The sequence below is a fragment of the Megalopta genalis genome, chromosome 2 (genome assembly GCF_051020955.1).
Source record: "Megalopta genalis isolate 19385.01 chromosome 2, iyMegGena1_principal, whole genome shotgun sequence".
Taxonomy (NCBI): Eukaryota; Metazoa; Arthropoda; class Insecta; order Hymenoptera; family Halictidae; genus Megalopta; species Megalopta genalis.
The window spans coordinates 38,167,827-38,235,228 of NC_135014.1; the positions used below are offsets into that span (position 1 = coordinate 38,167,827).

Genomic DNA, 67,402 nt, shown 5'->3' on the forward strand with positions numbered 1-67,402 from the left:
GACGGGTCGGATTATCGACGACACACGTTCTCCGAAGTTCATTGGCATCGGGATGTCAAATGTTTCGATACAGGTTGCATGAGTCGTTCCTGTACTTGGAACCTGTTGAAGCGTTTTCATAAATACAACCGAATGCATAATTAGATTTTTAATGGCTGTCTTATTCGACAGCCCGATAGATTATTTCTTTCGACATCTGGTTCAACGAGCTTCGAATTCTCCTGATCCCTGTGCCACTGAAATCGTTACTTGCCGGGGCGCAGAATTTTAAACATTGCTAAAGCAACTGATCGTGTTCCATTTCGGTTCGTTACAAAAAGATTTGATGGTTTGTATATACACGCATCGTAAAGTGACTATTTTAATATTTTCTAAACACTAATCATTTTCGTAGGGGAGACCATCTATAGTAGACACAGTTTTCGAAAACACCGTGTTGGGCCATCGTTTGATATTTAACAGCGGACTTGTACACGAAAAAGCATTTAAGGCGGGATGGCAAGAGATAGTTCGATTGGTGAAATTCGTGGAACAGCGTCTGTTAATCCTGGAATCCGACACAGTCCGATTTCGGACACGAGTTCCACGATAAAACGTAACGTCTTGATTTACACGGTACCTTGGATTGTTGTCAGGATACTTATGCGAACCAGCATGAGCTATTCATCAAACCAACTTACGATACTCGGTCGCAAGAATCGAAGTGGTCTCCTTATAATTACATCATCCATAAATTAACTTGGTCCCGTTGGTCGATCGTTCTAAGAGTGAGAATGTCGAAGACACACATGCGAATCCAGGGAGAGAAAGAGAGAGAGAAAGAGCTGGGTCGATGGTATTAGAAGCGTGTGTGTTCGTTCTCGCTTGACGAAGAAATCCATCCGCATTTTAATCTACACACGACTCGATTCCCTGCATCCGAGTTTTGAAGGGTTTTATAACTCTGAATCAAGGACATACGGGCAGACTCGAGCTGCTTTCCTGTTCACTGGTTAGTGACCTGGCTCATGGGTCCCATGCCAGAGCATCGAAGATTTTGATTATCGCTCGTGCAGACTTGGCCTGACTCCGAACCTTTCGCCTTCCTCTTCTCTTTGTTTCTGTCTCTCTCATACTCTCTCTCTCCCCCTCTCTCCCTCTCTCTCTCTCTCTCTTGTTCTTTTATTTCTGCTTGGCTCTGTATTCTGTTACCTTGCGTGTTCAGCAAGAGGATCGCGAGACCTATCTTTGCCGGTTTATCGTTCTCCATTTCTGCGTGGGCGACTCATGAATAAATACAATCTCCCATAATTATCGAAGGTGGTGTGTCAATTCGGGAGCGATAGTGATGCGTTCGCGTGTCATTAAACATGTTACAAACAAGCAGCGCAGCGGCGTAAGGGTCCTATCACCATTTCCAATGGAGCAGTTTTACGATATCCAAGTTTCGGATGTCCATGCATATGCGATTAGGATATCATTTGATACTTTTCAATCGCAATTTATTTCTGCTGGTTGGTAAAACATTGACACTTGTCGAGTATATACAGGTACCATCTGTCTTTTTCTCTTTTCGTGTAGAACGCGCTAAGTCGGCATGGTTTCGTTGCTCTGAATTCTGATGAAGCAAGGAAGGCGTTAAGCAGGCCCTACTAAAGGGATAGAAGGATTGTACATGTATGTTTTCTTTTGTATAGGACATATATACATATGTATAATGAGTTGTTTTAACTTATACTTCGCGTTACAGAGACCGTTACTTTGTTCCGTCTGCTGAAAATGAAACTAATCGTAAGAAAAGGAAGAGAACGCGGAAAAAGAGACAGAGCCATCGGGACCGTTTTCGTTATTGAACAGTAGAGAGTCGAGAAAATGCGTACAAGAACCAGAGGACCACAGTATGGGCTATGCAAATGTCTTGCAGCGATCGGGTGCTTGAAAGATTCGAACGACTGGAAAAGAGTATCGCCACCGTGGTGGTGTGGTATCGAAGCGGTGCGTCGCGACGGCCTCACCTCCGCCAGGGGGAATTCGTGTACGTACACGACACGGTTCTTCTCGTGTTCTGCCCGTGGTCAAGGACGTTCGTGAGAGGGTCCGCGTAGGGTGCGGGTCGAGGGGTCCCCGGCCACGACGGAGTAGGTATATATATGGGCGCCCCGCGCGTTCGGAATACCAGATTCATGCAAGGTAGCCATCCCCGCGAAGCGGGTGGTGTAACGCGCTGCTATTCAAAATTCGATTTCCCGTTGTGATTCACAACCAGACCGAATAGAGGGACAGAGGAAGAGAGTAATAGAGGAAAAGAAGGAGAAACGTGGTAGTGGAGAGTGTTGGATCGGTAGTCGATCGCGGCTTCTCAATCATCCTTCAGTGCAGTAGAATCGGGTGACATTAACGCTCCGTTTCGGCTCTCTTTGTCCGCTTCTCGCCAACGATCAACCACGGACATTCGTATCGCACAACCCGGACGCGTTCCCCGGGAGAACGTCCCATCCGCTTCTCGCTCGAGGCAAGGTTCGTTTTCTTTTACGTTATCAGTCGTTATCATTCTCTATCTCGCGGTCTCGCAGCCTTTCTTCTTGCCGTTTTTCTTAGCGTTCTTTTTATTGGGTGCATTACTGACTTGAAACAGTTCCATGCAAAAGAATTGCTTTTAAGTAACATAGCGAGGATTGGAAATATTGAAGCGCATCAAAAGAACTCAATGACTTTTCTTTCGCTCTCCCTATTTTTCTAAACGGAATGCCAGTGTCCAGCATTAAATGTGCTCCCTTTAATGGTCACGTTTGGCCTACACGAAGTTCTACAAAAATTTGATCTCGAAGAAGTAAAACTGTCAAAGTAAATATATACCGGTTCACCACATATTCAAGTGTTTACCAGCGGTCTGGACCGACTCTTCCCTACGTGCCGAATGTTCAGTCTTGTTATTAATCCATCTTTGAGAATATCGAGCGTTGCCGAGTTAGTGATGGATCTCATTGGTATGTTTGACGGTAAGCATCGCATCGCGTTGCATTGCGTCGCGTTGGCAAGAACGACCGAGGACGAGACGATGAACCGGCTAAGGTTGTTCTTTGTCGCATTGACCGCTGCTTCTGCCTTCGAGACGAGTCGAGCATTTTTAATGACTTTTGGAGACATCATCGAGCATCATTTATGTGCTTAACGTGTCTCTGTCCTCTCGATGAATCAGCGCACGGCGATGGGCATAAATATGAACTTTGTGGACGATCGACACGACGGCCAGCTTGTTCGCCAAAGAGACAGAACCCTTGAAAAGCAAGGTCCAACGTCAAGGTCCAGGGAAATGAGGTGTTCACGATTGAGAACCTTTCTTTCTTTTTTCCTCTCGACGTTTTGGTTCCACCGACCGCAGCAGCGTCACGCAATGAATATTAATGACTCGAGCGTTGTAACAGAGTCACGACCGAGAATATATCAATTAGCGGGAAAGGTCGCAGCGAAGTGGTTGGGGACACTGTTATGATTGATCTTGGTTGATCTCGATTATCGGGGAACAGAGGTTACTTGCCACAGCGAGAACATATCTTGTTCCGTATTTTTATTTCCGGTTCAGCGATTACATGCTCGTGTGTTCTTCGCGACAAGACAGGACTTGTCTTAAGTTTCTTCGTTCGCCACTGGCCACTGGCCACCATCCACCGGACAATTAATTATCTGCACGTTTATTACTCCGGCTAGCAAGTTAATCTCTTGTTCGTTTATACTTGTCCGGATAGTTCGTTGTCCAGCTTAATTGAGTCTGGTCCAACACAATATCGCTAACGTCGTGCTGCATTTGCTCCTTCATTGGTTTTGTTCACTCGATCAACGCTGATTAAATTATTTATTCAATTTAGACTTTCTGCAACATCGTTTTAATTAACATAGGCTACATGATTTATTACACACGTATAACATATAAGTTGATTTCCTCAATGATGTTTACCAGTTTTCTCTGACCGCAGATGATACCGGTGCTTGTTCTGATCCTGGCAGGCCTAACGGCCGCAGGACCCTCTCACCGCATATCGACTCGTGAGCTGCTATCGCCACCGCCGCCTCCACCTTGGAATAAAAGTCCGAACGAGACAATCGATTTGTCTTCGTTTCAAAGTGGACGCGTCGAGAATCCGCCGACGATAGACAATTCTGTCGAGGGATCCGTCCCTCATCAACAGTACGAAGAATACGGATCGAGGAGATACCCGCTCCGCGACGCGGTCGAGGCTCTGCCTTTTAACACAGTCGGTCCTCGGCCCGGTAGTCCACCCTTGGAGAAAATTAAACAGTTAGTGCCATTCCATAGGCGATATCTTAAAAATATGATACACTGATATTGCGGTTATTGTATGCGAACCTATTGCAGGTCCGACGGAAGGGTGCCGTTGAGAGACGCCGTGGAGCATCGTGAGGCTCCTTTCGTCAGCAGCAGTCTTGATCACGAATCAATTTGGATTGCGCCTCTCGTACCACCAGCCCTGACAAGAACGCAGCATATCGTTGAGCCGAAAGTAGTCTGTCATCTAGATTCGAAAGCAGTTCATAGAACGGAACCGTTCTCCCTATTTCCGCAATCGATTCCAATCCACAAATGTTCTCATTTGGTTTACGCCGCCGCCACCTTAGGTACCGAACAAGTCAACAAAATTCACTTAAACTTCTGCCAGTCTCTGGATCAAATGGAGTATACATATGCTGTACAATGACGTGCCAAACCTACGAACTCGAAAATCGAACATTGTTCAAAGGTCCAGAGACTCGATGCGATCGAATAAATCAAATAACATAGGTAAACAAAATTTTTTCAGATCCGGAGAAGCTGGAGATCGTTTCAATGGATCACGAATACAACGAGATCAAAGGTAACTCGTGAACACACAGAGTATAACGAACGAAACGCGACTTTGTGTGACTTGTTCTCGTTCCGTTAATTTACCTGAGTAAATTGAAATAGGTGGATACAGAGCAATAACAGGACACCGATTGAAGGATCCGGCACTGCGGGTACTCGTTTCAATCTCGTCGGCTAACAGAGGAAAATTGTTCTCCCAGTTGGTAAAAGACCGTTGCACTTTGCACTGTGAGAAACTGGCCGAGTCTATCTTGAGATTTCTGGACGATCGCGATCTCGACGGAGTGGAGATCGACTGGGAGAGCTCGTCGGAGAATCCAAACGGTCTCGAATTGCTTCTTAGGATTGTTAAAAAGTCTCTGACAAGTCGCGGGTACATTCTAGCGGTGGCGCAGAGGCCAGAAGATCCGATCAACTCAGAGATCAGTTCCATAGCCGATCTGATTATTGTGAGAGCGTGGCGAGAAAGCCCGCCGTATCGACGGGAGAAATTGGCCCTACACCCAGCCCCCTTGAACTATGTGGCCCGGTTGATGAACAAGTGGATCGATCGGATTCCGCGCGATCACAGATCCAAGATCATTTTAGGTCTGCCTGTGTTCGGACAAGGGTACACGCTCAAATTTGGAAATTTTACCGATACTGGTGCGCCAATTGTTGGTCCCGGGAATCAAGATGTTTACACAAATCTATCTAACGGCAAACTGGCTTATTTCGAAGTAATTGATCAGGGATTCATTTTATTTAAGACTTTTTGTTCGGCTGAAGCTAGGACATTTTTACGCTTTTCCTATGCCTTGTTCGCGCCCATGTTGTGCATCGCATCATTATGCTACATTGGTTAATCGGATCGTTAGATTTTTTTATACGGAGAAATGAGCCAATCGGCATAGTGAGGCGTAGAAATGATCTGTTAACGCTGACCGAGGCTCAAGGAAAAATATTTTAGCTTTGCTAGTTTTATCTGTAATCGCTTCAAGGTCTGCGAGAAATTGGAGAACGATCAGTGGATTTCTGGAAGGGACGAGGAAGGACCTTACATAAAACGTGGAGATCAATGGATCGGATACGATGATTCTTTGGCGGTGAAGATTAAAGTGGCTTACGCGAGATCGGTCGGACTTGGTGGAATTTCTGTATGGTCTCTCGATCTGGACGATTTTCAGGTATGGAACATGAAATAAATAAATCTAAAAACATGAAATCCATCGCGCGTCTGTTATTCCATCTGCTAATTCATCTGCTAATCCATTTGCTAATCCGTCTGCTATTCCCGATGCTTTCGCCGAGGAGCTCGACAATTTTCCGTGATAACTCGATAATTGGGTGATACTTTGTATTCTTGCAGGGTATCTGTGGGAAATCTTGGCCTATACTGAACACAGCATCCGAGTCGATAGGATTTTACGACGAGACACAAGCAAATACGAAATGTTCTCGTGACGGCGCCGTCAGCGATCCTGAAAATTGCTCCGGTTTCTACACTTGTCATGATGGTAATAGATCATCACGAGCTCATACTTCGCTCGCTGAGCAAACATCGACGGGAAATATATGAGTTGGCCATTATTTTTCCGATAGGTGTTCTGTATCACGGTAGCTGCGGAATCGGAAGATTTTTTGATCCTAAGGGAGGTCGTTGTGTGAGAGCAACGTCGGAAATTTGTACACCCGGCCAGTATCATCGTGATCAGGATCAGGACCTCGGAACGGATTTAAGGGAAATGCAGCCGCAGCACTTGGAGATTTCAACGATGAAGGGTCCGCGGGTAGTTTGCTACGTGACCTCTTGGTCCCTGTACCGTAAAGGGGAAGGAAAATTCGTTCCTGAACGTTTGGATCAGCGGCTCTGTACCGACGTGGTCTACGCTTTCGGTGGCCTAAATCCGGAGACCTTGCTGCTGCAGCCGTTCGATCCTTGGGCAGACATAGAACACAGTATTTATAATTTGAGTCTAAAGTAGTCTAAAGTCAAACAATTCTCAAGGGTTTCCAATTGTTTTTTTAAAAACCTGACAATTTTAATGAGATTATTGCAACTCTTGCAGACTTGTACGAGCGAATAACCAAGATAAATGGATCAAAAGTGTTGCTGGCTATCGGAGGATGGACGGACAGCGCCGGCGACAAATATTCTCGCATGATCAGCACCCAAGCCAGTCGTCGCAAGTTTGTCGTCGCAACCATCGGCTTCCTGCATAAGCACAACTTTAACGGACTCTTATTTGAATGGAACTATCCTAAATGCTGGCAAAGCGACTGTCGGAAGGGCCCCGACTCCGACAAACCAAACTTTACCAAGCTTCTGCAGGAATTGAAGCACGAGTTCGAGCAACAGCAACCTAAACTCGTGTTGGCCGTGGCCTTGTCCGGATACAAAGAGGTGATCGACAGATCTTACGAGGTACGAAAGATATCGGACACCGTAGACTTTATGTCGGTCATGAGCTACGACTATCACGGGGCCTGGGAATCAAGAACGGGACACTTGTCGCCTCTGTTCGGCGCTTCTACCGATGTGAATCCGTTCTACAATGTCGTAAGTGATCGTAGAGAGTCGATTCGCGTCTAGATCGAATCAAGTTTTCAAAGTTTTCTTTTCCAGAATACCACGATGGAGTACCTGATCAGTCTTGGCGCGGAGAAATCCAAGTTATTGATGGGCGTACCGTTTTACGGTCAAACTTATCGACTTTCCAGCGAACGTTTGTCCGGATTGGGCGAGCCTGCTACCGGACCTGGAGCATCCGGAGAATTCACCAGGCAGCCCGGCATATTAGCTTATTACGAAATTTGCTACAGATTGAAGCACAAGGGATGGAAACATGGGCCAGGCCCAAGTGCTTATTACAAGGACCAATGGGTCGGCTACGAAGACCAAGAAAGCGTGTTCGCGAAGGGACAGTACATTTTGCAAAACGGCTATGGAGGCGCTAGTCTGTGGACCGTTGATCTGGACGACTTTTTGAATCGTTGCTGCGCAGAGCCGTTTCATCTTTTGAGGACAATCAATCGGGCACTGGGTAGCTAATCAGACGAGTGTCTTCTGCTAGCCATCCTTTATAGATACCAGGAAAGAACGACAATCGTTCTCGTTTTTGTAGGTCGTCTGAAAACCGAAACCATAGAAGACTGTCGCCGACCAACCGAGCCGGTCACGCCTCAACCACCGACCCTGACTACTCATAGCGATGCCGTGGAGGACACTCCTCGACCCACGACGCCGATGATCAAGCCGACGACTAAACCGATCACTGTGTCGACCACCTGGCCGTCTTGGTCGCAAGGGTCCAGCTCTACGACCCAGAGCACAACCTGGCCAAGTTGGACTCCAAACACGAGCAAATCGCCCCAATCCACCACCCAAAGCAGCACATCATGGACTTGGACCTCGATCAAGTACGACGCCTAGCATTTTTGCACAGCTGATCGAGCAGACAAAAAAATTGTTCTTAAATAGAATCTTAAATAGAATCAATGACCACAATAAACCCAATTGCGTAGACCGCCAAGCGAGCAGACGACACCAGAGATTACAGAGACTACGAGGAAACCGGGGGAACCATCCACGCCTGGGGCGTCCTGCAATACTGGGGAGTACACGGCAGACCCAGCCAATTGTGGCAATTACTTTAGATGCGTCCTCGGCGAACTGAGACGCGAACAATGCGCGCCCGGATTGCATTGGGACACCAGCCGAGGAATCTGCGACTGGCCGGCTATTGCGAAATGTCAGTCGACACCTGGTAAGGTCGTCTTACACACACGCTGTTCATCAACAGACCGTTTCATAGTTCGTCTCATCTCGTCTTATCTCGTCTGAGATAAGTAACTGCTGTGCAAAAGTTCTATCTCTTGCACCTGATAATCTCGAAAGATTCATGATCAAATAAAATCTGTACCAAGTCAACTCTTTAGAGGGTAAAAAAATATTTATGGACGATAGCTGAAACTCTGCACATTTATAGTATAACTCCGTACGAAATAATTCCAATGCTTTTGTTTGTATCGCTTAATCTCTTTTGCAGATTCCTCGACTCAGCAACCGTCTTGGGCTACTAGTGCTACCACTACCACTACTGCCAGCACTACCATGACGTACAGCACACAGAGACCAACGACATCTTTTTGGTCAACTTCGAGGGCCACCACTCATCGGACGTCGACATGGAAACCAACCACTCCTGAAATTCCCAACGGGATCTCTGAAAAGGCCTGCGAGCATGGCCAGTATTACCCTTATCCGAACTCCTGCACGAATTTCTTGGTCTGCGTGAACGGGAATCTTATTTCGCAACAATGTGGCCCAGGCCTTAACTGGAACAACAAGAGAAGCATGTGTGACTGGGCCTTCAAAAACCCTTGCATCGAAAAACCTGCAAAAAACGCCGCACTGGTCTCTGCCAACGCCAAATCCAGCGTGAGCAGTCTTCTTATTATTCCATGTCCTATACATTATGTATATGATGCATACATAATACGAGGGCATACGATTCAAAGTAGGCTCGTGGATGATTGATCGTTTCCTTCTTCTTTGCAGCCATGCGTTCCAGGTAGTTACACCAGCGTTCCTGGAGACTGCGAGAGCTATCGAGCCTGCTTGTGGGGACGCCATGAGATCTTCCATTGTGCTCCAGGATTGCATTTTAACAAGAATACTCGAATATGCGATTGGCCGTCTCGAGCTAATTGCCAGGATGACGAATCGGGGGAGGATCAGGATTCTGCGGCGTCGAGCGTTGGATCGGTCGACGAACCGGTCAACGAGTCTACCTCCACAAGCACAACTAGTCCGACTAGTACAACCACTCTATCCTCTGCGACCGTAGATCCTGAAAAAGTCTCTCCGCTTTCAGGCTATTATAAGGTAAAATTCGATATGGCGTATATATATCTCCCGCGCAATATGGCAGCAATCATTCTCTTGAAATCGTTTCTGTTAGATTGTCTGCTACTTCACCAACTGGGCCTGGTATAGAAGAGGCATCGGCCGTTACATTCCCGAAAATATCGATCACACTCTGTGCACGCACATTGTCTACGGATTTGCCGTGCTCGACTATTCGGAGCTGACAATCAAAGCCCATGATTCGTGGGCCGACTATGACAACCGTAAGTAAGAAATTGTAACATCTCAGTTGAAATGATCCGTGACGATTCGTTTCGATTTGTTTCGAACAGATTTTTACGAGCGGGTAGTCGCTTACAAGAAACGGGGTCTGAAGGTGTTACTGGCGCTTGGCGGGTGGAACGATTCGGCCGGAGACAAATACAGTCGATTGGTGAACAACCCGACCGCCAGAAGGAAATTTATCGAACACGCTGTTCAGTTTCTCGAAAAGTATCACTTTGATGGGCTAGATTTGGACTGGGAGTACCCTGTCTGCTGGCAAGTCAGTAGAACATTCAATGTTAAACGGACCATAACTATTCGATACTTAGAACGTCTCGCAATCATCAGAATAAGATGTTGTCTGCGCACAACCGATTCGATTGATTTTTTATTACTTTTCGCAGGTTGATTGTAAGAAGGGTCCAACCTCCGACAAGCAAGGATTCGCAGATCTGCTGAAAGAGCTGAGTAGCGAACTAAAGCCGAAGGGCTTGCTGCTCTCGGCTGCCGTTTCGCCGAGCAAGAAAGTGATCGACGAGGGCTACGACGTGCCAGCCCTGGCCAAATACCTAGACTGGATTGCGGTGATGACTTACGATTTCCACGGTCAATGGGATAAGAAAACCGGTCACGTTGCGCCGCTCTATTATCACCCGGAAGACGATTACTATTACTTCAATGCAAACTACTCGATCAACTATTGGATTTTGAAGGGCGCGCCGCGTCGCAGTATCGTCATGGGTGCGTTGCTTCGAACCTACGCTTAATACAACAAGGCTGTCAAGCTAATCTTTTAGATTCTTCACAACAAACTTTGAATCAAAAATTAAACTATTCGGTTCGATTCGGTTCTAGGAATGCCACTGTACGGGCAGACGTTCTCGATGAACGATCCGTCCGTTGAAACGGGATTGAATGTCCCCGGCAGCGCGGGCCAAGCTGGAGAGTTTACCAAAGCGGCCGGATTTCTAGCGTACTATGAGATATGCGACAGAGTACGAAACCGTGGTTGGACCGTTGTACAGGACCCCGAGCACAGAATGGGTCCATACGCCTACAGGGGCAATCAATGGGTTGGGTACGACGATGCCGAAATGATTGCACGAAAGGCTCAGTTTGTCAGGGATACGGGACTGGGCGGTGGAATGGTCTGGGCTCTGGACCTGGACGATTTCCGAGGTCGTTGCGGAGAAGGGCCTCATCCGCTGATGCACGCTCTTCAGAAGGTGTTGGCTGTCTCTGCCGAGAATGAGGACCAACGTAGTTATCCCGATAATGAATTTTCTGATTAGGAAAATAAGAAACCCCGCGAATACGTCGCGAATACGCCATGAATACGTCATGAATACATCGCAAATACGCCGCGAATACGTCGCGGATACGTCGAGACGAAACAATAGAGACCCGAAGCGTTGACGTAACGATCGTTGTTCAACCTTCCCAACTTAGACTCTATCTTTGCAGGCAAGTGACCCTAATTAACTTGATCGAAAGCCAACGCCACACGACCGTGCGAGAACACATTTTCTTGAAAGTTTAAAGACCTCTAAAGAACTACTTCGATTAAAAAATGGTCAAAAATCGCCGAAAACCTGTTCGACCGTGTATTATGCAGATTTATTTGTTTCTCGCAGCCGAGAGACCTCCGATAAACGAGGAGGATTTGGACCCTCGACCAACATCCATGTCATCGAGCACCGTTCCAGAGATCACGGTGCCGTCGTCGACGTCGAGGGAACATCTGGCGAACGACGAGTTTAAAGTGATTTGCTACTTTACGAACTGGGCCTGGTATCGTCAAGAGGGCGGTAAATTCTTGCCAGAGGACGTGGACAGCGATCTGTGCACCCACGTTCTTTACGGTTTTGCTGTGCTCGACGGGTCGCAATTAACGATCAAGTCGCACGATTCGTGGGCTGACGTAGATAACAGTAAATCAATCAGCATAGGCAATTGCGCTCTTTCAAAAATCGTTTCGTCCTTGTTTCTAACGTGACTCGTTTTGTAGAATTTTATGAGAGGATAGCTGCATTGAAGTCTAAAGGAATCAAAGTACTGATGGCTATCGGCGGATGGAACGATTCAGCTGGCGACAAGTATAGTCGCCTGGCTAATTCGCCGTCTGCCAGGCGACGATTCATAGAGAACGTTATAGCGTTTATCGAAAAGTACGAATTCGAGGGATTGGACTTGGACTGGGAATACCCAGTGTGCTGGCAGGTAAACCTGTAAATCTGATAACGGAATCGAACTCCTGAACACTCCCTATACATAAGAGTATGTCTGACGTTGATTTTTAAACCGCAGGTAGATTGCAGAAAGGGTCCAGCTTCGGACAAGGAAGCTTTCGCGAGCTTGGTCAGAGAGCTCAGCGAGGCATTCCAGCCGAAAGGATTGCTGTTATCAGCAGCGGTTTCGCCAAGCAAACGCGTCATCGACGAAGGCTACGACGTGCCCATTTTGGCTAAATATTTAGACTGGATATCCGTGATGACCTACGACTATCACGGCCAATGGGATAAGAAAACCGGCCACGTAGCTCCACTCTATCAACTGGGCAACGACTGGGAGCCGACCTTTAACGCGGTACGCTTTAATGTTTCGCAGCTACAATCGATACTTCATACGGTTAATCGTATTCGCAGGATTTCTCACGCTTGCAATCTTATCGTGTCCTTTTCAGAATTTCTCCATACACTACTGGATGGAAAAAGGCGCACCGGCGAACAAGCTCGTGATGGGCGCCCCTTTGTACGGTCAATCTTTCTCTCTGGCCGAAAGGAGTCAAAGAGGGCTAAATGCGCCAACGTATGGCGGAGGCGAGGCTGGCGAAGCGACAAGAGCCAGAGGATTTTTGTCTTATTACGAAGTAATGTAACCACCGATTACCGGACACGGATATGAAAGAACCTTTTTTCGAATTACAAGTCATTATTATCATTTAAAGAAACTCTGATTCTCTGCGACGTGTCTCATAATTCAGGAAAACGGTGCAGATCTTTGCAAAATCATTCAGAATTATTCAGAATTATCCAAAAACTGGTACGTCTGTTGTAGATTTGTGAGAGAATTCTGAAGAGAGGCTGGGCCGTGGTAGAGGACAAGGAGCGACGTATCGGCCCGTACGCGTACAAAGGTGACCAATGGGTCAGCTTTGACGACGCCAAGCAGATCAAGCTGAAATCGGAATTGATACGAGATCTCGGTCTGGCTGGCGGCATGATATGGGCGCTCGATCTCGACGACTTCAAGAATAGATGCGGCTGCGAACCGAGTCCCCTTCTACGGACCATGAATCGAGTCCTGAGGAACTACCCGAGTGGTCCATTATGTTCGATCACGACTGGTAAGATACGAACTCGTCCGCGATCCTCACAGGTGATATTGGCTCGACGATGAGTTATAAATAGACGCTGTGTTTCAATTAGATTCAATGGTGATCGACGCGGGTGAATCTAGCACGGAGACAACAACTGCCGAACAGTCAAGCTGGGGATGGGAACCAACAACGCCATCCCGACCAGCTCACCTGCCCTCCACTTCCTCAACCACCGTCTCCGTTATTGCCGACGTCGACGATGTCGTGGAGATCGAGCTGGACGAGCGACCAGCCATCTCTCCGCCCGACGATTGTCACGGCAGATTGTTTATCCCACACAACAAAGACTGCACCAAGTACTATTTATGCAATTTTGGTAGTGTGACCGAGCACTCGTGCCCCCCAGGACTCTACTGGAATGAGGACCGCTGCGACTGGCCAGAAAATACCAAGTGCACAAAAACTCAGCGGCAGGTGAGTGTTCCGATACTTGGTCTATCTTTTTATTCGTTTTCATTTAATATTTGCAATGCATGCTAACGTTTACTCTGCGGTTTCAAGGCGAACGAGTTTCTTCGGATGATCGATACCCAGAAAACTGAGAAAACTGGGCATACTGAGAAAATTAAGAAAATTAAGAGAACTGAGAAAATTGAATAATGATATGATAACAAACGATAATCCACGTTCATTAGTGTTGGTATTGTGCCAGGCGAAGCTAGTGAACCAATTGAATTTGGCGGGAGCGATGATGTGGTCGTTGGACACGGATGATTTCAGCAATGGTGCGGCTGCGGCAGGTATCCGTTGTTGACGGCACTCAGCCTCGAGATTAGAGGAAAACGACATTCCACGATGAACTGTACCCGATGAAGATTACAGAAGTAACTCACAGCTCATTTGAAGACACGCGAATGTTTCACGGACAGCTGAATTCTCATTGAAATTGACGAAACAAAGTCTTCCCTCACTATCTACGGTCGCGACGGTCCCGAAGGTCGCGCGAGACCGTGAACCCCTTGTTGAACGAGTAATTGGTTTCTTTGAGATTGCATTGATGGCTTTAATTTCCTACATTTTTTTCCAAATAAATAACTTGGCTAATCTTCCGAAAAACGTTGCGAGAAACGAGCGATGATAAAACGGGTCTTTGTACTCCGAGCGGGTTCTTCGGCACTCTATGTACCTAAATTCCATTGATTGCGTAACCACAGTCAACGGATTGTGTATCGTCTTTAATTACGAGTCCGAGATAAACTCGAATACTTTTTTAACGAAAAATCGTTCGAACAAAAGAATCAAATGTTTGAGAAAACTGTGATAAATCTCGGCTTACAAAATCAGTGTTCTGAATGGTGCTGTGTAAGCGCGAAAAGCGCGAAGATCCAGGATCTTGGGATGGTGAACGAGATTGTGATCAAGATCGGGATCGGGCTCAGGATCGAAACGCCCGCACTCAACCTAGCAGACGAATCAATTTACTTTTGTTCTTCGATCTTCGAAATAAAATGATGTTCTTGTGCGTGGTTTACGTAACGAATCGCTGCTGTAGAATTGTGAGACCAAATATTATGCATTGCTCAGATCGAAAGCGTCGCAATTGTAACTTTAGAATAAAACAGCGGAAAGCAGATAGTGCATAGAACGTATTCTAATTACTACTGACTGTCACACTCGCTGCACTTCCTGCAGTGCGACGGAAAATTTTTCCCCGTGATAGTGATAGCATACCGTCAGAAATGTCGCTTTTCTTATACGACAAATACCTTCCTATTTCTTCTCTTTTTCTATCTACTATCTATACGTAGTGTTTTTCGTTACATGAATAGTTGTGCTGTCGGATCAAAGATCGCATTCGTATCAGTTAAGTAAACTATTAAAAAACATAAACTATAAAACATAATATAATACGATCCGGCAAGACACAAAATTATTACGTTTATAATAATAAATTCGATTATAATGTACTCTCGATACTCTAATATCCTTGATAGTAACTTTCAAACGCGGAACATATACATATAGTGAAAACGTATCCCACTCGAAACAATAGATAACAAATAACAGGTGTACCGATAACCCATTTATTTTGGAATGTAGTCGTAATACGTCTAGGTCTAGCTCACATTGAAAATGTGTGGCTCGTTGCCTGAAAGTCTGGATAACGTGTGCGCTCACTCATTTCTACGTTTCAAGACTCGCCTCTCTTCGTGCTGTAAACACAAAATACACACGCAAACTCTATCTGATTTATAGAATTGCGAATGTCATGGTCAAATTGGGTTGCAAAATTATCTGACTGATAAGAATGAAAACAAGAAATTGTCTGTTTTCGAATAACGCAGCTTTGTGCAAGGTTTATCTGTCTTGCGCGAACTTCGTGTGAGAGTAGTCAGTCAAGGTTAGAATTAATTAATTCAAATGAATGAGATACGCGCATTGCCGATTCTTTCTTGGTGGGAAAATGCCGCGTGAATGTGTGACGGGTATTGTGGCCGTGGCTGAAGTCAGAGTGAAACGGAACGGAGTGGAACGGAACGGAACGGAACAGAGGAGGTAATGACTGTTAAAATGATTCGCGCAGCACTTATACTTCAAGTCAGTCTCTCTGAGTCGTTCGTGAGCAGCGCGACGAAACGGTCGGCGTGGTCGTATACTGCTGAACTCGGCGCATTCAATTCGAGTAAACAGTAAGTATCAGTAATATGCGAACGAATTTCGAAATGTCAAGTAATCGATTCCTAAGAAAAAGATACCATTGAATCAACACGTAACACCGCGCACAAATTTTACGATTTACCGATCAGCAGAATACATCCAAGATATATAATCATTGCATATACAAACAAAATTTTCCAGTACAAGATATCTGTTGCACTTCCGGTAACTAAAGTGTCAAGATACCATTTTGTAAGAGCGAATATCCTAAGAACGCGATCGTGTAATTACCGCAAAAATTGTGTAGTTACTGCAGTTACAAATTAACATTAAGCTCGACTTTCATCGATCGATTATTACTTTCAATAATAGAGTCGTAGTTCGTTGGTGGCGACGAGTTTCGGTAAAGATCGTTCGATTCAAATTTAAGCAGAAGTTTCAACAAGTATTTGCCGAAAATGCAATAATCTGTTTATTTTCTTAGATTACGACGCGCGAGTGCTTGCATCAATAGATGATAGGATATGCACGACTACGAAGGTATGTAAACACATTGTTCTGCATTATTTACCGCTGTTACATCGAAGAAGCTCAGAAACGGTGATCGATTCCGGAAGAATCATCATCACGCTACGCAAGATTCGATTAACCTTCACAAAAAAATAACATGTTTCTAACGATCAAGTGCAAATATTTGGATCTATTTAAATAATTATTCATTAGCCTCGGATATTATATTGAACAAACATACGCAATATTTACAATTACGAATAAAACGATTAATCGTAAATTAAGGTCGTGTCATTCTATGCACTACCGCGCCACGTTGTTCGAGAGTTATCATGATAGTATGCGATACGGTAAACAATTGTTTCAGAAAATCACAAAATTGTTGTGCAACTATAGGTTAAAGTTGTGTTGTTAGTCTTTCGAAATATGTATAGAGCAGCTGTTCCCGATCATTTAATTTTAATCCGTGCGGAATTTGTCACTAATTGTATGACACCGTATATACAGTCAATGTGTTCACAATTACAATTCATTCATTGATTTTCGACTTACCTACAATTGGATGCGTCAAATTTCACATTAATAATTAATCAAGCTTTATGAGATGAACGTAACAAATGACGAGCAATCGAAAACGAAAGATACGAAGCTGTAATTTTGGATCTGTTTCTATTTCTTTCCAGACAACAGTTCTTTTTCGTAATGTAAATATTAACTATCTCACGAAAGTGTTATGTATCGCACTTCCGTCAGCGCGTCAAGGTTTTCGCTATTCTATTTACGGAAGCTACAGAAACCGATGTATTAATAATTCTATTTGTATCAAAATGAAAATCATTTCTGATTTCTTTTGTATAATTCAAAACTGCATTCGCCGAGCCGTTAAATACGTGTATCAGCGTTTATTTATTACACACCATAGACGGTTCAAAGTCCTGTTGCATACGTAGAAAATTACTCACTTGCGGATTACCGTAGACGTACTATATTTTAAGGAACTCGTTTTAACTATGTTTTAGTACTCGTTCAATATAAAATTTGACAAGGGTGCAAATGTCGAAATAGGTACCTAAGAAACTAATGATAATTTCAATCTCGTAATCCTTTTTCTATTGCCAATTTTTTTTATTTACAGCTGTATTTTTTAAGGACGGAAAAATAGTACATAAGTATGTGCACAGACGAGGGATCTCTCGTCTGTAGTATAAGTAACCCAGAGGTAACTCAGATCTACCTTACCCTCGTAGCAGAAATACGTTAACGTACGGTAGGTTACGAAAATATTCGGACACTTTTTAAAACAGAATAACATTTTTAAAGTTGAACCAAACAATGTGAATTTTAGTGAGTTGTTAGAAGGACTAGTTTACTAAGCAATGTGTACAAAAATTTTTTGCAAAAATATGTTTGATTGTAACACAAATGGAAAAAAATGTTTATCTCATTTAAACAATGCATCGTGTAGATTTCGGAAACTTATGTGCTATTACTGAAATTGAAGAGTGTCTTAATTCGAAAATATAAATATTTTGACCACTACATCAACGACAGCCACAATTTTTTCCAACCTGTACTTGTGTGTGTACCTAACCCAACCCCAACCCCTAACCCTGACATTGCCGTATATGTACATACAATCATATATATGGTTATATACCTATACATATATAGATATTCGTAGGTGTAGTCGCAGTACACTTTCTTCTATGTAATGCGCTACTTATCATTATCGTTCTGATGACGTCATGACAGCAGCACGTGCTGTATAAAGCATGGCATTAGGTAATGTTTATCGAGAATTTTTTCGTTGTTGTTTACATACCGTTCAGTGTAATAGATTTTAAAAAATTGCCCCTGTATCGTGACTTTGGTCGGGTGAATAGTTTCAGTTACGATGAGATATTGACCTAGTATTCGTGACTGAATCCGTAGGAAAAGATGTTTTGTAGGAGCAGATACCAGTTTAGATATTACTATATAATATGTAGAGAATAGCGACAGTTGTTCCCTCGATTAACATCGAAATGTAATTATTATTCCTCGTAATTATAGATAGTCATGCAGCTGTACTCACGGATGCTGAACATCAGCATCAATCCATCTCCGACGATCGAAACGAAAGATCGGTATGCATAATTATTATTCAATTGTTTGACATTTTTGAGTTTTCTAATTGTTACATTTTAATTTTTTAATACCAGATACAAATCTATTTGTCTTCTTTTTTCCATTTTTCCTTTCTCTTTTTCTCAGCAGATGTAACTATTTTCAATTAAATACATACTATGTATGAGAATATTATTGGTACATTATGTATATTCAATTTGATACAAACAATAATATTAGCTGCTGTTATCTTATCAGACTATACTTGTATAATGAATATGTTCACACATATTCTTTGATAAACGCGAATTAGGAAAAACAAGACTCTGGTCTTAAGGGGTGTTAGATTATTTTTTATTTTCTTATTGTATTTGAAAACAAAATTATCTTTCATTTATTTTGGTTATCAGTTAATACACGATTTTGTGCACATTATACTGTTGATCTTTCATTTTTTCATTATTTTCAAGAAATACATTTCAACTTGGAATATTCTTAGGATTCGGGGGGATGGACCATGATATTGACATTAGCTGGCATTACATGTTGCCTGGGATCTGCGGTGCCTACAGGATTTAATATTGGAGTAGTAAACAATGCAGCAAGTGTCAGTACTATTATTATACAATAATTTTAAATACTCATTTCTGTCAGAAAAACTGTTTCTAATTCCTATGATTATCTAATGTATAACATTTACAAAATCTAATGAATTATGTGTTTATATGTATGTATATATATTCCAGTTAATAGAACAATTTTGCAATAAAAATATTAAAGAGAGATACGAGGTGGACATTTCTGAAAATAGCCTGAAAATAATCTGGTCCACAATTGTTTCGATTTTTCTTATTGGCGGTGTTACTGGTTCGTTTATTGCCAGTTGGTTAGCAGACAGATATGGAAGAAAACCAACTCTTTGTATTGGGAACGTATTTGGTATTGTAGGAGCTTTAATGTTTTTTCTAATACGTAAATTAAATTCGATTGAACTTCTCCTAGCAGGACGATTAGTTGTTGGTAAGTTTTAAAATGTTTTATATAATAGTTTTCCATTGAATATGTTAACAACACAGAGCTTTCAGGTCTTTCTGGAGGTTTTGCTACAAGTATAGTACCAATGTATATGGCGGAAATAGCACCACTTAGATTAGGTGGTGCTGTGGGAGTAATATGCCAACTGGGAGTTACGTGTGGAGTGTTTCTGGGACAAATTGCTGGACTCAAAACTGTCTTGGGGACCACAAACTCTTGGCATTATATGCTGGCAGCCTTTGTTCCACTATGCATATTTGCTTTAATACTTACATGTATTGTTTTACCTGAAAGTCCAAAGTATTTGTTTATAATTAAAGAGCAGAAACAAAAAGCTTTAGATGGTCAGTATGTAATTGGTATTCCTGTAGTAACAAACAAACATTGATTCTAACAACTGGCTCAATACATTTCAGAGCTGAGTAGACTACGTAATATGGATGTAATACTTTTGCAAGCAGAAGTTGCCAAATTACAACAAGAAATAGAAATGAAAACAACAGCCGAACCTTGGACCATGAAACGCATCTTGAAGGATCCATGTCTAAAGCTTCCATTGTTTTTAGTTTGTTTATTACAGTTTGGACAACAAATGAGTGGTATAAATGTCGTCTTCTACTATTCAAATTCTATATTTTTGCATGCCGGACTCGGTGAAACTGGGGCAGAACTCGCTACTCTTGGAACCGGAGTGGCTAATATCGCGATGGCTCTTATATCAGTACCAGTAATGTCATCTTTGAACAGAAGAGGTGTTCTACTCACCAGTACTTATTTATGTCTCGGATGTTTAATAATTCTATGCGTATCTATCCTGTTAATTGTAAGTAGAAAAAGCAGTAGAATTTAGGATTATATAAGGATAAAACAATTATTTTGTCTTTCCGTAGCATGCAGCAACGTTCATGCCAGCTATATGTACAATAGCTGTACTGGCTTATGTGATTTTTTATGGGATTGGTCTTGGTCCAATACCATATTTCATTGGATCTGAATTATTCGACGTTGGCCCAAGACCAATAGCAATGGCACTGGGTAGTGTCTTTAACTGGGGTGGAAATTTCATAGTAGGAATGATGTTTCCAACAGTTGAAACCATTATAGGGCCATACACTTTTCTACTATTTGCTGCCTTTCTTATATTCTTGGGCCAAATTATTAGGTAACCAATCATATATTAAATACTAGTTTACTTATCAGAAAATGCTGTATACCTAATGTGATGTTTAACTTTATTAGGATATATTTACCGGAAACGAGGGGAAGATGTACAATGGATGTTGCTGCATCCATAAATCAAGGCTTTAACTCTAGACCAAATTCCAGGCGTATGTTTTAAATCAAACAAAATTGGAATATGAAAAATTTTTTCTACCACACTTTTTTATATACAAGTTCATATATGGTGAGATATATGAAAACTGCTAAACTATAAATAAATTTTATATATCTATTTGATTCATTAAATAGGCGAATACGTGAACTTTGAAATTATAAATAGATAAATTCAGATCAGTCTGTAAATGTACATGTAAATTTATACATAAATATAAAGACAAACATTTTAAATTATCGCTATAAATTGAAAATCTTGTAAATTTTATTATTTAAATAATTAATCATTATATACTATCGAATTATAAAACTCATTACTGCGTACAGTACATTCTCCCTAATTGATGCTTAGCTTGGAAACAAAAATGGATAATTTGGGAAGAGGAAATACAATTATTCCAGCCTTACGGCTCGTTTTTATAGTTGTTAACAATCGGTAACTATAGAAACGAGCCGCAAGACACAAATAATCGTATCTCCTTTTCCCAAATTGTCCATTTTTGTATACAAGCTATATATATATATATATATATATATAAAATGAAATTTATTTTATTTCGCTTCATAATATATTCGACGTTATCTCGATAATAATGTATCTATGAAGCATTTACTTTCACTTATCTGCAACGACTGTACAGCACATGCAATTATTTAATCATATGTAACATATTTATAGATATACTTAACTACTATTATGGATATATTTCTACTAATCATCTGTTTTATCCATGATGAATTACAAAGGAGCTGCTTAAATTTGTTTTTGCAATATGCACACATGGACGATTGTGGCGTCTCTTGTGAAGAAAAAGTAAAACTTAGTTCGAGGTCCGTACAGCGCCAATAAGTAATAGCAAAACGCTCAAGCTGTCAGCCAAAGTACCGACAGTTGATTTTGATTATCAGTTTGAGTGTTTTACCGGTACCCCTATTGCTGCTGTACGAACCCCGAACGAGTTTCACTTTTTCTCCAAAGAGGCGTCATACTCGCCCATGTATGAAAACATTAATTATAACACAATTAGGGCATGAAAAAATAAACCAAGGGCACAAAATTGTTTAGGAGAATCTGATAATATCGTGTGCTTCTATCACTGATGTTATTTACTTTATCACAGTATCATGAGGATTGAGATTATAAAGTCAAAGTATACTCAGTATACTCAGGGATGCGATGAAAGCTAGTATTGTATAAATCCGACGAAAAATAGTACAAATCTAGCACTTTTCATTGCATCTCTGCTTGTATACGTATTTATGTTACGTTACTCAGCTTTTATTACAGTTCTAATCAATCAAGCTTTAGTCACATTAGTCCTAAATGTATCATACAACTGATCTAGCTTTTCATAAAATACTAAACAGAGTACAGTATGGGGTGCTATTCTCATCCATGTCGGAAAAAGTCCTTTGTATAAACCAGTTACTCCCTCTGTTCGAAATATTTTAATAAGTGCATCCAGAAGACCGTTATACAATGCACCTTTACCGCCTGGTTCGACTCCTATACAGTCAATGTAACCAGTATAATCATATGCTTTCAAATCATATTGTCGAAACTATTTCATATTATTTAAATAAATAAGTACAAACTTACTTTGATTGTATAGTCTTGTCGCTAAGACATCGAATGGTTGTATAGTAAGTGCAACACAACTACCACCAATCAAAGACGCTGCAAACGTTAATAGTATTGGTTGATCCGTGAGTACCTGCGGAAAACAAACAACATTCTAATATGCATTTTTTACACGGTATTTGAGATACTTACTTGCATTGAATGTAGCCAATCTGCAGCCAGACCAAAAGCAGTTAATTGTGTTGCGGAGCCTACGAAAAGGCGTGGTATGTTAGCGTACCAACCACGATATAACGCAGCAATTCCACCTTCCTTCCATAAAGATTTAAAAGTGCACCATGTGCCTGCATGGTTGTGCTGATAACCAACAGCTATACTTTGCGCAGATTGCGACTGTAATTGTGTTTTCAGCTGTAACAATGAACTCAACTTAGCTCATGCTTATACAATATTTTATGAATAAAATATCCAGTTACGTCAACACATCAATGTACACTGTGAATTAGCCATGAGATTATTCATGATACTTATGTGTCATCTACGAGATTTAATTGTGTACAAAATAATGAGAATAAGAAGTAAAAACACTCATTTACCATGTAAAAAGGGCTGCCAAGGACTGCTCCTATACATCCGCACGTTCCAGTTACTATTACAGTGCTGAACACAGCAGTGTTTCCTTTTTTGTTAGTAATAAATTCATGATCTTTTGCCCAATTGTATATACCTAACCGTATCCCATTGAGCACCACTTGAAAATAAAGTGCCGGTACAATACCTGCTTGCAAAGCAAGCACGCCTTCATGTTTTGCTATTAGATAGCCTGCGTGTAAAGTGTTTTTATATATTTTCTTGTATGAATAACGTGCTGCTAGTTCCCCCTGTAACTGCAGGCGTACTTTTATCACATCAATTGGATTGGTAAAAAATCCTGCACCCACTGCTGCTAGTCCACCGATTGCAATCTCGATACCTAAACTAATAAATCGAACAAATAAATAGGAATTAATTTTAAGTCCTTCGTATCATTAAATCTGGAAAGATTATGATCCTATAATTAATTTAAGAGCTGCGTACTTGAAATACTTTCAAATTTGATTCAACTTTTGATCTGTTCAAGACGGATCCGTCATTGACGGATCAATGAAATAGGAATAATATATTGAATATGTGCTTGAAACTAGGTACTAATTCTAGTATATGTCAGCCGGCCGGGTATGATCGTATCTATCGTTGCATAACTCTTCAACACGATGGCGTGGTCATATGCTTTCAAAAAATATTTGAAATGAACCGGAACTATCAATTCGATATTACTCGGAAGATCAAAATAAAAGCGCTTACGGTTTAATGGAGATTGAGTTAGGCTCTGCGTTCATTTCCCGTATAGAAAAATAAGACTGTCGTATATGAATGATCGAAAACTAATTTATATCGAGTCACTTGACCGAGCCTAGCGGTACAAACAGTGTTCCTATTCCAAACATTACTGATCTTCTTACTACCAAGTCCCGCAAATTTACATCATCTACAATCTACTATGGATTAATTTTTTCAAGTAGAGCATCACTTGACAGTTTAAGGTCGTGATTAAATATCAATAACTTTTATTAATATTCAAGGAAAATATATTAACGCCGACAGTAACGTGTATCAACAAGCGCAAAGAAACTTACGACAAAACGAATCACTGATCAGAAGAGTTTATTGCAGTTTATTGTATACAGTTTTACCAGTTTTCGGCAACCATTTTCGAGTTTTTATTGCGCATGTCCCTGTACATCATACAGGCATGTATGCATATATGCATACATATGTGTAGTATGTATTTACTTTTTAATTGAGGTATTGTATATGATTATACATATATTATTGAATTGATTTTTCATTGATAAGTAAAATTCGTTAATACATTTTGAATGACAGATTGCACTGACATTACTATAAATATAATAATTTTATAATTTTTCAATTTAATGTTAAGTTTTGTCAGCAAATTTCTGTAATATTTATTACAGATTTAATCAATTTATTAGTACATAATAAAATTTTATATTAATGGAAAGGTATAATATCAATAACTTCATTAAACTTCTAATTATCACTGTAATAGGATTATGTACATCTTATTTCACATGGTTAAGTAATTTATTTATGCAACAGATAAACCTCCACCAGCCTTTGAAATCTTAGAAATTTCTTCCTTAAATTTTGCAATTGTCTCCTTTGCCAACGTTAATTTTTCTTTTAGATCTATTACTTCCAATCTTATTTTGTTTCTTGCCTCCATTATTGCTTTTATCATGGATTCCCTTTTAGCTTCAACTAAGCATGTAACCAATTACTTTTGTATATAGACATATACATTAAACTAAATCATTCCTATGCATACTTACAATCTGTGTTATGGCGCCAAACACCTAAAGTTATGGGTTTGCTCGAATTTAATAAATGCTGCATAAATGCTGTTGGATCTTGAAACACAATTTCTTCATAAAATTCAGAAACCAAACTCTTTTTGCCCAATTGTATTTCGGGTGTTGTTTGGAACAGCTTTAATATATGGTATATAGTCACCTATTATATTTATAATAATTAGTATATGTTTCTAATCAATGTTTATATAATTAAAAATATACTCGCAGGACGTTCATTTGGATCATGAAAATATATTTTAATCACTATTTCAAATTCTCCCCAGCCAGTTTCGGTGAGCTCGTATGGTGGTTTTGTCATGATCCGATTTGGATTGTTATAGCTCTCGTGTAATTTAAAATGCACCTTTTTTACATACGTTGACATATCTTCATTGTGATATGGTTTTATGTAAACAGTCCACTGATGAGTGTGCCCATCTTCTTCTCTTTTCTTACCAAAATAACGAGCTACATTACCATACACTATAGGCTTCACTATCGTGACACCCTAGAAAGACGCTGATCATAATTTGTTATCCAAAATTTGAACTTAATTCAGATTTCACATACTCAAACATTAAAATATGTTCATGTTTTGATAGCGTGTAGGTTAGTAAGATAAGGAAAGAATGTGCGTACAAAGCGTCGTTTTTTGAAACATATTCACCTTCACTCTGCCACCAGAATCAGGACCAAACTCATTTGTTGTAGCCATCATTTTGATTGATTACGTTTTTCATTGTTTGTATTTCATAAAGAAAGTTAACGGTAAAACGTAAATATTGACAAACAGACATCGAGTTGCTGTCAACCAGAAACTGTCTACATAATACATTAACCTAATTGCATTAACAACTCTGCACCAGCGACCTCTAACATAACACGTGACTACGAAAACTTTAAGCATTTTAAATTTGACTTAAATTTTTAAAAAACTGTGGTTATTTTTATTTAGGTCAGCAGGCAAATTAAAATACGGAGAATTATTTTTAAGTAAATTTATTTGCTTCTGTCGTGAAGGGCATTAAAAAAATATGTACATTTCTCTTGAAATAAATTATACTTGTCTAGCATCTTTTTACGCAACTCGATCGTCTGAGCAAATATACATACATAATAGAAACTTATCCCATCGTACCGACAACTACGATTATTACGCGAGTTGACAAAACTTTTTAGTTAGAGTATGATTCTTGCTCAGGAGAATAATTTTTGTAATAGATTGACATCTCACAATTGTTTTCTAATCGGTATACCTCATTGAGTTGACAATTTGTCAGAATCATGGTATCCAAAAAGAAAAAAAGAAAAAGAAAACTCTTCTATGAAACCATTGTCATACAATCACTACTTATTTTAAGAAACACCCGTATGGATCGATTCATTGTTATTACGATAACAACGATTAGATTACAAAGAACCACGTATTTGGATGTATTCCAAAAATCGAATAGGGTCAAATATCGCTGAAACTAATGACGACATTCCGCACGATCTTTCTATACGTATGCTAGAGTTCCGCGATACCTTTCCATAATTAACTGATCAAATATTTCTGCTTTTTCAGGGATAACTTGAAAGTAGACAATAAAGCGCTCGCGCGCGCTACACTGCTAGCATACGTTCTATATTACAAGAGAAAAAAAGGGTATCTTTCGGTCACGTAATTAGTACAAGATTTTTCGTCGATCGGTGTTACATATATTTCGTCTCTAAATTGTTCGGTGTGGAAAGTAAACCGGATGCATGTTGCAATACGTCGAACATGCAATGACAGCCAGCTGCCAAACGAATACGTCTTCAGCACCTCGGAACGATCGCAAGGATAAGCTCTGTCGTGCTATAACGTCGTCGTTATCACGTGTGAAGCAACTTTCCATCCCCTCGGAATCGTTCCTCTAGATATCCTGGAATCTGAAAATAGTTTCATACGGACCGATTATACGATATTCGCATGATGGTCCATGAGAGTACACATAAGCGCATAAGACACAGCTACTATTGTCTGTTCAACTTAACGATCGAGTAACACACAACAAAATTACTTTTTCAACATTCTATGCACATCGCTATAAAATGCTATGCTATAATATATAGGAATATGCAAACCCTTTCAAGTCTCGAGAATCCGAAGTTCGGGACGGATTGGAAAGAGTCAGGTGGCATCCCGATACATTTTACTGTTCGAGATCTCGGGTCCCAAAAGTTTTAGAATCGCACTCGATTCTCTATACATGAATATTGTTACATATCTTATTCATGCGTAGAAACCGAGACTGCCTGATCCTACCCGAGAACTCAGCACAGTCCCGAAACACTTGGGATCTTGAGATCTCGAACAATGAAATGTATTGGAATTCTGCCCGATCCCGCTCGAATTTCTTCGTCTTGTTTTGATTCTGTAACACCGGGTTCCCACACATGCCTGCTATAATATAAACGATGGGAATTTTCAAAATAATTACGGTCGTTTTGGTTTGATAGTTTGCTTGGAGAATATCTATTCTCAATTATCTATTGCCTTGAAAGCATTCAGTAGGTATGCAACATGTATTTATCTTCGCAAAGATAATTAAAATAAATCAATAGGCAATTAACACGTTCGACCACGCCGCCAGCGTATTTGTGTTTTACTTCTCTCTTAAGTTGGACAACCAATACACACGAATGTTATTTCCAATACTTGAATAACAAAAAATTCTGAAGCCACGTTGTACCATCGATAGAGGAAACAAATTTATCGTCGAATCGCAACACAGTAAAAGGATAATTTTTTTTCTACAATGATTAAACATTCACAGATACTTATTCGCTACGATGATTTACATTTACAATAAAGAAATATTTACCGCAATGGGTATACGTGAGATTCGTTACAGTAAATTGCGACGATGTCCTTTAACCACGGATGCGTACAGTCTTGAATGTTTTAACTTGGAACAAATGAATGCCCACCATCTTTACACATTTATACGGGGACCGTAATAGATATAATCGTTATTACAGTGCAATATTGTAAATAGATTTATGCTACGACGTCTCACATTGTATCCATACGACCTAGATACAAGGAAATTGCATGCAGCGCAGCTTTTTTTGTTTTTCTGATTTGCAACCTTGAATTCGGGGAAGGAAATAAAGGAAGAAAAAGAAAGTGAGCGAGTAAAATGCGTTAAGGTAGATCAGATATAATGTTAGACACAAGGAAATGACCCCAATCTAGTTGAACAGTCAGGCATTCTGGGAACATTAAAACAAGAAACGTGAGGGCTTGTTATAGTTTATTCATGAGGCTCATAACGAGCAGAGACACACGCCTCCTTTCGTTTTCTTACCTTTTCCAAACTAGGATCAGCAAGTTATGCGTAGGATGTACTACGTATGGGTCAGGAGGAGGAAAAGTATAAGAACGATTACTATGATTCAAATCTAATCGTTTCTACCTTTGGTTTTGGCCGATGCGTGTCCACTGCGTCTATGGGTAATCGAATATGTTCCACCTTACAACCATAAGCAACAGGTGTTAATTTTATGATAGTGTGCAGCGGTACTTGTAAATATGGCAGCTCGTCTGTAATAGAAGCAAATTACGATTATATAGTCAGTCAGCAATGAATAATATATATGTGAGATAAATAAGAATAACAATATTAGATATAACAATGTTAGATTATATTAACTACATGTATAGAAAACTGTAATGCCATATAAACATGCGATCAGTGCAGTATTTGCACCGGCAGAATTATATCAATTACAATCATCACGCTTTGAACGTCGTACATCTCGGTGTCAAATGTATCTATCTTTCTATTCCATTTCTATACATTGAAGGTCACAGTTATATAACTTTGTTCTATATTTCCCTTGTACGCTTCCTGTCTACAATACTTAACACGTTTCAGATCACGCATATTGTACTTAATAGATCGTTTGATATCCCTCTTCCTCTCTCCTTTCCTCTTTTCCTCTTTTTCACAAACAAATTTGATTGAAACAAGCGAATACAAACATTCACTCACCCGCGCTTTTATCCAAGAAGTAGGCGAGCAGACACCGCAAAACTGCTTGGTGACTAACCACCAGAACATTACCCTGTCGCTCTAGCTCCATTATCACTGGCTCTAGCCTTGCTACTAGATCTTCATAGCTTTCTCCTCTTGGGTAGCGATACGAGAATTTGTTCTGATCTCTGGCAGCAAAGTCAGTCGGATATTTTCCCGCAATTTCCTCGTAAGTCATTTCCTCACAGATACCCTGTAGACAATTCTCCTCTGTATTTTTCACATGAGATTACCCAAAGGTGTAAATTTTGTAAGGTATGTCAGCTCACCGCATCAATTTCATTAAGCGCCTTCCACCTTTCTTGAGGCACATCCACGTCGTTTGCAGTCTGTATAGTCCTCTTCAGCCAGCTTGTCCACACTCGCAGTCCCTAGAATTAATATGATTTCAATTGCTACAGTTTCTCATAAAAATATAATAATCATCTTTCTCGTTATTTTTTACCTGTATATCCTGACTAGTGATGAAGGCAGCCAAAGCCTTGGCATACTCCAAACCTCTCTCGCTGAGCTCAGAATCTCCACCTATCTTACCTTCAAGATTCATTTTGCTCTCACCATGCCTGGTTAAGTAGATTGTACGTGGTACTATGTGAATGTTCATGAGGTAATAAACTATTCTACTTTGTATGTGACCCTCGTGTTTGTGAACCAACACCTTCTCGCCAGTATTATAAATCTTCATGAAGGATAGATCACTCTCATGATTCTCATCCAACGGCTGGTACTTTTCTTGATAATGCTCGATCCTTAGCATAAAGTCAGCTAACACTTCTTCCTTGTTCATGTTCGCATAGTCAGGACTGCTTACTTTTACCTAAGCAAACAGAAAATTAATGTTCTTGAATGAAGAGCAATTGATTCTAGTCTTGCAATCTCTGTATAATCTTAAAAATTTCATACAAGACTCAAAGAAACCTCCAAAGCTTCTTATACTCTGAAAAGCATTCAAGGAAAAACTGTGCATACCTCCATAATATTCTGTTCAACAATTTCTGGATCATTGCACACAGATTCAACAAAGAACAATTTGAAGCCCATTTTTTCGACGACGATGTCACGAATCAATTGACGTCTTTCGATAGTGGAATTGGTGGCATCGAAGACAGCCACCTCGCCGTCCCCGCTCTCCAACCATTGACAGACATCTTTGAGGGCATCCATCGCGCATTGGGTTCGTATTGCCATCGCTTTTATATTGTCAGGACGGAAAAATTCATGGCATTGATAGGCAGTGGTTGCGTGCCGCCTATATTCTCCGAGATTGAAGACCTTCGTGCTAATACCGATCCAGTTCAAGTATCTGCATAATTTTTTCGATATGTAGGTTTTGCCGCGAGCCGGCAGACCCACCATAGCGATCACATGAGGCTTGTTCACAAAGTTCGCTCGTTCACCTAAAATCAGCAGTAAATTCTTTTTAAACAATGCCAGTATTACGCCGCGTACAAAATACGTTATTTTTTCAACTCTAAACCATAATTTCCATAGGTCCTTGATATGTATTGTTGTAAGAAATTGGGCCAAAAAAGGAAATGAACCATTGATTTTGACGAAATAATTTATTAGTTTTCAGTCTCTTATTAGCTAATTAATAAACATAAAATAAATGTAACCTATAAAACACAGAATTTTTTTGAAACGAACAAACAGAATTTTAACGAGAAATCTTATTACTCTTGTGTTAGAGATATTCTCGCTCGACATCTGCAAGATTTATGAGAGATCAGAACGCCACGGCTGCCCAGAGAAATTTACGCAATTCCCAGTTTGTGCTATTAATGATCAATTGACTATTTTCACTAACTCAGAAATTGAGAATAAGTAATCGAATCAAGATTTTATAAGGTTCGTGAAAAATAAAAAACTCAAACGGATGAAGACTCATGTATTCGTCATTACATCCTGAAAAAATCGGCATTGTATCATATAGCGATGACATAAGCTCGTGAATTGCCGATAGACTTTTCAAAGTAAACTGTTCCTGTTATCTGTTGCTGTTTCATTGTTACTGGACATCGACGAATAGCCGCGTAGACGCTCCTGATCGTGGTTGTACTATCTAACGAGATTAATTTTATCGGTTGTTGATTATTTTTATAAATCAAGTAGAGACCAAGGTACGACAATTACGTACATATGTATATACAATTACTTTAAAAATAGCGTAAACAGTGTATGTATTATATTAAATTATACATACATATACATAATTCGTTATCTCTGGTACGAGAAATCAAACTAATTGCACGATCGAAAACTATCGAAATTCTTATTCGATAACAGAATTATTATCTATCGATCGTATCGACAGAAAAACATCGATTCGAGGAATCAATCGTTCACGACCAAGGCTACAATAAAAAACAGCTTTTATAGTGCTGGATATATGTAACTTGTTTATACCAGTTCTAGTTAACTTCGTATTATCACAAAATTCAAGCATTTAAAACACGTAAATGTATATACGTATGCATGTGCATTCGCATCCACATCCACGTCATACATATGTATACATACATCTACACGCGGTACAGTACAACGCATCTTTTCAGGTTATGTTCCTGGAGAACGAAAAGGTATAAATATGTATTGTAATCAAAAAGTAGGGGCAGTGATTTCTTAAGAATCAAAATTTCTAGCTTCTGTTTGTTTCAAAGAGAAAATGTAAGATGTAAGTTGGAGCACCTAATAAGACCAGTATTGATAATATGATTAGTGCAATACTGTCGAGTAGTTTCAGACGAAGGAAAATACTACAAATTAAATTTGTATTCGAGTTTCTGTTTCGAAAAATCGGTTCACTGATAGACAAATGAAAATACCTATTTTTTTATGTCCTTTTAGAAAAGTGATATGTTCTTAATCTTACCTCGAATGGGGAAAGGTTTCGTTTGAATGGTGTCGGAGGTCGGTGGCGTGTAATGCATCTCTATCTTCGGATCGGTCATTCTACGAGATTTACCGCGTAGACGTTTCCTCGCCGTTTTCCTTGAATTTAATAGACTGATCGTTTCGTTTATTACACTGTTCACTGAGAGGAGACGAACACTCGATGATTTTCAATCTTGCCAGTTTAGTGTGCACTACGTAATTACGTATGTGACTGTCTGTTCATTAATCGTATATGATAACTCGTCGCGATAATTTCACTGCCACTGTAGTTCCATTTTATCGTTGGTAAATTTTACAAAACGTCATCGTGTTGATTCGACATTACTATAAGAATAGTAATGGGGGAAAAAAGAATAAAAATACTACCGATTCGTAACCTGTTTGAACAGGGAACTTTCACACAGAAGCGTAAGACTAAGTACAATGTATGTGGTGTAATGCGCGCCGGAAAAGTCCGAAGTTTAGTGTATGTATGTGCCACACTATGTACATATACAGGTCCCGAGTCTCGAACCGATTATTATTACGTATGGGACAAGCAGCGAGGAAATCTTTCGCCAGTAACTCTCATTGGGTGGCTTCTTTTTGCATCTCGAAAAATTCCTTGAGCAATCGTCGATCTTCTCAAAATATGTATCAAGTTATTTGTTCTCAAAGCTCAAATGGTTGTAATGTAAAATTAACGAATCTCGTAAACATTTAAGAAACTTAATCGTTAATTCGGGCAAAACTTTTTAGCGAACACCACTGTTGTCGCATGAGATACCTCTGACCAGTCCCGTAGCCTCGAGGCCGATCACGCGACTTTTCTTGACGTCACTTTATTATTTTCTAACCAATTCCTTCTAGTTTTAAACGCGGATGAAGGAAGGCTAATAATTCGAATGAAATCATGCGTTTTTTCATGTACTCATTAAAAATGATTCGATATATGTACGTTAACGTACAAAAATTGTACATAATTCTGAAAATTAGGAACACTGAAGATTATGTATGTATATGTACATGCATACGTTGTTTTACGTATGTAAATTTTAAACATTACGTATGTATGTTTTTCATTGTAGCAACCAATAAAAAGCATTTGGAACTAGGAAATGATGAATACATATTGGGTAATGTACCTGCATGAAAAAAATGTGATGCTGAAAAAATCACCAGAGAATACATATTTGTGCGTACTGTTATAACGAAAAATTCAAATCGTTTGAAATGTTAATTGAATTTAAGCATTATTTTAAGTGACAAAATAGATTAATAATTATGGAAAATTCCAATATTGTTCATTTATCAAATTACTTAATACAAGTGATAGTAATCAATTATACGAAGAGAAAGAAACAATAAATTAATAAAAGAAACATTTTTCATCGTATACATTTTAAAATGGTTTAGCAATGTTAACTGCATTTATAGTCTTTTATGTATGTTTACGAAGCAAACTGTTACATATGTACTTAACTTTATATTTTAAACATTAATTACATGCTTTACTGTGTAATGCAATTCCTCTAATATTTATGTATAAATTGAATAAGATAGAGCCAAGTAAGTAATTAGTGCTACTAATTTTTATGAGGAAATCCAACACTTTGTAGGTCTTTTAAAATATTATAACTGGTGCATTCTCTTTTCACGTGGCACTTTTAAGATTAAATTATGTACAGTCTTTTCCTCGTAACGTAACGCAACATTGGGGACACAGCGAGACGTTTGGGAATAGACAAAGTTAGTTTATCTTAGTCCTGATTGACTGACAGTTGGTTAAAGCCTCGCGATTGGTTGTGCTATGAAACTGTAGGGATTGTAAACTCTGTTGCAAACGCTATGTTACGTGAGCTTTGAAACACGATACATACTATAAAAGAAACACTGTGTGTAAATACTTTAGAGCATATACACATATGTACCTAGTAGTAGTGTAGTAGTAGCATGTATGTATACATATGTGGTGTAACGTATGACAGCAAACTGGTGTCACAGTACAGAAAGATACCGGTAGAGTGCACGTACATAGTGTGTATGTACATATATATTTCTTATGTATGAATGTGTGTACATTCGTGTATGTATGTACAGTAGATACATAATTATTATCACCATCACCTATCAGTCGCGTTACAACCAAGTACATACAGCACGACGACTAGCTTTGTAGAAAGAATATAATAGTTTTCAGTACACGCGATTCTCGAAGGTATTTATTCGACGCATATTCGACAACTGTTGACAGTAGAAATATATTTTCGGTAAATATTATTAGAGTGTAAGAATGAACGTTGAAATCAAGGAGATTGTTTGTGAAACTGGGCGTGTGGCACCGCCTTTTTCATTACTTGTCATTCGTATGCGTTCAGATATGTTTTCATTATCTCGTTTGTTACTATTTACAAACGTATGCACAACACGGATGTTGACTTTCTCACGTTGTTACGATATACAGTTTTCGCAAGATCCGTTTCGATGATTCTTGTGCTCGTGCTACGATCTGTGTAATATATCAACACAAAACGGAGAAAGTAAAATGTGCTACGTTGTGTGCCACAAAACTACATTTAGTTTCTTTTCGGTCATAGCTACCCGTGTATAGTCTTCCGATAAGGACTGTTGCGTTTTAAAGTAGCATATCGTGTTCACTTTTATTTATTTGTATACATATTATTCCTCATTCTGTCTTCACCGTTTGATCTACTTTTTTGAAACGATAAATTGTCTCGTTATGATGTTTTTCTAGTGAAAAATTACTAATCAACTGCTTCACATTTCTATTTTTTAACGTGAATATATTATCTGATAATTACTAATGGTGTCAAAGCATTAAGTAAAGATATATGTAAGTGTTTATTACATATTTATCGGTTATATTCGATTGTTATTTTAATAATTGCAATTTCTCATGAGAAACGACGAATGCACCAAAAGTCTTTGTTCAAAATAAATTGCAATACGTTATAAACGGTAATACAATATATGTAAATATATACTCTTGACCTTGTTTTTAGATTTCTCACGCTGACAACAGTAGTTTCACATCCTGTCTTTCTCAACTTCCTTTGGTAAAGTTAATTTCCAGTAAATTTAATGGTTCAAAATGCACAAGAGAACCTTTGTACAAATGCACGTTCTTCCTTAACTATGAACTTGCGTTTCTTATTTAATTTGATATTTGTTTTCAGATAATTATAATAATATGTCAAAGAAGCCAGGCAATACCCCAGCAATGCATAAAGTTATAATGGTTGGGAGTGGAGGTGTTGGAAAGTCAGCTCTGACGTTACAATTTATGTATGACGAGGTATACCAAGTGTCTAATAAACATAAAAAGTACATATAAGTTGAACTGATGAAAATATTAATATCTTTTTCTGGTTCTATTAGTTTGTACAGGACTACGAACCCACTAAAGCAGATTCTTATAGGAAAAAAGTTGTATTAGATGCAGAGGAAGTACAAATAGACATCCTAGATACTGCAGGACAAGAAGATTATGCTGCAATTCGAGATAATTATTTTCGAAGTGGTGAAGGATTCCTTTGTGTCTTCTCTATAACAGAAGACGATAGTTTTCAAGCAACTCAAGAGTTTAGGTAAACCATAGTAGAATACGTGTACGTAAAAGGCAATGTATACTAGTGAAGCATGTTATTTCATATGTGCAGAGAACAGATCCTTAGAGTAAAAAACGATGAGAACATTCCATTTTTGTTAGTGGGAAATAAAAGTGACTTGCAAGAGAAAAGGAAGGTGAGCTTAGCTGAAGCTCAAGCAAGAGCACAGCAATGGGGTGTACCATATGTAGAAACAAGCGCAAAAACAAAGGAAAATGTTGACAAGGTAACAGATAATTAAATTTTGTAGCATCTTTTTATTTTTATATATTTACAAGTAGGGGTGTACCATAGAAGAGAGTTTTATTCGTTACAGTAATTAATGTCTATAATAGTATTTTATTAATAGCCAAAATAGTGATGCAATTGAATAATAAAAAGTGTGTAACATATACATATCGTTAGTATTCTTTTACTACACCAATTTGTCATTGCTATAGGCTTTAGAACATAAAGAAACTGCATGAGATAAATGTTTATACAGCTTAATTTTGCAATTTATTACACATTTTTTATTTTATTTTTTATGCGTATGATATGTAGCTTATTCACGCGAATACCACTCTGTGAGATTGTATCGTACAAGCACTGAATATACACATATTACACATTGCATACTTCTATTGATCAGTAAAGCACCTTTTTCAAGCCTTGAAGCTTTGAAACAGCATCAATTGCACATTTCCAGGTATTTTTCGATTTGATGCGTGAAATAAGTTCGCGCAAGATCGAAGACAAATCGGCAAGTAACGGTCGTGGAAAAGACCGAGCGAAGAGGAAGAAAAAGAAGTGCATTTTTCTATAGGTTTGATGTTTTTCGCACTGTTTTTTAATCTTTCATAACAAACACAACTGGACGATGATTGAAGTTTCCGTAAATTATAATATTACTTTTTAGTTCTTTTTTCTGAAATCTTAGTAAATATGTACGAACATAATTTTTAGCAGATAACAATTATACCAGAAGTATCAATCTTCTGCGAGAGTGTCAGATTGGCACATAAAAAAGAGAAGATTTCTTGTATATCGTTTACCAGGTTGACACTTGCTTATGCCTGAAATACTGCGTATGCATGTATTATCTCATTTCAATGTTCCAAGTTGTACAAGCACAGAATGACTTTCTATTTTTGTTTTTGATATTCAACATTTGTTATTTAATATTAGAGCCCGAAACTTCTGGAATGATACTGTGGTCTTTTGTCTGAAATAGTGAATACAGCTTGCCTTTATGCATGTTTATTCTAGCAACATAAATACTCTACATCATGTTTCTGTATTTTTGTTCATTGGGTGCAAGTATCTCACTAATTATAATAGAACACTACATATTAATCGATGATAGTTGAACAAATAACAAAAACAGAAAGTTTAATTTTAGCACCAAACACTGATGTTTAAAATTTATTAGGTAATAATCTAATATATTATATCGAATTAATCTAATATAACGTAGATAAATTGAAGCGTATATTAAAGATCGACGATTCTTGTTTATCATATTACAGGTATTCTTTGATTTAATGCGTGCAATAGTCGCGCGCAAAGCACAGGAAAATCAAGGGGATGGAAACGAGCGTAAGAAGAAAAGAAACTGCTGCCTTTTGCTCTAACGAATATAAAACGATGTGTATAAATTCTGTAACGGAACATTCAACTACTAATTATGAAAACCTGAGTAAGAGAAATGATATATATACACTTGGAAGTTTTCTAACACTTTACAGTGAAATGACATTAAACAGGTTAAATATTTGCTTTGAGAACACGTCAAGTTTAATAAATTATTCATATTTATATTCTATGGAGGATTACAAAATTTCCGCTTTCTTGTTTTTCTTTTCATAAAGTGGCTGATTCATTAATGGTAGACTGATATTTACAAGCACCTTCATGGTTACCGATTTACAACACAGATTTTGCTATAATGTGGAGTGTAAAAAGTTTCTGATAGAGCACAAATGTAGTTTGTTTGACGATGAAATTATTTTTTTTTAATATTCATACACAACATTCATTAGAGTGCTGAAATATGTACAATCATTGAAATTAATATTCGATAGAAGTGAAGATTTCATTTATTCGGCACGGAGAATGTATGCATACGTTTTGCGCGATGCGTTCCATGATCACTAAAAACGGTTACTTGAAGAAATTGCAAACATTATGAGCGTGCTGTAATTAATTTTTTCTGCAAATAAAAGTACTATATCTGCACTGATACGTTTTGTGCGTTTATTTGTAACCTCAACAAGTTTCAGCACTCTTAAATATTTGTTAACAAAATTAACGATTTCAAGTTGTTTCAACTATCTGTTAGGAGAGTCGCGACACTGTAAAGTAATGAAAATGTGTGGTACATTCACTTAAAATTTGCTTTTCCATTACTCCTTTGTATTCCGCAAGTCTCATTGTGTATACAGTGCATAAACATGTACAAATACAAAAAGGAATTTGTCACTGATCTACAAGTAAGATACCGTTGTGTCTTGAGTCAAGAAATTCGAACGTTTATAAAATTGTAGAATTTATAAGAAAATCGTGTAAAGCAGTTTAGATATATTGCTTAAACCAGATGTAATCTTCTTTAGGCACAATTCAAAAGACTCGTTGAGTTTGACTTTTGTTAATTACACTATAGATTAAAAGATTCTTAAATGTGTGTGGGAGTACTTGAAATATTCATTTATTTTTTAATGCTCTGTGTTGTATCTCTACAAAAAACTGAGAAAACAGTTAAACTCAAAGCACTAAGTCTGTGAATTAATAGACTTCAATAGACTGATTGCATGATTAATGAATTTTTCTGAAAAGACTTGAGCCTCTATGAGGTGCATTTATTTATGCAAAAATATAGTAAGAATGTCTTGATATTATACAGTTTTACACGATATAATATTTATTTTACAATATACATATGTATATATACGTATATGTATATATATATGTATATAGTATTATTAAGCATTCAAATTTTACGGGATGATTATGGTTTAGAAACGTATTTGTTAGTACTAGTTTTATTAGGTGATAAGTAGTATTCCCTGCGAATTTCACTTTTCATATTTTTATACTATTAAAATTTATTGTGCCTTTTCAGTATTCACATGTTAACGAACTGAGATTGATATTCTAATAGAATTCTTTAAAGCAATTTTATCGATATGTATAGATTCAATCATACTTCATCCTATAAATATTTGTTTGTTGCAATACTAGAAAATATTTGAAAGTATGTATATTCGAGTTACTGCTCTGTAATAAATGGAATCGTTTTTTTTTGCGTAATTTCACGCATTATAGTCAATTATTCGACCACATGTCTATAATTACTTTTTAATAAAATGTATTTTATATATACATATATTGGATGAGAATGTTTTATATGTCTTTTGCACTAAATATTTCAAAGTATTAATTATGCATTACTGATTTTCAATCGATTCAACGAAACTGTATAAAATACTCAATTGTTACGTCCTAGTAGTAATTTGCTTATTCCACAAAATTGAATAAATGTAAAAAAATAGTTGTTTTAATACAACCAAAAAACAACGTTTTTATTTATTTTCCATTGTACATTGCTAAGAATTCTATAAGTATTATAAATATAAAAAATACAGTAGTGCTCGTTCAATGTTTACGAACCCGATTCAAGGCAAAAAATTGAAATAGAATTGCTAACGAGGCAAAAAAGTGACCTATGAGGCGCTTGGTTATAATTTTCAAATAGTAGCTTGAAAGTAAAATTTGAAACTAACTTTGATGATACTTTTTATTATTGTTATAGTTTTTTAGTCTCTTAAGAATCATAGAAGTATTTCCATGAATTCAGTTTTCTGTTAGTTTTTTCATAAACCATGTTAATACGTTTCTACTACGTATGTTCTAAAATACTTCTTTTATGTAACTTTATCGTAATATGTTAGTATCATTTGCACATAATTGTTGCAAATAATTTTTGGAGTAATATTTTGTTAATGAAATAGTGTGTATCTGTGAAACATCATTTCATAGCATACGGAATTCCATTTTAAATATCGCCGCGCTATCCAACGTTATTAAATTCTTCCTCAAAGAGCAATTAATTACGTTTTATAATATTGTCATTTATTTTTGTATACGATATCGACATAGTAAATTCTTTTGAACAATTCCGTAACTTTGATTTATGACTTAGTTTTGCCAAAATTAATATTTTTAGGCGACTCTGCATTGGGCAGATGTCAGCAGATTTAGGAACTGTAGCGCCTCTTGTGGAGAGAAAGTACAGCTTAGTTTTTTTTATAATAATCTTTATTTACATAGCTATAAAGACTATAAACAGATCCTAAGCTACATATAGCTTAGGGTCAATCGTAATCAGTAACAGCACGATATAGGTGCATACATAACAATATATGTATACGTACTTACTTGGTATTAATAGCTGTATTCATATATTCATCAAATATAATTCTGGCAAAAGATATATAAACCAACAATTTTTAAATATGAATAAATGTACAATTATAATAATACATAGAAAGTAGTAATAATATATGTATTAGCTATATTTACTACAAAATGGTTTATACTACTTACGATAATATTGTTAATTTACATAGCTATAGTAATATGTTAAGTAAAATCTGACTATTTTCATTAATGTACAAAAAGAAAACGACTTTGTACACTGTAGATTATGATAATAGTCTATCGCATTATAATTTCATACCACAATTAGATGCATAAAACGAAGTGTTCAATTAATGTATATAAATTTTACATATTCAAGTCTACTCTTTTAAGCAATAGATCAGCTAAGCTGTTTTTTTTTAAATTTTGTTACTTAGGCCATTTCTTCAATGTCGACAACTAGTAGTATTTGGTTGATCGTTAGAAGTATTTAGTGGTTTTTTATATTATACAACCGAATAAAATGACAAAAAAAATAATCCACGTGGAACATAATAACGAATGTACAATTTATTTTCATTTAAATAGATTTCTAGAATCGGAAAACATATTAACAGCTTACTATATTTTTATAAATGAGACATGTTAATGTTGAACATCAACATAACAGTAATATTATTCTGTCAGAGTTACATTTTGAAAGCACTGTAAAAAAGATAATAAAAATATTCTCTACATTAATTGAAAATAACTATTTCAATAAAATGTTTCAATTAAGATAATAACTAAAAAGCAAGTATTTTAAATTACAATCACTAAATAATTTGGTTTTAAAGGTTAATTATAGTATAATTATTTTATTAATATATGTTACTAGTTTAAGTGGCACAATCATATTAAAACTATTTTATTTACAACAGAATTCATATATTTTTGAATTTTAAACTGATAATATACATTCATTTTAGCAAAGTGGGAAAAAGATTTACCAATTTCGAATAGGCGTAATTTTCATATCGTTTGAGAATCCTTTATGACACAAAGCACTATATATCAACCAGGTGTTAATAATATCGCATTTCCTGAAACTGTTGAGTAAACTGGTTATGTTTGAATTTAAGGGATCGCGATATTACTAACTCTTATATATTTATATATGAATATATACACTGATTCTAAACGTCTTTATCTTGTCGATAGGGTTATATCCCTAGGAACAGTTCGCAGGATGATAACTCTAGTGACAATATGAATTGTTAAGAGTTATCGTACAAACACGAATTTCCCTCTTTGCTCTTTTTTGAATAGATAATTGTAATAGACACTGTCGATCTTGCAATGTATAGTAATTAATGCAACATCGAAGCTACAAGACCTTTGTTTATAAGAGGTTTAAGAAAAATTGTGTGACGGAACACGAAAACTAGAATACTACTTTTTCTAAGTGTAGTGTGAAAAATCCGTGAATATCAAATTTTAAAATTGTACATGAAGATTAGCGATTTTCTGTTCATTAGATTAATGTAACAATCTATCGTGCAATGGTATTGGCAATGTAAAGATGCACAAGATAATCGTATGCAAGTCATAATAAAAAGAATTTTTTAATAAAATGATGAAATATCCTTCATTTTATTTAATTTTGTTCCACAGTTTTGTCAATTCTTGAAATTCCTTTTTTGTATAGGTAATCAACACTTTTATTAATTTTCGCGATTGATGAGAGCATAGATTTAAATCAGTCTGGCGTTCTGTGAGGAACGTATAATTTGCTCTCAATTAATCGTGTATATCTCGTAAATCGTTCTCCGAGATTTTCTGACCTCCACGCTACATTCGCAAAGTCCACCAATTCCTTTTGACAACCAAGCAAACTAGTAGGAAAAATGACATATTAGTTTATTTGCACCACGAGGTACTTTGTATTATGTGGTATAGTACAAATTTCGTTGACCCAGCATGCCAGCTGAGGACAGTCATTTTTCCTTCACTTCACCAACAAAAAATTAAGTAAAGAATTACCAACCCTTAAGGTATTACAACTATCAACAAAGGGAAAGGTGAACTAATGCCTGAGTCATTATAGGCTGCAAGTGGTGTGTGTGTTAAAAGTCAATCTACAACAAGAACAATAAGAAGAACGAAAGACGTTGACGCATTTGACAAATGTATAAATTGGTACCATCTTGAGATGAAAATGTTCTCTCAGATTTTTAGCGGTATTAGTACTTTGCGAACGTATGTGAAAGTCCAAACCTGTTTTCAGCTGTGTTACGTTTATCTTTACCAGAAATTTAATTGAGTAACTTTGGGTTTTCATGTACGTTTCTCTTTCACTAGAATTATTAATCGTTTGAGTGCAAACATAAACTGATAATATACATTAATTTTAGCAAAGTGGAAAAAAGATTGACCAATTTCGAATAGGCGTAATTTTCATATCGTTTGAGAATCCTTTATGACACAAAGCAATATATATCAACCAGGTATTAATAATATCGCATTTCCTGAAACTGTTGTGTAAACTGGTTATGTTTGAATTTAAGGGATCACGATATTACTAACTCTTATATATTTATATATGAATATATACACTGATACTAAACGTCTTATCTTGTCGATAGGGTTATATCCCTAGGAACAGTTCGCAGGATGATAACTCTAGTGACAATATGAATTGTTAAGAGTTATCGTACAAACACGAATTTCCCTCTTTGCTCTTTTTTGAATAGATAATTGTAATAGACACTGTCGATCTTGCAATGTATAGTAATTAATGCAACATCGAATCTACAAGACCTTTGTTTAAAAGAGGTTTAAGAAAAATTGTGTGACGGAACTCGAAAACTAGAATACGACTTTTTCTAAGTGTAGTGTGAAAAATCCGTGAATATCAAATTTTAAAATTGTACATGAAGATTAGCGATTTTCTGTTCATTAGATTAATGTAACAATCTATCGTGCAATGGTATTGGCAATGTAAAAATGCACAAGATCATCGTATGCAAGTCATAATAAAAAGAATTTTTTAATAAAATGATGAAATATCCTTCATTTTATTTAATTTTGTTCCACAGTTTTGTCAATTCTTGAAATTCCTTTTTTGTATAGATAATCAACACTTTTATTAATTTTCGATTGATGAGAGCATAGATTTTAATCAGTCTGACGTTCTTTGAGGAACGTATAATTTGCTCTCAATTAATCGTGTATATCTTGTATATCGTTCTCCGAGATTTTTTGACCTCCACGCTACATTCGCAAAGTCCATCAATTCCTTTTGACAACCTAGCAAACTAGCAGGAAAAATGACATACTAGTTTATCTGCACCACGAGGTACTTTGTATTATGTGGTATAGTACAAATTTCGTTGACCCAGCATGTCAGCCGAGAACAGTTATTTTTCCTTCACTTCACCAACAAAAAATTAAGTAAAGAATTACCAACCCTTAAGGTATTACAACTATCGACAAAGGGAAAGGTGAACTAATGCCTGAGTCATTATAGGCTGCAAGTGGTGTGTGTGTGTTAAAAGTCAATCTACAACAAGAACAATAAGAACAAAAGACGTTGACGCATTTGACAAGTGTATAAATTGGTACTATCTTGAGATGAAAATGTTCTCTCAGATTTTTAGCGGTATTAGTACTTTGCGAACGTACGTGAAAGTCCAAATCTGTTTTTAGCTGTGTAATGTTTATCTTTACCAGAAATTTAATTGTGTAACTTTGGGCTTTCATGTACGTTTCTCTTTCACTAGAATTATTAATCGTTTGAGTGCAAACATAAACTGATAATATACATTCATTTTAGCAAAGTGGGAAAAAGATTGACCAATTTCGAATAGGCGTAATTTTCATATCGTATGAGAATCCTTTATGACAGAAAGCAATATTGTATCAACCAGGTGTTAATAATATCGCATTTCCTGAAACTGTTGAGTAAATTGGTTATGTTTGAATTTAAGGGATCGCGATATTACTAACTCTTATATATTTATATATGAATATATACACTGATTCTAAACGTCTTATCTTGTCGATAGGGTTATATTCCTAGGAACAGTTCGCAGGATGATAACTCTAGTGACAATATGAATTGTTAAGAGTTGTCGTACAAACACGAATTTCCCTCTTTGCTCTTTTTTGAATGGATAATTGTAATAGACATTGTCGATCTTGCAATGTATAATAATTAATGCAACATCGAAGCTACAAGACCTTTGTTTATAAGAGGTTTAAGAAAAATTGTGTGACGGAACTCGAAAACTGGAATACGACTTTTTCAAAGTGTAGTGTGAAAAATCCGTGAATATCAAATTTTAAAATTGTACATGAAGATTAGCGATTTTCTGTTCTGATCATCAATCGAAAATTAATGTCTTTGGCTGCTCCCAGGTGAAGCCTTCTCGTCCAAAATGCCCATAGGTGCTAGTTTGTTGATAAATTGGGTTACGAAGATTTAATTCTCTATAAAAATAGTAAAATGCAATATTTGAGAATTATTTCTTACATACAAACAATATTAGAATATGACATATAAAAACAATGTTAAACATTCTTATTACAGTTATAATAAAACTGTATAAAATTTATCGAATCATCACTGTATTTGATACTGATACGATTATTTTCAGTAATTTTCAGTTACATCATGGCATTCAAGAGTAGCAAATACTATATAACATCATTGAATAACTTTATAGTATCCAAATACAGTTTCATTCTATGAAGTTTTAGTTGTAGACGTGAATTTCTTGAAACAATGATTATAATCGTACGAGACATTAATTCAAGTAAAATGTTACTAATTTAAAATGATTGTAACTTTAAAATCAGATGCTATAATAATTTGAATTTTATAATATTCATAAATAATGTACTTACTTAACAATTTTTCCAGGTCGTAAATCGAAGTTCTTATTAACTATATCTAGAAGTTCATTTTGAGATAGTTTGGATGTGCCGTAGTCGAAGACTGTAATTGAAAGTGGTTCTGCCACTCCAATGGCATATGAAACCTAAATATGGATATAAGAAAATATTTAGAAATTTACTTGAATTTTAATTATGTAGCTTAGTTATTTGTTAATAATTTTTAAGATGTTAATGATTAATACCTGTACAAGACAACGTCTGCATAAACCTGCTTTGACCAAAGACTTTGCCACCCATCTTGCTGCATAAGCAGCAGATCTATCGACCTTTGTGAAGTCTTTACCAGAAAATGCACCACCTCCATGTGCTCCCCAGCCACCGTAAGTGTCTACTATAATTTTACGACCAGTAAGACCAGCATCACTCTGCAAGTGAAACAACATATATACTATTTCGATTTATAATCATATTAGAATATGACACGTAGAAACAATGTTAAATATTCTTATTACAATTATAATAAAACGTATAAAATTTATCGAATCATCACTGTATTTGATACTGATACGAGATTATTCTCAGTAATTTTCAATTACATCATGGCATTCAAGAGTGGCAAATACTATATAATACTATATCCGAATACAGTTTCATTTCATGAAGTTTTAGTTGTAGACGTGAATTTATTATATCTATTTATATAACTCCGACAAAATAAAAACGTAGTAGGTATTATCAAACATAAAACAATTTTTTTTATTTCTACACTAAAAGTCTTTTAAATGTATAGAATTGAAATAGTTTCAACAATCGGGTAGTTCATATAATAAGAGCTCACTAATCTTCCTCTCTATCGATACTATATCCGTCGGTTTCGTAGAGTGTATGTATATGTCTGGAACCTAGTATGATCTTGTTTAGATAAATGGAATGCAAATAAACGGATTTCTATTCTACGCATGTGAATCGATTTTAGTCTTTGTGTATAATCAAATTGGTATTTGCGCGGGATTCTCACTTTACCAACTTATTGAATGGGAAGTTGTGAAATTTAATTACATTCTTGTTAATATTATAATTTCTTTACTAACACTATCCAATCAATTTTAACTACGTTTTGTTTTGAGTTCTGATTACTAATACACTATTTTTATAAATTTGTATACACAATTTGTAACACGCGAATCTCTAAAGGTTATTTTTTCTCAATTACTCTCAGTTTTTAAGAAATTGAATTTGAAAAAGCCATTAAATTTTTAACTCTAAGAATTTATTTAATTTAACCACAAAAGCTATATATATAAATTGAATATGAATAATTCATATTTCACCTGTGGTCCACCAATGATGAACAATCCACAAGGATTAACGTGGAAGACTGTTCTTTCATCCAGGTACCTAGCTGGGATTACTTCTTTAATAACTTTCTCCATAATTGCTTTACGTAGTTCCTCCAAACCAATTTTTTCACTGTGTTGCAATGATACAACCACTGTGTGAACTCTTATGGGAACACAAGCACCATGATCCATGACATATTCGCAGGTAACCTATTTAAAAAATGCAATTTATATTATTATTTCTTTCTTATAACATTAAAAAGTTATTATTATTATTAGAATATATTCTCAGCAAATTTGTTTACATCATGGCTATCAAGAGTAGCAAATACAACATAACATCATTGATTAAATTATATGTTAAACTAGATATATGTATATTGTTATTAGATATAGAGAATAAACGAACCTGCGTTTTTGAGTCTGGTCTTGCCCACCATAATTCACCGCTTCGTCTTAGTTCTGCGATCTTTTGATTTAACTTATGTGCCAAAACAACAGTCAATGGCATACATTCGTCGGTTTCATCTGTCGCATAGCCAAACATCAGACCCTGATAGAAGAATTTGAGTTATTCCAGCTAAAATTTATGAGATATAAACTTGAAGCAGGAGACAGATTTAATCAATGTCTTTAATTAATTTGCAAATAGGAGATTAAGCATTAATAAATAGCACAAAGTACACATATAGCTCACAGTTTAAGGGAATATGGAAAGTATTATTTCTTAAATATTTGGATCGTTATATTACTGAAAATTTATAATTTTCTAAGGTGCAACACAGAGCAGAATTATTGGGCAATACTGTCTAATAATTTGAAAGTAACAAGTCTCCAACACACATTCAGCTGATCATGTGAATTAGCCAGGAAAAATGTTTGAAGATTATATAATAGAAATGTGTTTATAACGACTATATGATGTATTTCTATTACTAAAAAACAAAAGGATGAATCTAATATATTCTTTTTCGCTTTTCCACTTTCGGAACAGCGTTCCACAAAAAACACAATTCAATAGGGACATAAATTTTTCTGTCTCTTACTGCATCTCAGTTTTTTATGATCATACATTCGAAACATAATGAGTTTTATATGTACAACCAGAAACCCAAATAAAATAATATGTTCTAAATAATATATGAATATGATTTAACATTGATAATGACGCCTTTTGAAAAATGACAGCTTTTTTTATGTGATAAATTTAATGATTTTTTTTTAACAAGCGTGATCAGTAACAGCATTCACATTAAAAAAATTTCAGATAATTTTAAAGAACAGATAAATACATAGATATTAAAAATTAAAAGAAATTAGAAAGATTAAAACACAACATAAGGTCTAATAGATACATATGCCTTTACCACAACCACACCAAGGCAATACTGAGAAACTAACTAGCAGCACACCCTAAATACAATGTATAAAGAACTAACAAATATTATATTACAGTTATCACTACTCACAATACTAGGAATCTAAGAAGCGTTCTACTGAGGATATCGAAAACTGAAGACAGGAAAAAGTAAGAATAAATAAGATGTGTTACTCAAATGCTAAGAATAACGAATAGTAGCATTAGATACAATAGATAAGAAGAACAGAAAGAACAAAAACTTCATAGTCAACGATCAGAATGCTAATTGACCTGGTCTCCTGCGCCGACTTCTTCATCACTACGATTTTCATGAACTCCTGCAGCAATATTTGGTGACTGAGCATCAAGCGCCAACAGAACACTGCAGAGTTTGTAGTCAAAACCTGTAGAAATTATATGAGTGAGATAAACATGTTGCGAACAAAGATACGACTATTCCTCCATTGAATGACCCACTGTCCTGGCTGATCAGTCTTGAATATTTATATTAAAAGTTTGAGAAATTGATAAATCACACTTTCAAAGATATTATGAAGTTTCATCCAAATTTTTCATCGGAAATGATACTACTGGAAAAGTTTCCTGTCATGAATTACCACTTAATATGATGTACAATTTATTGATTCTGAATCTTTGTATCACAAATGTGATACAATATATAATCATCATTTGAAAAAGAAATGTGAAGCATTCCTGTAGAAGTCTTACAATACGTAATATCAAGATGTTATTCAAAACCCATTTATGGCATGTATTTATATTAGAATTATGATTATGATGTTTAATAATCAATTTTTTAAGAGACTAGAAAATTATGAAATTTTTGTAGTGAGAATAAAATTGAATTACCTTATCTTATAAAATATATGTAGTGTTTGTGTAATTGTGTAACACTTGCATTCACACCAATTTATACACTCACACTGAACACAGGGAAAGTGTATGTTAAAGAAATTTGTTTAAAATATATAATAAGGGGGAGGGGTGCATAAAATAGGAAGACTGTTATTGAATTATATGGCTGCTCTGCGGCACGGGCTGAGAATGGGTTATGTACCTGATCACCTGCACCCACGTCCTTCTCTTCCCTGTCCACATGAACACCATCAGCGATATTTGGAGATTGTTGTTCGATCGCCACCAAAAGGTTCAACGTACGCCAATCGAATCCTGCCACGATCATGATATGCTTACGTTACATATTCATACGTTTTTTTTCACTTATTTTTTGATCCAAAAGATAATGTGAACCGGATATAAATTATCCAATCGATCGAGTCATGGAATTTCCTCAAGTCCAACAGTTTCTTACTAACGTGTACGTAGCGTAAGGCACATCCTTTCGATACACAAATACACACTTATTATTACAACTTAATACACAAATAATACTATAAGCATTTTAACAAAATTTGTAGTTAATATGCTGGAAGCTTTCGTGCCATGATTCGACCGTGTATTTGTAAAATTTGATTCAGGAGAACCAAATGAGGCGAATTGTACAGGGGGTAAGACAACAGAATCTTCATCCAGCCACAGGGCAAGTATATGTCGCATCAATTCTTAGGTTAGCAAGGAAAATTTCAAATGCTTTAGATGTACAAGATAAAAATAAATTAAACAAAACTTTAGGGGGTGGCAAAGGATTTAACAAACATACATCACTGTAGAGAAAAGATATAAGATACTATTGAAAATATTTTTACCTTTGGACGAATCATCGTAGCCGATATGTTTGACTGTGTCTCGAACAATTTTTTGATAGTCTACCACTGCCTTCGACGTAATTTCACCACACAATAGTACCATTCCAGTCTTCGTTACAGTTTCTAAAGCATGAAAAAAAACGTTATGGACGAAATTAATATAAATATTTTGCATTATTTTGAATAGATGCTTACTATATAGCTACTGTATTAAGTACTAGGTCTCTTTAGAGTTCTGTTTCAAAATTAACTCAAGGTTGAATTGATAGGCTTATAAATAGAGATTGTAACAAGAATGGACAGAAATCATTGAAAATTACAATTATTCTAAGAAAACTTACCACATGCAACTTTTGCATCAGGATCTTGCTTCAAATGTGCATCCAAAATGGCATCACTTATTTGATCACACATTTTGTCTGAAAAAGATAGAATAATACTATTAAAATTATATTGTATGCATACGAAGATTAAATTTTGAATGTTTATTTATGGAATTATTATGGATTTATGGAAATAATAAATATTTTGTATGACTGAATACATGATTTGATGATAATAGTTGAAAATTTACTATCATTCTCATAAATTGAGTACAAGAATATTTTAAATGTATTATGGTAGTACATTTTATTCATTTATAAATTACAATATAAACAAGTCAAGTTGAATATCAAATGTAGATTTAAACGATTTAATAAAAAGTAAATTTTTATTCCATTTCATAATAATGAATAGACATTTAATTTTAGATAAGTCTTCAATTACATAATACAAATTTAAAGATTTATTGAATTTCAAGAAATTCTAGAAAACAATAGAAATTAGCATTTATTAACATAGGATGGAAATCAATAAGTCATGAATATTAATTAATCGCATTTAATTTGATCTACATATCTCAGAACAAACGTAAGATGTAATCAATAAGTAAGATGAGAAAATAGAAATAATAGTCTCTGAAATTGTAGGTTATATTAATGAGTAACTAACTTCAAATTTTGTAAATTGTTAACAATTTATAGAAACCGCTTAAGCGAAATATGAACAAATATACGTTAAAGTAAACGAAATTCATTTTATTATTATATTTATCTACTAATAGACACTCAATTTAAAAAGCCCGCCTAAAGCCTTTCCGCATGTCTCCACAAATAGAAAAATCTCAACCAAGTTCCGTGCGAATTGTACTCTCGGAAACCTTAAATATCTCAAAGCCGATATCAACATAACCAAAACCTTCGTGAATTGCTTTGGAAAGTAATAAAAAAGATTCAATAACAATTACATCATAATACTTGATTTTCAAATTCAACCTCTCGAGATAAAACTTATTGAGCACATGGCGACGCCGGATCACTTTTATTTTTAAGACATATTTTTTCGAAACTATTTCGCTAACCTATTATAACCAAACTTTAATTCAAATTAAAATCATCAAAATTATATATTAAATATTAATAGAGAATGCCACAAAGATTCTCGTTAGATACCACATGGTACGATCAAATTAAAGAAATCGTATCCATGCCGAAGTTCAAAAATATGGCTATGCTCTCCTCACGTGTTCACAATTACAAATGTTGAAGATTCGTGGAAAATGATTGTGAGCAACCTTGTTTCTCCCATGCTTCCAAAAATACATTTCTTTTCGAACGGATTGTAGGGTACAGTTTGAATGACACGTGACCCGAAAATTTCGTGCCATAATAATGAAATAATTACATTTATTAGCGAAGACAAACAAGGTACGGGACGCAATAATATTCTTGCGAATAGTACAATCATGCAGTCGGTTTTTTGCTTCCATGCTGCTACGAACGAAATAGACATGCTAGCGAACGTGTTAAATCAAGAAAGGGTCGTGCGCACGCGGGTACGATCGTTGGTAGAATTTCATGGCGGCACACGCGACTCACGGTGATATGGAGGTTGTTAGGTGAAAATTTGGCCGAGTCATGAGTCGAACATCTGATTTATAAGGTAAATACCTGGATGGCCCTCGCCAACGGACTCCGAGGTGAAAAGAAAACTGGTATCCTGTTGTAGCTCAGGCGGTGTGTGCCCATTCGCGTATCCATTCATGTGGTGAGCGGTCTCCGGCATTTTCTTTCCGATAGCTGAGCTCTTCTTCTCGTTTAGCTGGTCTCTAGTCACGTGCTGTGACTTCGGTTACTAATTCGCCTGGTTTGATTGATGGAATCGGCCGTGGTAAACTGTTCGGTTCGTACACCCTCTACTTTGGTCTCGCGTGAGCTTACCTTACCCTTACACCAGCACAGCACAGAACGTAATAGCAGAGATCGCGAAGCGAACGCACCATGGTACAGTGTTGAAAGTAAAAGAGAGTCCCCGCTTCCTGGCCGCAGATATTTATAACCTCGGTCGAGACGAGCGGTAGTTCGGGTGAGATCGTGTCACGTGATCCCTTGTCACCCGGGAAATCAACTACGGCGCGGAATTCGAGTAGACTGGAGGCGGATTTTTGAATCGTTCACCGACAACACGTGGCGCACTTGGAAAATATTACTGATAAGTTAAGATCAGGTTTGCTAGGGACGAATATCTCAAAAATGTATGCTATTATCTTTAATAAGAGCAACGAGTCGCGATTAGAATTAATGCCTTTGAATCATGGATATTGTGAGTAATAAATTATTCAAATTAATTAGAATTATTATTAAAAGTTAACTGTTATTAACTCGCGACATATTTTCATCCAATGAATTGTTTATTTTAAATTGATTATAATGCGAATTTCAACTACAAAACTGTTGTACACACTGTATTATCATTTTGTCGTTTATTTTATTATCAAATTTTTGAACAATAAAGTTTAGATCGATAAAAATGTTTTTTTAAAGGAAAATATTAAATTTTTTACGATAGATTTTTTAGAGTAATACATACTAATTAATAAGCGGTTCTGTAAACGAAATTTCTTTTTCTAATCGCATATTTGTTACAAATAGTATAAAAGAACATTGAAATTGTTATTATTATTAACAAAAATTTCTAATTTGAAATTGTATTATAATAAAATAGTATTTTCTGTTCGCATGACTTAACGATTTTAGTAATCGTGTATTTCTAATTTGTTTAAATAAAGTTTAGATAATTATTCAACTGTTGATTTCATGTGAACCAAGAAAGCTCACGTTTTCTATAAAATAACAACTAATATATTCTAAACAAATTACTTAAATTTGTCAGCACATTATTTTAGAGAGTGATAACAACAATGTTTAATGTTTTTATATACATGACAGAAACAATTATTTACAGTATATCGTTGCATTGAATGAGTTTAGCTTAATGCAGCATTAACGATTTTTTGGAACACACAGGATTTCCACTGGTAACACGATCATGCGGATTCGTAAGAGCCCATACAAACCTTTATCTTAACGGAATTAAATATATCTAACGATCACATTCGGTTCGGACCAGTTTTTGTTCTTCAGGAAACTGACAAGATTTGTAACACTCGAACAGAAAAATCCAGAAAACTTTCAAAGAATACAATAAACAGTTGTTGCATTGAACTTTGAGCTCCGCGTTTGAATCGTCTTGAATAATTATCAAGTTACAGTAAAGACGTTTTGTACGTTTTCTTCACGAGAACAGAATTTACACTGAGCAGATGACGGTATCAGTTACGTTTTTATATGTCGTCGAGTCTCCCTCCAACGGGAGGAAAAACTTAAGTGGGGTAAGAAGCATGTTATGGAAGTAGCATGTTATGGAATAGATACCGGATTTAAATAATATCATTTAAACGATATAATTTTCGTTTCATTATTTAATTGAGAAAATGTTTTCTTTAATTCAAGTTACTTAAATGTACCATTTGATATTAAGAATTTCAAGAAAATTAAATACAATGTGAGACAGTAATCTTATTATTTACATTTATTTATTATAAAATATGTTTTTCTTTCTCGATTTCGATAAACACAGACAAAAATTTACAACTGTTTTATTTTGGCGTGATTTTGCTGCTATGTATATATTATATAAATAAAATTATTGGAATAATAACTCGTCTTAGCGAATAAACATTTTTTTATGTCAAGAATTTCAAGAATATTGTTTACCGCGCGTAATCTAGATTTTTCAATCATATCATTTTGATGTACATAATATTTCCATGTAGTAATCATCTAATAGCTTAACAGTTTGTTTAAGTGTTCTTTATGTTCCGATAAAAAGCATAGACTACTTAATCTGTGGAAATATTAATTATAATGTAGGCAAGCGTGTATAAAAATGTTTCTTTAAACTGTGGTAGTTTGTTATGCTCAGGGGAAAAGGGAGATACATTAGTAAATTTGTATTATTCGTGGTGGTATCTACATGAAAACATTTTGTATTATGAGAGATAATTAATATTTAAGATTATCTCATATTTTCGTATCGCCCACTTAAAAAAATAAGGAAAGACTTTTTGAGATATTTTTGATAACCTTGCGTTGAGATATATACGTATTATGCTTTCTTTGTTCATACTTATTTCTATTTCGAACGATTTATAAATTTTACAAAATTACAAATTGTTGATGTATTATTTAAAGCAAGAATTATCTGTTGTTTATTGAAGTAAATTGTCATTTAAGAACATAGTTTTAATCAATTTGAATGTTTTAAACTTTCCATTTCTGTAATGTTTTATGAAGAACTAAATTATTTTTTACTATTTTAAGAGTTTATCAGTACTGAAAGTTTAATATTGATTTAATATTCTATAAATAAAATTAATATTGTAAATCGAGTTCTTTTTCATAGCCGGAAGGCTGAAAATAAATAAATATTCTAAATATAATTAAAAAAACAGTAGCAGGGAAATTAGATAATTATTAAATATGTAATATAATTTGATACAATCAACTTCGATATTTTTAGTTTCATAATATAGAGATTTGAAAATTTAGTTTTTACTGCTATATTATTTTGCAGGTTAATTAAAAAGCGTATGTTAATACAGAATTAGTTATTAGTTATTACTTGTACTAAAAATTGTCCCTAGCTAGTATTAGTATCGATAGCTTGGACTTGCTCTTATAGTAGATTACGCGGTAATAATGACGTATCCAGTGTGATGCAATGCCCACCAGTCATTGTGCTATCGATGGATGAGATACGATGTAATGGTGTAATGGATCGTCATCAAAAGGAAATGTATTTCCAGATTATTCTTTTGCGAACTGAGACACGTGCAAGAATTTAACACGGTCTAAAGAAAGTAGAGAAACGTGATCTCACGTTTGTTGATAATGTGTAATCAATACCTCGCTAGTAATTAGCCGACGTAGTCGAATATGAGATACTTGAAGATACTAAGCATTTTGATTTAGCAACTAAGTAGATTCTACTATATCACGAGGCATCACACAATCATTTTTCATCAAGCAACTTATGATATGATATTTTTCAAGAGATGAAATTTATGCGCTTTTTATAAACGATAGAAATGTTCTATTTATTATTTTTTAAGGTTCTGCTTATTTAATCACACCATTTACTTAAATGAAAGATTACTCCGTATTTGCATTATGATCACGAAATGAAGTTTTCAAATAATCTAATGCATATAGATGTTAATCTATGTATGTATATTATTATAGTTTTTGAAATTAATTTTTGTATGTATGTATTGAGGCCTATCTTCACTTTATATGTGAAGGGCATTCGAAATTTGATTTTTCTCAGGTTTTCCACTTGTTAAATGAAAATATTTCAAGAATGTTAGTGAAATATTGTATTGAATATATATTAGAATATCATTTATGTTAATTATAGAATAGCGTTTGTAATTTTTCCTTCTATCTAATCAACTTGGACTTATAATATTAAAAATATGAAAATATCAGAACGTATTTCATTAAATGGTGTGTATTAGAAAAAAGTAGATACATTCACAGATACATAGATACATCTTTTTTTTGTATCTACAATAAAAATCTGTATACATATAGATTAAACATTTGTACATATCTAGATAATACGTATTTTGGTATTTGAAATTATATTATTTTCGAGTTCAATGCTCCGATATACATTTTTAAGTGTCTTCTTAACCTTGACCACAATCATTACGTTATCATTTTATTTAAGACACTATATGTCATATGTACAGTGATCTTGATTAATATTCGAACACCTTCCAAAACACAATAACTTGTTTAGGATTGGACTAAACTGCTTAAATATTTTTTAGATGATAGAGGAAACAGTCTACTATAGACCATAGCTAGAATGCTTTTTTAAAGCATTCGATTTTGATGAAATTTTGAGCATTCATGTAACTTGCTGAGATATACGAAACGCATTTTTTAAATTGTCACTGTATGTAAACGGCGGAAAACACTTTGGGATTAAGAAAGTATTCGAAGATACTCATAAACTAATATGGAATGTTTTATAATATCAAGGTCCCAAATTCTTTCAATATTATTTTTGTATTGAGTGTATCTACTTATATTTATTTTGTACAAATTGATAAGACGTATATTATTGTATTTAACGTAATTTTAGAAAATAATGCTTTTATTCAGTAAGTATATTGGGCGAATCACGCAACTATAATAAGCTACATCTTTGTTTTGGTTCGAGTTAGGGAAAAATATTAAAGGAGAAAAATGAATGGTTTTATGCGAAAAAATAGTTCTCCTGTAGATTGACGCGGCGAGGTCATTTGTAATATAATAAGACCATATAGAAAGATTGATACTTCCTAGTGATAAATTGCATAAACCTTTTTACGCGGGTAAAAATCGATAGAGGCAATTTTTATTTTCCATAAAGATCCGCAAGCTAGTAATAACTATAATTGTATTCAATTATTACTGCTAGGCATACTACTGGTGTCAGATTCGTCATATATTCCTGATACTTTTGATAACTTTTTCACTATCGGTGATATTATGTTCACTTATTAATATTGTATTAATTTATTGGTAAAACCACTATCATTCAGACGATAGAAAAATTGCGTCAGAAAAGAATCACATGGTTAATAACGATTCGGTGAACCGTACAATTCGGATAGCTGATTAGGGGCAATGACATGACCATGAAATTATCTTTCCACGCGTTGTGAGTTCACGTCGATAATACGTGTACTCGACGAACTGTCGGAGGTAAAATCGTATTTTTGTACTTAAGTTCATATCATTAGCAACTCATTCCCATTGGTAGCCAGCCAAGATAGGTGACTAACCTTGTAATCAAGAACTCAAATAGGAAAAGAGAAGTAGCGTTAGGAATAAGTGCTTTGATAACGCCGTGACTATGCTACATTTACGTTATCATTCAAAATGTGGTGAATGAACTTGTCTTTTTCTGTGAAGTAAAACGGATGTTAAAACATTATCTATCGGTAACGATTTCATAACTTTTGAGTCTAGACTTTTTATACAAAAAGTTTAGATTATTACACAAACAAAATTTTAAGATTTCTCTTAGTAGGGTTATGCCAGGATTAGGCCACACTTCAAAAATGTAATATTATTATATATTAAAATGCAGCATAATTTCTATATTTTACTTTGTGGTATTTGAAAATTTTGGTTTCGTAACATATATAATGATACATAGGGTGTTCCAAAAGTTACTCATAATCGGGAAGTAACTTTTTCCTTAGCGCAAATGCAACTTTGTTTATGAGTTATTAACGAAAATCACTGACCAATGAGAGGCGAGCTCGGCTGGCGCGACGCGGCCGAGCCAAAAATATACAAAATAATATTTTTTCAACTTTTTTTATCTGAGCCTATAACGAAAATTTAAACAACGTGCTTTGTAAATTTCGGTAACTTATATATATGTTGAAAAGATCGAAATAGGTTGACGTAGTGTGTCAGGCTACAGGCATTGAAAGATGACAAAATCTCCAAGTTTTTCACAGTTGTCGGTCAAAAATGTCGAAAATCGTGGAAAACAACGATTTTTGCAATCTTTAATTGCTCATAGCTTCTGAATTTTTTAACATCCATATGAATCTCACCGAGATCTACAAAATGCAATCTTTAATATTTTACAAAATTTTGTTTGAGCATTGTTTGGTAAAGTAGTCTCTCTAACATTCTGTCAAAAAAATTCAATTCATTTGCTTCAATTTTGAAAAAGTCAACTCCGTTTTAAAAGTGCCACGAATTCCTTTTGGAGCCATTCCGTAGATGTATAAGGAAAATTTAGCGTACAGTTCGAGATCTATCTCTGCTTTGCCATTGTTACGAGCCGAGGACTAAGGCAATCGTGTGTGACCGAAGATTCGTTTGATTGCGTGACAAAGAGAGTTTGTTAGTTGTGTGGACGAGCCGATATCTGTCTCACCATCGGACCCACAAGAGGAGGATGGTATAGGGGATTGTTAGTTTAGCCTCGTAACGTATTTAGATTGTGCACTTCGAGCGGTAAAACTGCACCGTGTTGGAATTTATGCTAGCAACTGGAATCGATAAGGGGATGTGAGTTTGAAAGAACTGAACTCTATGTACATATCATGCAAATAGAATATATTACAATAAGAGAACTTTTACAATTGTTTATATGTAATTGTGTCGCGGAGCCTGAGTTCCGGTCTGTCGGTTTTGACGTGCTGAGAAATGCGAAGGTATGTGTGGTCTAAATGGCTTGAATATGCGATCTGTACTCTAGGTCTATAATTAGATTACTGTGCATTTAGCAGAAAAAAACGGGCTCCTTATATACTACGAAAATCGGGTGAAAATAGTGGTGGAGACATGCGTGTCCAAGCGCCAATTGCTTTTGAAGGCAGATGCAGTAGTCCAGAAAATGCATCTGCTTCTCTAATCGAAAACGTCTGTCTTTGGACACGACACGACTCACGGTAAGGGTCTGCTATCTCAAGAAGAGGGAAGATTAAAAAAAATCTCCGGAAACGTGGGAAGAAATCTCCGCACGTAACACCATTCTTCCTTTGATAACTGAAAGCTCGCCAATAAAATTACCTTTAGTTTCCTTTCTTTGCAACTATATCATGTTAACATGCTTTTTGACGATGACAGAGGAATTGATAAGATGTAGTCTCGTCACAGGCGTCATGACACATTCTTGACAAATCCTATGTTATGAAATAGCAGATTAACCGATTTCTTCTATTTGTATAACTTCTATCGTGAAAGTGTATCAACATTTAATTAATATTGCATCAGGTTACTTTCGGTTTATCGTTTAATGTTTCGATGGGCACGTGTACGTAAGATACCGCAAACTATCATAGTTTGTTGCAAGCATCTGCGTTTATTTCAATATCTTACGCACTGTCATGCCGCGGTTGTAAGAAATCTCGTGTAGATAAGCAACTTTGCTGATAGAAATAGAAGTCATATAATATAAAGTCCGATATTATTCCAAAATGAAATTATATTGTGCACACGTTCGAAATGGGATAAGTAAAGTCGGTCACTGTGGGATGACCAATTGCTGTGCCTTCGGTTTGTTTCCAGACATAATTAACTTTATATTTATCGACTGATTGACTTATTATATTTTTTTATTCTTTCATTTTATTTATTTTTGAATAAAAACAATCGAATATGTTTAGTAACCAGCTACACTATCCTAATGGGTTTAAACATGGGTTATTTTTACATTATATATTATATATTATATTTTACATGTTTTAAAAATTATTGGGTTTCAAGGAGGTTGTAAAATTAATTAAACATAAAGATATTGTCGAGAGGTCGCAATACTTTCAGGTCGTAAAATTGGACGGGGGCTAAAGTAATCATTAGACTGCGAATTTTATGCATTCATGACAAATATTAGTTGGTCAAATAAAAGATGTAACATGGATTAAACGTATTTATGGCTGTCAGCGTATTATCATCAAAATATGCAAATTATCATAAACACGGATGGGTCATTCTACGCGAAGTCGGACCTCTTTTGGAGTACTGTTTTAGATTTTGATGAAATTTGAACATGTTGTAGCATTCAGTGACATATGAACGCAGCTGCTGTTGCCAAAGTTAAAAACAATTGAAAAATAAATAATGAAAAAATATTTCCATTCGGTTAAAATTATTTTTATTAGATACAATAAAATCCCGATTATCGGAACACCCGTTATCCAGCACCGTGTATTTACTTTCTCCTATCAAAGTTTGTCGAGACTAACGATCACAGAACCAAGTCTCCCCACAACTTTTCGGTATGGCGGTCGAAAGTATAGAAACATAATAATGTCGTCAAAGCAGAAACACGTAGTCTTATCAGTTCTATAAAAAGGTGTCGGTATTAAGAAACTGAAAACTGGCGAGTTAGTAGAAGAATATGGTATACAAAATTACTGGTATAAAAAAAACAAACATTCAATACAAAATTATATATAATTTATTTATAATGACATATCAATAATCTTAAAGTCTTCTGATATTTCTTTTGATTTGTATTTCACTTGTTCATTTTTATCACAATTGTAGAAAATTCGCAGTTTAGGTTATTATTTTATCTAGGTTTATATCTTCAAAGAAAGACGTTAAAACTACACGTCTTGTAAAAACGATTAATCGCGTTGTAGAAACTCGATAATTCGAAAATTTCTATTATACGAAAATTTTCTTCATTTCCTTCGATTCAGCAGTGAAAACCTCCGTAATTCGTGATAAAACTTCCTTAACTCGAATCATTTATCACTTATCACACGAGTGTTAAATTACACTCGTCCCTTAATTTTCATTTCACGTGGATTTGTTTTACGCGAATGAAAATCGTGCAAATAGAGTTCGTAAGTACAAAAACAAAGATATATATATATATATATATATATATATATATATATATATATATATATATATATATATATATATATTGGAATTAAAAGCTAGTACAAATTTTAGAAATACATATTTATTTTACATAGTTTAACAAAAAGAATAATTATGACACTGCAGAAAGCAAAAATAAATTTTATTCAGTGCCACTGTTGTTACTGTAATTTGAAACAATCAAGCTTTTCTCCTGAATTGGCAGAAACCTATTATTTTCATTGCTTTAAATATTTGGAAGTTCATCTTCATTTTCATTGTTAATGTAAATTTTTTCTGATGATCTTATCTCGATATTTTATTTTACTTGGTTTTCATAAATTGTCTGATATTCGCTGCAACATTTTATTAAATTTTGTCGAAATTTTCGAGACTCGTTGATGTTTAGATCAATGTCTATAATGGATCTTCCTAATTTTTCTAGTTAATCAAACAGTTCTCCAAAATTGACTGGCTCGGAAAATCCAGATCGCGTAAATCGATATAGTGTATAGAAAATACCGTGTAAACAGTGTTATAATTTATCGAGTACAACTGGATTCAGGAGAACTCCGGCCTTTACGAGTCGAAGTTTATCTCTACGTATTTGTCAATCGATATAAGAGAATCAACGGTTCTGCGATCGCCAATTCTTTATTTCTTTACGAGTTTGAACTTCATCAACTTTAATTTATCTTTCTTTACACCTCTAGAGGGGCCTCCTTTACTCGAAATCCTGATAAGTTAAAACCTTTTGGTTATCGAGGTTTAATAAATTATTAATCAAATTTTTGGATTAGCTTTGCTCAGCAAAAGGATATTTACTCTGGGTTGGACGTCTAAAAAGTGGGCTATAAAAATAGAAAATAGCATAAAGATCGCCAATCTAGTAATTGGACACAATAGATCTGGAAAATCGTCCTGGCATGGAGGAGTGGAATATTGAGAAATGTCCGTGAGATTGCCGAGTGTTTCCGAGTTGCCGTCCACCCACACGTCAGAGGGTGGTTGGTTCACCCTTCCTTCGATCGAAACTAACCATAGGCGCATAGAACATCGGCTCCTTCGACAACTTTAGCTAGTCAGTTTTTAGGCAGAAGAATTAAAGCAGCGGACGAAGTTCACCAATGTTAGACTTAGTAATCAGAGAGTTCTTCGAACATAATAGAATCTTGATCAACAAACGTCCTATGCATCATTTGTATGTTATTAATGATTACAAATGATTATAAATATTATCCAAGTGCATTATACTTGTAAGTAGATCGATCTAAGGCGATCTACATCAGAGTTGCGTTAATTCAATTACATTGTAGTTCAATTTCGTAATTTAATTACATTGTATTTCAATTACATAGTAAATCAGCTACGTTGTAATTCAATTATATAATCTAAACCTTCTAGTTAATTCGATTGCTCGTTATTTTAATCACGAGTGTAATTCATATAAATACAATGGAATTGAAATACAATGTAATTGTAAAGAAGTGATACAGTTTTAGGCTTTTATTTCGTAGACTCATTTTGTATCTCTTCTGCGCATTTTTTTCTGTACCATTATCTATTAATTTATTTCTATTCTAATCTATTCTAATTCTACTCTATTCTAATTTTATTATCTATTAAATTTATTATTTTTCAATTTATTAATCAAGATCTCCTGGTATAATGTATACTACCCTTTATAGGTGCTAAGAGTGCTTTAATTACTTTTATATAGGGTGTTATCGATATTATAAATGTACACGTGTTTTTTATGCTTTGAACTGGATAACACTTCCTGTAAACGTATTTCAATTTTCTTCTTGCACTATAACTAGTCTGTGAATATTTATGCAAAAGAATTGTCTGCATTAATTGCAAGGACTAGAAAATAAGTAGGAAGTTATTTTTCTCTTTAATCATCTTACCGGAGTCAACATAATACATTGACATCTTAAAATTCTTTTAATGCATCTTTTATTTTAAATTGCGGTTACTCAATTTTGCCATAAATGCATAAAATTCACAGTCTCACTATGGCATACTAAATACATATATGTATACAGGTGTTACGCACTTTCTTTAGATCAAAATACAGTTCACTTTTTGGTATATATATTTTCTTTTTGCTTGCAAAAACACTCAACATATTCTTTCATTGCCACGAATAGAGGAGTCATTCTAAAATTTGTCCGAACTGGGGACAAATCATTCAGTTTGGAAAGTATTGTTTGAAGACAATTACATACCAAGGTTTCAGTGAGGAAAACTCTGCAACGCAAAGAAAGGAAGTGTATACGACCGTACTGTGGTTTCATGATTGTCTCTTTGTTTAGATTAAACAATATACGATATAATCTGATAATCTCTTTGATTACATTTCGTTTCCAAACACAAGCTTCCGGGTGATCAACTTCTAGTTGTCAGAGTGTAAACGCAATTCTAATTGTTGAGTTAACTACACGAAAGCTTCAGTTGTTGGGAGATTTTTTCAGGACAGTTAAAACAGCTTTATTCAAAGCAGCTTCTATCCTTCAAATATTATTTGACTCGAATATGTTAAAAAATATAATACTTCAGACTTGTTTTAGACAATAATACGCATGTTGTAACAGATTATGAAAAATTTTGCAAACAGATTTTAGGGTGTACATTTTTATGGTTTTACGTTTAACATCAATTTGGAAAGATAGAAATTAGTATACTTTGAAGCAATTAGATAATAATAATTAAATAATATTAGTAAATTGTATATACATTCACATGTATTGTAAGAATCTATGTAACATTTATACCTTATTATATGATTCTAAGAAAGATGGCCGATATCAATCGGTAGTTCATGACTATAATAATGGTTCGAATCATTTTTAATAAAGTCAAATACATTTTGAAGAAACGTATCTTATTTTCAAGACAGTTATTTTAAGTTATATAATCTTTTGTATCATATAAGGAAAGTATAATTAGCATTTATCTCGAATAATTATCAAGTTACGAGACGTTATCTACGATACTTTCTCTGACTTGGTAACATTTTACCAAGGATACATACTATCATTTTGTAGTATACACTGATATTACCTCAAGTCAAAATGTGCTGCATTAAGAGAACAATATAGCCTATCTAGTAGCTGAAAGGTGCAAAAGATTTAATAGTGTAGGCGAAGTAATTATTTTCACGATTTGACTTTTCCACGTTTTTTATGACTATACCGGGCTTTTGTAACAGGGATGGTAGATTGTTTGTAAGAACTTTTTATAAATCATCTCGAAGTTAGTGTTAGGGCATGAGGTACAAGATATTTTGCCAACTTTATTATTAAAAATTGAAGGAACACAATAAAAATGCATTGCTTATTTTTGCGGATGTTTATATAATATTATTACAATATTCAGACAATCGCGAAATATCTGTTAACAAGACTATTTTAAATATCATAATAAATATTATGTTTAAATCTTAATAACTAATTTGGTTGATTTTAGGGAATCATTTGTTAATAATATAACGAAATGTAATTAAATAAAATGTAATAATAATTAAATGAAATGTAATTAAGTTCCTTCGTTCGTAACAATTCTAAACTTCAATCCTTTTTATTGAAACTCCGGGATCCATATCGATTAGTAATTATTGATTTTAAAGTATAAATTAAAATGTATTTATTCAATTAGTTTACAATTCTTTAACGTATATTTTCGTTAAAATATTTATATCAGAATTTGTACGTAACAATTTTGAATACGAGATCAGAAGAACGTTAAATTTTTTATTTATGTATTTCAAGAGTCTTCAATAATAATATTTCGTTGTGAAGATACCATTTGAAATTTTGAATGATGTGTAACAGTTCCTATTATGTTCTATTTAAAGTATCGTCGTATTTTGTAGTCCTCCAACATTTTGGTAGTCAAATTCGTTTCCAATGTATTATACATTCAGAATTTAAGTGACGAAATGGCACTTTTTTCTTCAATGTACCGAACACGTGCATTGGGAGAAGATGGAGCTATCTTACTTTAAAATTTAAAACGGTGTCGAACCTTTGTTAAAGACTTATTGACTTTTCAACTTTGTATGACAGATACACAACATCATGAACGGTTTTATGTTACTGTTTGAGGTTCTTGAAAAGGCACAATATTTTTATCATTGCACGCACGATACTGTGCGAAATATTTTCATTTATCTTATAGTCGTGGTACAGACGAATCTTATTATATCCGTATTCATAGACAAGACGTGTAAAAGTGACCGAAACAACCATTTTTCCGATTTGTCAGACTTGTGATTTCATACAGAATTTACTGTAATGAGAGTGTCATTAATTTCCTGTAAATTCAGAGAAAATTTGATTCTTCTGTTATCAAAGGCTAGGAACAAAACAAGAACAAAGATGTACAAGAAACAAAAATTGTCTCGTTCTATTAGGGAAAATATTAAGAAGTGCTGACCAACGGTAGCTGTGAAAGAAGTCATAGTACAAGGGGTTCGTATCATAAAGTACAGAAATGATCAAAACTGATAGTATAGTTAAATGTGTATGGTTTCCATGGTGTTAGCTGAAATTAGATAGTTTCGCCAATATAACTGCACAGAGTTTTCTGCAACTGCACCTTTGTTGTAACAAACGGGGTTTAAATAAAAAAATTATTTTCACTCTTAACGTTTTTAATAAGTGAATAATATTTAACATGTCAACATTGTTAGTTCCTTTTAATTTTTTCACTATTCTATGTTTCACCTATACATTTTTCCCATAAATACATAAAATCCGCAGTCTAACGATAAATGATCCAAAGCATATTCAATTATATTCTTGTCAAAAAAAGTTCATTGTTGGAGTGTTAAGTGAGTAAGACATTCATTAATTTGTTATCATATTAGACGTTGTTTTATTCAATATCATTCAACTTAAGCAATATTTATTATATCTTATTATGATGTTAATACTTCTACGCAGATGACTAAATCTTGACTCTGCTACTTCGATAATATTGACAATAAATTATTATTCATGGTTTTGGAATTGGAATGGTTTTTGGAATGAGCGAGTAGAAAAGAATCTGGTCACAGGCATCGACATTGTTCGTTATCACCGAAAAGTTAGAATGTTTTTCAAATCGGGATTTCACTGACCTGTGACGCATGCATGGCAGGAATGAGATGGAGAACGTTAGAGATCGAAAAGAGGCGGTTAGCCTTAACCATGACCTCTGCTCTAACAACTTTCCAGACGCGTCACTCTTACCATTTTTAGAAAAGTGAACGCATATTCTTTTCTTCTTTCCTTCCCATTCCTCAGCAGTTTTTCACGTTCCATTGTCCTCCTCACCTCGACCATTCTCTCTCTCTCTCTCTCTCTCTCTCTCTCTCTCTCTCTCTCTCTCTCTCTCTCTCTTACAATTAGGATGTTGTTTAGAGCGACTTCTGCAGAAACTAATTCCATTTATAATTTACTGAAACTAGGGATTACTTGAATTTCTTACTGAAACTGATAAAAACGTAATTCCGAACTTTATAATTATTTTAAAGTTAAATACATTTTAATTTAATAATATCAAAATTAAATTTAATAATTGAATGGAAGTTTGAATTAGATATTTAAATTAAGTAGTGATAAAAGTGCTAGTATCAGCGGTTAAACTATTGTTATAAATTAATTGAAATAATTTCTTAAAATTTAGATATATGTAATTTATTAAAATTAAAAATAAAATTTTAATAATTAAATATTTCTACTTTGATGAAATTTGTAAAAAGACTAGGAGCAAATATCTTATTATAAAATTGATGTTCAAATTAATAATTAAATCTAAATCATTAAAATTAAATAATTTGGCTGCTTAACATTCTTATTAGAGGAACCTGTAAATAATTCCGATCAATGATGTTTGCTTTTATTTTTCACCTCCTTGGATATAATTTATTCGAGACCGAACATTATTTCTGTAGACACGGTATACATATGTCTTTCATACGGAAAGAGCCGGCTACTTGCGATCGATGGTCGACGAGGAACCAGCTGCTTGAACCAGAGAGAAGGAGAAGCATCTAAATATTAAAGAAGCCTTTGCCCTGGCCTTGTTAGATTTCACTGGAAAATAAATTTCTGTGGTTTTATTTGAAACCATTGGTGCGATTGAAGATTTCATGGTAATGGATGGAACCTGGGTTCAGCAACGACATTAAAACTGTGATTGATTTTTCGATTTGACAACAAAATCTTGAAGGTTTTATTTTGATTAGTATGTTCTTGCTTGGTGGACAAAGATGGAAATACAGTGAGCAAGGATAATATTCTGATACCTTTTGAAATTTTTTTTTTAAAATGGAGCAAGTTACTTGAATTTTGTTAAGATGTTGGACTGACTAGTTTACTGGATAATAAGTAAACAAATTTTTGATAGAACTGCAATTAGTTCGAACGATAACAAGAACTAAAAAAGTGATGTTTTCTCAATATTTTTGTCTGAGGCTATAATCGAAAGGTAAGATCTGCGTTACTAATATGCATGCTGAAAATTTCATCGACAATCAAAACGTTGACGAAGCAAATTAAAAAATTCTTTTGAACTAATTGCAATTTGCTCATTGTTTAATAAACCACGAAATTCAAGTTGTTTGGTCCAATTTGAAAAAAGATATTACGTTTCAAAAAATGTTCGATTATTATCGTTACTCACTGCAATGGAAGTCACGATCAAAATAGAAAGCTAGGTGATGAAATCCTAGATGAAATTCCGGAGACTTTGTGGATTCCTGCAATTCAGACTTAAACAATGGGGAAGGTACTTCGTTTTTCACTTTAAGGTAAGCAAAATAATCAAGCAATCTCATCACAGATCGAAGAGACGATTGTTATTGATATACCTATCTAATTTTGTTAAACAAAAATCATAGTTTAAAATAAATTATTATACATAACACATATTATAAAATTGAAAGAATTGTATATTGTACCACGAATTTATGGACAATATCTGATTATTATTTATATTTGGTGTATGTAAATTTTTCGAATTTATCCATTGTATACAAAATTCTTAGAAGAACTTGATTACAACAAACACGATTAATTAAAACTGTTTAATACGTCTATTTTTAAAGTTATGAATGAATTCTATTTGTGGAAGTAGAGTGATACTTGGCGTTACCAAATACGTGCAATGATACAAGTGAATGTGAAGATATTACATGATAAATATAAAGTGTTCGAGTAAATTGTGTTTAAAACTATTTTATAAAGTGCGTAACTTATATATATACATATACATGTGTACACATTTTTTTCAACAAGCAGGCTCATAACAAATAAGAATTTCTATTTGCTATGAGCGTGCTAGTTGAACAATAAATGAATTTGTATTAAAAATTAATGAAATACAGTTATTTATATCCCGTATAAAACAACCTTAACGAAGAACCAATCTATACTATTGTCATACAGAGTGGT

The 67,402-nt window shown here is 35.4% G+C and overlaps 7 protein-coding genes across 23 annotated transcripts; 3 read left to right on the plus strand and 4 right to left on the minus strand.

The window, feature by feature from the left end:
- The first annotated feature begins 2,147 nt into the window (after positions 1-2,147).
- Positions 2,148-15,239, plus strand: LOC117225293 (putative chitinase 10). Of its 2 annotated transcripts, none has more exons than XM_033478744.2 (25): positions 2,148-2,496; positions 3,954-4,276; positions 4,355-4,614; positions 4,797-4,850; positions 4,943-5,559; positions 5,821-6,006; positions 6,189-6,336; positions 6,422-6,778; positions 6,889-7,379; positions 7,446-7,863; positions 7,945-8,239; positions 8,345-8,586; positions 8,869-9,260; positions 9,381-9,707; positions 9,784-9,952; positions 10,022-10,233; positions 10,358-10,694; positions 10,809-11,213; positions 11,588-11,884; positions 11,962-12,173; positions 12,261-12,539; positions 12,637-12,822; positions 13,011-13,299; positions 13,382-13,746; positions 13,834-15,239. In XM_033478744.2, the coding sequence occupies exons 2-25, from the start codon at positions 3,954-3,956 to the stop codon at positions 13,930-13,932; spliced, it is 6,960 nt and encodes a 2,319-aa protein (XP_033334635.2). In that variant the 5' UTR covers positions 2,148-2,496; the 3' UTR covers positions 13,933-15,239. The 2 variants fall into 2 exon arrangements, with proteins under 2 accessions (XP_033334635.2, XP_033334636.2); XM_033478745.2 differs by having other exon boundaries at positions 2,148-2,491.
- A 565-nt stretch (positions 15,240-15,804) lies between these two features.
- Positions 15,805-21,170, plus strand: LOC117225295 (solute carrier family 2, facilitated glucose transporter member 1). 5 transcript variants are annotated; one of them, XM_076519312.1, is made up of 11 exons: positions 15,864-15,962; positions 16,415-16,470; positions 17,576-17,707; positions 18,122-18,222; positions 18,493-18,566; positions 19,046-19,153; positions 19,293-19,566; positions 19,632-19,925; positions 19,998-20,404; positions 20,472-20,743; positions 20,821-21,170. In XM_076519312.1, exons 4-11 carry the CDS (start codon positions 18,213-18,215, stop codon positions 20,918-20,920), a joined length of 1,539 nt encoding a protein of 512 aa, XP_076375427.1. In that variant the 5' UTR covers positions 15,864-15,962; positions 16,415-16,470; positions 17,576-17,707; positions 18,122-18,212; the 3' UTR covers positions 20,921-21,170. The 5 variants fall into 5 exon arrangements, with proteins under 5 accessions (XP_033334637.2, XP_076375427.1, XP_033334639.2 ...); XM_033478748.2 differs by lacking the exon at positions 18,122-18,222 and having other exon boundaries at positions 19,017-19,153; XM_076519313.1 differs by lacking the exon at positions 18,122-18,222.
- A 1,003-nt stretch (positions 21,171-22,173) lies between these two features.
- LOC117225329 (solute carrier family 25 member 35) lies at positions 22,174-24,153 on the minus strand. The gene is made up of 5 exons (XM_033478804.2): positions 23,843-24,153; positions 23,095-23,476; positions 22,691-22,909; positions 22,517-22,631; positions 22,174-22,423 (listed from the first exon to the last, which is right to left on the minus strand). The coding sequence occupies exons 1-5, from the start codon at positions 23,875-23,877 to the stop codon at positions 22,215-22,217; spliced, it is 960 nt and encodes a 319-aa protein (XP_033334695.1). The 5' UTR covers positions 23,878-24,153; the 3' UTR covers positions 22,174-22,214.
- A 32-nt stretch (positions 24,154-24,185) lies between these two features.
- Positions 24,186-25,770, minus strand: Gas41 (YEATS domain-containing protein 4 Gas41). 2 transcript variants are annotated; one of them, XM_033478806.2, is made up of 4 exons: positions 25,583-25,770; positions 25,181-25,423; positions 24,895-25,075; positions 24,186-24,823 (listed from the first exon to the last, which is right to left on the minus strand). In XM_033478806.2, exons 1-4 carry the CDS (start codon positions 25,631-25,633, stop codon positions 24,651-24,653), a joined length of 648 nt encoding a protein of 215 aa, XP_033334697.1. In that variant the 5' UTR covers positions 25,634-25,770; the 3' UTR covers positions 24,186-24,650. The 2 variants fall into 2 exon arrangements, with proteins under 2 accessions (XP_033334697.1, XP_033334696.1); XM_033478805.2 differs by having other exon boundaries at positions 25,142-25,423; positions 25,583-25,767.
- A 128-nt stretch (positions 25,771-25,898) lies between these two features.
- Positions 25,899-32,654, minus strand: Pfrx (6-phosphofructo-2-kinase/fructose-2,6-biphosphatase). 4 transcript variants are annotated; one of them, XM_076519315.1, is made up of 8 exons: positions 31,852-32,654; positions 29,949-30,376; positions 29,425-29,796; positions 29,249-29,350; positions 28,938-29,172; positions 28,359-28,486; positions 27,765-27,848; positions 25,899-26,829 (listed from the first exon to the last, which is right to left on the minus strand). In XM_076519315.1, the coding sequence occupies exons 1-7, from the start codon at positions 31,928-31,930 to the stop codon at positions 27,789-27,791; spliced, it is 1,404 nt and encodes a 467-aa protein (XP_076375430.1). In that variant the 5' UTR covers positions 31,931-32,654; the 3' UTR covers positions 25,899-26,829; positions 27,765-27,788. The 4 variants fall into 4 exon arrangements, with proteins under 4 accessions (XP_076375430.1, XP_076375432.1, XP_033334693.1 ...); XM_076519317.1 differs by lacking the exon at positions 31,852-32,654 and adding an exon at positions 30,657-30,678; XM_033478802.2 differs by lacking the exon at positions 27,765-27,848 and having other exon boundaries at positions 31,852-32,650.
- Positions 32,655-33,869: 1,215 nt separating this feature from the next.
- Positions 33,870-38,770, plus strand: Rala (Ras-like protein A). 6 transcript variants are annotated; one of them, XR_004491462.2, is made up of 8 exons: positions 33,966-34,123; positions 34,877-34,930; positions 35,051-35,169; positions 35,253-35,461; positions 35,534-35,708; positions 36,171-36,287; positions 36,731-36,893; positions 36,991-38,770. XR_004491462.2 is itself a non-coding variant. In XM_033478646.2 (7 exons), the coding sequence occupies exons 3-6, from the start codon at positions 35,065-35,067 to the stop codon at positions 36,285-36,287; spliced, it is 606 nt and encodes a 201-aa protein (XP_033334537.1). In that variant the 5' UTR covers positions 33,966-34,123; positions 34,877-34,930; positions 35,051-35,064; the 3' UTR covers positions 36,991-38,770. The 6 variants fall into 6 exon arrangements, 2 of the variants coding, with proteins under 2 accessions (XP_033334537.1, XP_033334540.1); XR_013032823.1 differs by lacking the exon at positions 33,966-34,123 and adding an exon at positions 33,870-33,894 and having other exon boundaries at positions 36,171-36,893; XR_013032821.1 differs by having other exon boundaries at positions 33,927-34,071; positions 36,171-36,893.
- Positions 38,771-40,721: 1,951 nt separating this feature from the next.
- On the minus strand, positions 40,722-52,814 carry Sam-S (S-adenosylmethionine Synthetase). Of its 3 annotated transcripts, XM_033478655.2 has the most exons (11): positions 52,583-52,814; positions 51,447-51,700; positions 51,177-51,369; positions 49,527-49,604; positions 49,186-49,308; positions 48,537-48,649; positions 46,508-46,651; positions 46,090-46,308; positions 45,001-45,183; positions 44,768-44,901; positions 40,722-44,350 (listed from the first exon to the last, which is right to left on the minus strand). In XM_033478655.2, exons 3-11 carry the CDS (start codon positions 51,289-51,291, stop codon positions 44,245-44,247), a joined length of 1,215 nt encoding a protein of 404 aa, XP_033334546.1. In that variant the 5' UTR covers positions 51,292-51,369; positions 51,447-51,700; positions 52,583-52,814; the 3' UTR covers positions 40,722-44,244. The 3 variants fall into 3 exon arrangements, with proteins under 3 accessions (XP_033334546.1, XP_033334545.1, XP_033334541.1); XM_033478654.2 differs by lacking the exon at positions 48,537-48,649 and adding an exon at positions 47,750-47,862 and having other exon boundaries at positions 51,177-51,700; XM_033478650.2 differs by having other exon boundaries at positions 51,177-51,700.
- Positions 52,815-67,402: the final 14,588 nt, after the last annotated feature.

Bases quoted from the DNA above. Each gene is read 5' to 3' on its own strand.
- LOC117225329 (XM_033478804.2), bottom strand. From the start codon at position 23,877: ATGAACGCAGAGCCTAACTCAATCTCCATTAAACC. The intron at 22,910-23,094 runs GTAAATGAGTGT...TCATTGTTACAG, and splicing joins TTGGCAGCCCTTTTTACATG to CTGAAAACACAATTACAGTC. The intron at 22,424-22,516 runs GTAAGTTTGTAC...TTGACTGTATAG, and splicing joins GACAAGACTATACAATCAAA to GAGTCGAACCAGGCGGTAAA.
- LOC117225293 (XM_033478744.2), top strand. From the start codon at position 3,954: ATGATACCGGTGCTTGTTCTGATCCTGGCAGGCCTAACGGCCGCAGGA. The intron at 6,337-6,421 runs GTAATAGATCAT...TTTTTCCGATAG, and splicing joins TTTCTACACTTGTCATGATG to GTGTTCTGTATCACGGTAGC. The intron at 13,300-13,381 runs GTAAGATACGAA...TGTTTCAATTAG, and splicing joins ATTATGTTCGATCACGACTG to ATTCAATGGTGATCGACGCG.
- LOC117225295 (XM_033478746.2), top strand. The intron at 18,567-19,045 runs GTATGCATAATT...GAATATTCTTAG, and splicing joins ACGATCGAAACGAAAGATCG to GATTCGGGGGGATGGACCAT. The intron at 19,926-19,997 runs GTCAGTATGTAA...AATACATTTCAG, and splicing joins GAAACAAAAAGCTTTAGATG to AGCTGAGTAGACTACGTAAT.
- Rala (XM_033478646.2), top strand. From the start codon at position 35,065: ATGTCAAAGAAGCCAGGCAATACCCCAGCAATGCATAAAGTTATAATG. The intron at 35,170-35,252 runs GTATACCAAGTG...TGGTTCTATTAG, and splicing joins TACAATTTATGTATGACGAG to TTTGTACAGGACTACGAACC. The intron at 35,462-35,533 runs GTAAACCATAGT...TCATATGTGCAG, and splicing joins CAAGCAACTCAAGAGTTTAG to AGAACAGATCCTTAGAGTAA.
- Gas41 (XM_033478805.2), bottom strand. From the start codon at position 25,633: ATGATGGCTACAACAAATGAGTTTGGTCCTGATTCTGGTGGCAGAGTG. The intron at 25,076-25,141 runs GCGAGTATATTT...TAAATATAATAG, and splicing joins ATGATCCAAATGAACGTCCT to GTGACTATATACCATATATT. The intron at 24,824-24,894 runs GTAAGTATGCAT...TTACATGCTTAG, and splicing joins TTGGCGCCATAACACAGATT to TTGAAGCTAAAAGGGAATCC.
- Sam-S (XM_033478655.2), bottom strand. From the start codon at position 51,291: ATGCCGGAGACCGCTCACCACATGAATGGATACGCGAATGGGCACACA. The intron at 46,309-46,507 runs GTTCGTTTATTC...TTTTTTAAATAG, and splicing joins GACCAGACTCAAAAACGCAG to GTTACCTGCGAATATGTCAT. The intron at 44,351-44,767 runs GTAAGTACATTA...CTATTTTTATAG, and splicing joins CGACCTGGAAAAATTGTTAA to AGAATTAAATCTTCGTAACC.
- Pfrx (XM_076519315.1), bottom strand. From the start codon at position 31,930: ATGACCGATCCGAAGATAGAGATGCATTACACGCCACCGACCTCCGAC. The intron at 28,487-28,937 runs GTGAGTGAATGT...CTTCTATTACAG, and splicing joins CTTCTTGGATAAAAGCGCGG to ACGAGCTGCCATATTTACAA. The intron at 27,849-28,358 runs GTAGAAACGATT...ATTTGTTCCAAG, and splicing joins CGCATCGGCCAAAACCAAAG to TTAAAACATTCAAGACTGTA.